This window comes from Polypterus senegalus, chromosome 3 (assembly GCF_016835505.1).
Source record: "Polypterus senegalus isolate Bchr_013 chromosome 3, ASM1683550v1, whole genome shotgun sequence".
In the NCBI taxonomy this organism is placed as follows: domain Eukaryota; kingdom Metazoa; phylum Chordata; class Cladistia; order Polypteriformes; family Polypteridae; genus Polypterus; species Polypterus senegalus.
The window spans coordinates 218,365,468-218,437,556 of record NC_053156.1 but is presented as its reverse complement, the minus strand read 5'-3'; the positions used below and the strand labels follow the sequence as shown (position 1 = coordinate 218,437,556).

The window sequence follows — 72,089 nt, the reverse complement described above, 5'->3', positions numbered from 1 at the left end:
ATAAACGCTGAAATTACCTCCACAGTTTTAGATATTATAGTTGTAGTTGCTAAAGATCTATCTGTGTCTGAAATCATACAAAATTAAAGTCTCTGGGTCCTTATAAAATTGAGTGTTCATACTGGGAAGCAATGTAAATACCTTGAGCATGAATTCCTTTATCATTCATATTTGGTATATACAGGTGGAACCCTTTTGTAACAAAATTAACGGGACCATATAAATTTCTTTATAATGAATATGGGGAAAATGCGTATACCTGTATTGTGACTGGGGTCACCTGCAATTCTCCGTCACTAATAACAGTGGTGTAAGGACAGCCCCGTAGCTGCTCTGCTGTGTCTGGTAAACAGTAAACCATGGGTAAAGCAATTGGTTGTCCTCTGCAGGATCAGGCTTAGAGTGTAACATGCTTGTTGCACAATGTTTAGAACACTGGGCTTTTGCCTTCTCTTCCTCGCACTCTCCTGGTCTGCCACTGATGTTCTTATAATCTGAAGACTGGAGCTAAAGCAGGACGATTGCCCTTATCAACGCTCTTATCTCATGTGCTTAAGTACTAAAGTAACAGCTTGTATTTTGAATGAAGTCTTGACACTGTACCTGCTTTCTCTATACAGTAATTAAATACTTGTATTTTTCTTGGAAACCTGGACTCAACTTTCTTTCTGTTGTGCAACTCTCTGACCCAAGCTTGACAATGCCTTCTTAAACTGCAAAAAGTTTATTTGAAAATGAGACATTAGATGTAACTTTTTTTCAGCGTCCACTGACGCAGTTTCTCATTTTTTTTGTTCATTGCAAAGAAAACATTGAGAAGCAATATGAAACTTGAACAGGACAGTGTTCGCACACAGCTACCCACACGGATATTCGATGGAGCACTGACTCAGAATTCGGCTATGTGTATGATGTCACGCCTATAGTCTCACCGAGACTGCCCAAGGCCTGAAATTTCACAACATACTGTCACTTTCTTTTGGTCTAACAAGTAAGAGACAGGGTTCCCGAGACCTGGCAAAGGTGTAGGCACAACTTTAAGTATTTTTTGCATTGCATTATTATCTTAGGGGGCATTTTTAGTTGAAAAAAAGTTTGCTATACTGACATTTGTGAAATCCATTAAACACGACATTGTATGAACATTTGTCCCGGCCAACAAATGGAAGACTTTGGTATTTGCTATAATGATATTTGACCAGCATACTATATATTAGTCAAAATTAATTTAGATGCATACAGATGCCCCACCACCATAATATATTGCCTTTTAGAGTTGGACACTACATCATCAGCAACACATGGAATTGTTTTGTGAATTAACGTTTACACACCTCTGGTTTCTTATCAAAGTTAGGTTGATACCGATTCTCTTTTCAGGCTAACTATAAAAACATTATTTTGGCCTTTAAGGATGGAAGATGTAAGAACACTTTCATTTTTCTGTTAAGTTTGTAATTAAGAGCTTGCAATGTTCCAGCTTAAACATTTGATTGATCAGAATCATGTTATTTTTGCCTTCCAGAGAGCATTTTCTGGTATTAGATGTGAAAATGAGATTGTTTAAATTTTAGGCTTATCACCTGTTTCACATCTGTTATTGCTTGGTCTTCCTCCATTAATCTCACCAATAAATTACAGAATGGGATGTTGAGGGGTTCAAATAATTTGCACTCTTTTACTTCTTTTCTAACAACCCTTCCAAGGGGTCCTTCTCACGTTCATTTGGCTATTTCAATGGTTTTATTTGACTCCCTCCTCTGTGGCTAAGGTTTGAAGTGTTAAGATTAACTCATTCTCAAAATAACCTTTAAACAGTGGAACAGTGTGCAGTTATGTGTATATTAATTAAAGATAGATAGATAGAAACTTTATTAATCCCAACGGGAAATTCACATAATCCAGCAGCAGTATACTGATACAAAAAACAATATTAAATTAAAGAGTAATAAAAACAGACAATAACTTTGAATAATGCTAGCATTTACTCCCCCGGGTGGAATTGAAGAGTTGCATAGTGTGTGGGAGGAACGATCTCCTCAGTCTGTCTTCATGCACGAAAGTCTGCATAGTGTCAATCTTCTGTGACTTTAAGTATTTTGTGCAACTCATAAAAAATGATTAGGAACTAGAACAATTAATATCTATCAATGTATAGCCTAGCCAAATATGAGTAGAAGATGGTAATAGAAATTTAGGAAGAAACGTTTGTTGTCAGGGTGAACAAGTTTAGTCCTGATTAATCAGTCAAAGATAATGTAGTTACACCAGCAAAACACTTTCCACATAGCTTTGTTTGCAGTGTTTTATTCTGCATAATATATATCTCAGGCAGTCATTCATGCAAGCCCAGATTAAGATTCCCTTAGGCCCCTGGGCAACTTAATATATAAAGCTCCTTAGCAGAGAGCTGATCTTACTGTTAACAATGCAGCTCGCAAACAACAGAGTGGTATTTTAGTGGGTCGACAATTTCATTTTGGGCTACCCCTTGCTGATTTCGGAAAGCAGACACTCGATCATTTCATCTAGTTCATGCTTGGTAATTTTGCCGAGCATATGCTAGATTGTTTCAGTGAGATGTTGGTGATTCCCCCTTTACCCTTTCACCACCCAGACACTTGATCATTTTACGAACGTTGGGAATTTGGTTTAAAGGCCCCTTGCCATTATTGGTCCCTAGGTCTGCACCCAGAAAGTCCTGATGGTAGATCCTCGCCTGCACTAGTGTATGAATTAGGCTTTTCTCTGGGGGCAAGTTTCTGCTTGGTTGTTAAATTATGTAAAGTCCTAGAAAATGAGAACTCTTTAGTCCCAAAGAGAGTGACTTGAAACATAGCGTACAGTTTCAGAGTTTAGATAGGATGCAATATTTGATCTCAGATTTCAGTGCATTTTTTTTTACTACTTATAGTAACCTTAAAAAGAGTTTGGTAGATATTGAGCACCATCTTGAGCATGCTTGTACATGTTAGGCAGATCATTGGTAACCTTTTCTCATTCTTGACAGGTCTTGATCCTGCTTTACATTGCAGACTGGATGGTCCATTGGATGTGGGGACGTGGAATGGACCCAGACAACTTCTCAATTCCTTACTTGACTGCCCTCGGGGACCTGTTGGGGACTGGATTCCTGGCTCTGAGTTTCCATATCCTGTGGCTCATTGGAGACCGAGACGCAGACGTGGGTGACTAGACCTCACCTTGTCCCTTTTATTCATGGACTTGCTTTTTTTAATTTATTCCTTTTTGTGAATATATTACTGCTCATTATTTTTCAATGGGGATTATTTTCATTGAATGATTAATTGGTGCCAATTCATATTGGCAAAAGTGAACTAAAATATGATCACGGTGAAGACTGTAGTAATTGATTGGTAATTCTGTTTGACTTTTCTGTCAAATTATGATGGACAATAATGGGGAAGTTAGTACTGGGCAGGATCCCCTGAGCCACTGAGGGTGGGGGGTCCACACAAATAACACAAGTGTGTCAGAGCACAGAAAGTCTACTTTATCCAATAAAACAGGGAGCTTTGAGAATCAGATGCAGATAGATTAGCTTAACTTAAAACAGTTTTTGACGCTGCTCCACCCTACCAGGTTCTTGTGTTTCCTGTTTTGCTTTGTATTGCACAGATTTCTTGAAGGTTTATTAAAATGTCTCTTTTTGCAGTAATTTTAAAAGCATAACTCTTCCAGGATGAGGGTGGCACAGTGTAGTACTTGGTTATAACTGGAGTCATCTAGGATCATTTTACAGCCGGTATGATACCTGCACATTTGCAGTGGGTCTATACAAATAGCTTGTTCCTTTATCCCAGATGCTGTATGTGAAGTTTAAACTGATTTGCATCTGTAAATTGACTCATTGTGGACGTGTGTTTGTGTAAGCCATGTGATGGATTGGTATCCCATCCAGGGTTGCTTCTGCCTTATATCCAAAGCTGTCAGTTTATGCTCGAGAAAATTGATTGGATGCTTTGGTGTCCATCAGGTTAGCTCTAGACTTTATTCATTCACTGTTCATTTTCTGAGAGAATATTTAGTTGTTCTATGGTTTTATCTAACTGCCACCCTGTCAAGAGGTATTTACTGCCCTTTGCCTGATGCTGCTAGAAGACTCTTTAACATCCAGTGGACCTGAAACTTCATCAGCAATGATGGATGGATGGATTTCTCATCATGGTGATGTTTATCTTTGCTAATGGCAGATAAATGGGAACTTTAAAAGTCGTGAAATAAGTGAGAGGAGCCTATCAGTAGTTAGTTTACCTTGCAGGAAATAATGTTTTTTTAGGAAGTGACCAGGTAATGCCCAAAAGCAAAGTCTTGGTAATTCAAGGTGCTGGCATCTTTTATTGTGCACAGCTATAGCGTGGCTATTAGTCAACATTACAGCAAAGAAGGTCCATATTCGGGCAGAGTATTGACTAAAAGCTGTACCTGCTGTGGTTCTTTTTATCATTCATCCTCACATTTTCCTCTTTGAGAAATCTGTGGTTAAAGCTGACTAATTTAGATCTTAATTTCCCTTTACCTGTGAAGAAAATGCATATTGCGTTGTTCAGGGGAGAAAAATCTGGCTTTTTCAACTGCCAGTAAGAAGCAGTAAGAAGATCTGTTTTCATACTGTATGTGGCGGTGTCAGACATTGGCAGGATAAAAGTTAACTCTCACAAAATAAGATAGAACTAATCTTTCTTGTTTGTGTTCATGTTTGTTTCACAAAGATATGCAATAGTCTGAAACCCACAAAATAATACATATATGAGGAAAGCAAAAAAAAATGTTGGGACCACCTCCCAGTCTTACTGTCACCATCCCAGTACCCTCTTATGCCAGTAAGGATCATTATGGAACAGTCATTTTGACAAGATAGTTTCTCTTTCCAGCTATTTTTATTATGGCACAGATTCAGAGTGACTGCTGAGATATTAACCTTTAGCCTCTTCAACATGGGCATTGTGAGAGTGCCAGTTAAGGAACCCATTAGGAACCCTGTTAATGCCATTTCTTTCATCTGGTGTTTACACAGTTCCTAAATCAGGCTTCTCATTTCTGTTCTTAGACTGTTGAGCACTAACAATCAGTGAGAAAAAAAAAATCTGATTTTTTTTGTCTTAGTTAAGCATTTCATATGTTTTTTTTTTTTTCCCGAAGCAAAAACTTGTGAGTTTGCACGATTTCCCAACAAATTAATTCGCCTTCATTTTATGTTCCATAAAACATCTCAAAATATTTAATGCATGTTGTGAAAGAAATGGTTATTGACTTCTTCATACATGCCTGTCTGATCTCACTACAGGCCACCATGGTTTAATCTGATGACATTTTCTTCAATTGTTAATTATTTTCAGATAGCTGAATACTAAGGTGTTGGAATGATGAAGCTGTTTGTTAATGGAAATGTTTGGATTCAATCCATGACAGCTGCACATGTATATGTTTTTCAGATTTGTGACAAATCTTGTTACTTTTTATTGATACCGTGAAAGAGTAGTGATTTTTTCATCTATTGCTTTATTCAAGATGAAATGAAATATCACCCAACAAAAATATCTGGAAAGAGTACTGTCCAAAAATGTACAGACTCATTTCAGAGGTATTTTAAGATTTTTTTTAATGTTTGCTCAGTGAGAATGTATTTTAATTTTTCCCAATCATGTTAATTGTATTTATCAAATTTATTATTCTTATTTTTTGCTTGCCACAGCGCCATCTGCTGTTTTTTTTTTTAATGGAAGTATTACAAACCTTACTTTTCTTTGTATACAAATTCTATTCTGCTGGTTAAATAGTATGCATAATATGTGCCAAAATTAAAACGTAAAGCAAACAAATAATAATTACTGCATAAATAAATAAATCAACAGATAAATTTTGAATGAAGTAAATCTCATATAATAATTTAAAAATGCATTATAAATAAATTTACAGTACAAATATATAAAATAATATATATAATTGTCACTTATTTCAATTATGATATTTATTAAGCAGTACAGTTTAGTTTTCTATTTTTCCCTAAATTAACTTTATGAGTTAAAGTGCCAGTCCAGGCGCTGTCTTTGTGGAATTCTTCCCAAGCCTGTGTCCCTCTCTAGTTTTCTTCCCACGACCCGAAGATCAATAGGAACTTAGAACTGGCCCTACTGGAGAGTCTGTACCCTGCAATGACTGGCACCCCACTGAGAATCGGTTCCCACCTTGCTTTCATCACAGGTATGAGCTTCCACTGACTCTCAAACAGATAAGCAGGTTACAGAATGTATGGATTGATGTATGGGAGATTTATTCATTTATTTATTTTTAACTTTGGCACAAATTATGTGAGAATTCCAAGAATTGTGTAGCTCCTGATTGTTTTTGTCATGGCTTTATTTTTAAATCTGTCATCTGCTATGCCATACATGTTTGGGGTAACTGTAAGTTGTGAGAATTGTAGTATATTTCTTGCACTTTTTGTACAGGTATTATATCTAGTTATGAATGCAATTCTTGGCTTCTTAACTGTATAGCTTTTATCTAAGAGCCAGAGAAAAATGGTGGATAATATATATTTTTGAAGAGTAATGAGTAAAATATACATTTATATTTATTCTATGAATGACGGGTTTGTATTGTTACCTATCCTAGTTGTCTCTTGTGTAAATCAAACTTGCATCATTAATGTCACCAATTTTCTCAAAAAGTGTCACACAGACCCTTTCTAACAAGACCACCTTAATCCTTTGTATTCATTAAATCAAGTAATTAGATTTTTTGTTGCAAGACTATCCATTTAATCTGTCAGTTTTAAACGATGATAGTTTGAAAGTATTACATCCTACTAAGGCTGTCTGCCAGTGGTCAGATCAGGTTGGGGTTACAGCCACACTGGTCAGCACTGTAGCGACCTCCACCCTGTGCCTCTGTGCCAGTTTTCTCTCCAGTCTAAGGTTTACATTTTTATTTATTAGTTACCTGATGTTTTTATTCATATCAGTATACCAACCTGATTTTCAGAATAGTGCACAGACTTTATTTTCTGAGCTTGGCACAATGGAAAATATTTTGTTGTGTTAGGGTCATAGGGTGACCCTGTTCTCCCCTTTTATATACTTTATGATATGGACCCTAATAAAATGTCTCAAATTCCATACTTTTCTCATACTGTAGTTCACCACTCCCTCTTTCTTTTACATCTGTAACCCCAGGCAATTTAACCGAGTACCAGAAAAGGCAGAGAGAAGAAGTTATACATTTATTTATGTAATATTGATAATATGCACAAAATAATAAACAGTGCAAATGTGACCATTGAGAAAACTAACACAACCGGATAGTAAGCTACCAGGCACTTCATGGTCTTATTGATTAGTCTTTGGTTTGGCCTGGTTCAACGTGGTCCTTGATCCAGTAAGGCCTTTGAATATTGCTGCCAAAAGAGGTGGTCCTCTCCTCCATGGATGGGAAATGGCAGGGAGACTGAGCTACGTTGTTGCCTCTCTTTATTTCCCTTAATGTACCTCCTGGACCAAACTGACTCCCTACTTCATACCAGTCTTATTCAGCCACAGCACCATTGTTGATTCTAGCTCTTATTCTGGTTATGGCCTGTCCCCAGGCTAGCTGGCTTGGCCAGTAAATTCTTGCTTTGGAAATTCAGCTTGCAAAGTTCATATCTGATAAATGTATTTATTTAAACATAAAAGCATAAAGACAGTTTTACAAATGAAGACAATCTGCAAAACATAAACAAAAATACTTATTATGCTAGATGTTATCATTTTTTATCTCCACCGCAGAAGGCCAACTGACTTGGTCATGGTCACATTGAGCCAGTTGTAGGGATTAAACAGTCCATCGTCTCAGCCACCACGCCACATTACCTATTCCTGGGATGTGGGATCAGCAAAGATCTTCAGAGTGCAGATAAATCTGAATTATTGACAGTATAACCCACATCCCCCACATTGCATTTTCATTTTTTTTTATGGAATTCCAATTTTTCTTTTTTGTTATCTATTGTGTTTGGATAGGCTTAGAAGTATTTTGTTGGACAGATGGAAAAATAACAAGTGGCAAACATCAACAAAGGTCTTCCTTTTAGCGCTTGCCAGAAGAACAGTCAAAGACTTGGACTTCATCCCAAATCCCCGCTGCAGCTTCATACGAGTAAATTCATCAGGCGTATCATGGCGATTCGGTCATATAGTACTGCATGCATCAGCAATCATCGTTAAACAAGTTCAAAGGCAAACCCACCTAACAACATAAATTGTAAACCAGAATCAAAGCTATAATAGACTTGTTGCTTCAACACAAGTCTCTCTCACTAAGTGAGTAACATGGTCCCCGTGTTGTCATAAGTCATTTTGCATATGTATTCCATGCCTAGCAGTCTTACCGCTTGCTGCTAATCCAAAATGGTGGCACCCATAAAACATAGAAGCACACAATGGTGTCTTCCGTGAGAACAAATCCAATAAATGGCGACATAATGATGTCACCAGAATAACCATAAAGATATGAACAAACAGTAAATAGAGTAAAAAAAAAATTAATCATAACAAACGTAATGAATAAATAATTTAAATACTTTTGACTGTATTGTTTTGCTTTTTACAAATACCGACCATTATCTCTAACTACACCTAACTTCCTTCATGGATCCCAAACTGCAATCATACCATGCACTCTCTTCCCAAGACTCGACCTCCAAAGCCAGAGGAGATCATCTTCAAGTAAATCTATGTGAATCTCCTTAATTCCACAGAAAAGCATGCCTGAAATTCTCACATGGAATGTTTTTGTTGTTAAGAGTGTGCTGTTAGCCAGTATCAACTGAGCATAGGAACACATTTAGCATCTTTAGTTTTCCTTTGATATTTTTGCAGCTAACAGACCAGAAAAAACATTTGGCAAGTGAAAAATCTGAAAAATGATAGCAGGATGCAGAATTTATTTATTTTCAGTGGTGATGTGCAAAGGAGTACACGAGGAGCAGTCTGCATTAAACTAGGAGTGTGGACTACACCTTCAGGGTGTTGATTACCAAGGTTCTCTTTGGTACCTCATTTTTATTTTTATGGTTAATATCCCATTATTCAAAGCTGCCAGTCCCTCCAAAATTACTGAGCTTCCTTTTTTTCCTGTTTGTATGTTTTATTTTTGCAGCCTAACTTGTAATCACTAACCGCTGCTAGGAAGGGCTTGATGGGAAGGTGTCGTCATGACAACTGTGTTTTCCTTTTACAAGAGTGATGCAAGTGGCAGAGTTCATCTCTCTGTTGGGGATACACACTAGAAATATGAGAAAGCACACCTGGAAGAGCTGTTCTCATTTTCTTGTCATTTTCTTTTAAATTTTACCTGCCAGTGCTGTAAAAGAACAGAAAGGCGAGGGCTGCTGTGCAAGTGCTAGAACTCTTCTGTTTGCACATTGAAAGGCATGCATTTCTGAGTTGGCATGCTCCCTTGATTGTCTGCACCAATGTGCCATTAGTTCCAAACATTTACTGTACCTACTGTATTTATAAATGATCTGCATAATAAAAAAAGATTGATATTTCTTATGGCATGACTCTCTATGTGTTGTCTGCTTGTTCTCTATCAGGACTCTTCTACTATTGTTCATTTTTCTGTTGTCACATCATTTACATCAAGAATGGGATGGGCTACCTGGGAGTTTCTCCTTCTATCATTTGAAATCTCACAGCGGTTCATTTTGGATCACTCCATCTTGAAGAAAAGAGTACTGGTTGTGCGAAAACAAAGCTCCATGCCAGAGTGAGATTGGAGGTGTCACCATTTCAATAGGCAGCTGAAATGAGTAGCCAAACAACTCCACTGCTGAGATGAACCGATCATTTGGGAATGATGCCTTCTGGCTGTTCCCATTGAAGGTGAAACTCTGTATACTTAAAAATAACTGGCAGAAAAATAAACATGTCTTTACAGACTGTAGTCCAAAATGGAAGTGACTAATAAATTGAAAAATTGTTCTATAAATATGGCTGAACAGAGGTGGAGTCAGAGAGGCAGGAGCAGGAACTGACGTGGCAGGAAGAGTGGTTCTGGGTGTCGAATATGATATCATCAAAGAGGGCCAGAAAGTGACACCAGCAGGAGCTAGACTGGTGATGATGTCATTGGGATGCCAGTTCTTCGGGTGGTCTGTAGAAGGACAAAAGGAGAAAGGATCAGGTGACAGTGCCAATCCTTTGCCCGACTAAGAAATGGCACTATTTGAGACTTTAAACCGTCTCCTAGGTGCATATGTGTGACGCAACACTTTTGATAAGAACAGCCCTAATGTAGCTTGTCAATCACTATTCACCTACTTCTTGCAAAATATTATTGATTCAAGCTATGAATGTCTCAAAAGTATTAATTTTCATAAGCCTGCTTTGCACTTTGTTGCACATATCGCTGGTTTTCCTAAAATTTGTAAGAAATTTACCCTTGGCCTGTTCTCATCTGTGCTCTCATATTCGAAACAGTTGAAATCCAATTCTTTACATAATTCTGAAAATTTCTGTCATGTCTCATTTTAACCTGTCTTTACTTAAACTTGTTATTGTTGTTTTTGAGTTCTCCGATTTATTTTTATATATTTTCTATGTTCATAATTATGTACTATCTCTGTAGCTTCCCTAGCATTATGTTTACCCACAGAAAAAGGAGTTAAAATATTGGATTTTTTTTCAACAAGTCAAAATGTCATTATATGTACACTAGACATTAAGCCCGTTACAATAATGGGTGCTAGAACAGTACATAAACTTTAGTAGGAACAGTCTATATTAAATGGCAAGGGACCTTGTATGTGGCTGTAATATGCGTCACTGTATTGTGTGACTTTAATTTTCTCTCTTAGTAATACTGGTTTGTATTTCCGTAAAATGCCTGTAATTTTGTCTGATAATAATACAGTGGAACCTCGTTTCACGACCATAATTCGTTCCAAAACTCTGGTCGTTACCCGATTTGGTCGTGAACCGAAGTAATTTCCCCAATAAGATTGTATGTAAATACAATTAATCCGTTCCAGACCGTATGAACTGTATGTAAATATATATTTTTGTTAAGTTTTTAAGCACAAATATAGTTAATGATACCACAGAATGCACAGCGTAATAGTAAAGTAATTGTAAAGGTGTGAGGCGTCCTTCATCTTTATGCTGCCTCCCCAGCACACCACTGCGTAGAAGAGGGCACTCGCCACAACCGTCTGGTAGAACATCTGCAGCATCTTATTGCAGATGTTGAAGGACGCCAACCTTCTAAGGAAGTATAGTCGGTTCTGTACTTTCTTACACAGAGCATCAGTATTGGCAGTCCAGTCCAATTTGTCATCCAGCTGCACTCTTGTCTGCTTTTACATGCATTTTTTTATTACTCTTTAATTTAATATTGTTTTTTGTATCAGTATACTGCTGCTGGATTATGTGAATTTCCCCTTGGTATTAATAAAGTATCTATCTATCTATCTATCTAAAAACATTGAATAACACTAAGAAAACCTTGAACAGAGAAAACTAACACTGCAAGAGTTTGTGCTATAGGCTTATGACCCACTCGCTAAAAACACTTTTCTTAAAAAGTTTTAAGCACAGGGAAAAAAAAGGAACATTTGAAAAATCCATAATTTAATAAACAACCAAGAAAAGTAACATTGCAACAGTGCACGCGCGCGCCTGTGTGTGTGTGCATGTGTGCGTGTGTGTGTGTGTCTCTCGCAGGCTTGTGTGTGTGCGTGTGTGTGTGTGTGTGTGTGTGTGTCTCTCTCTCACGCGCGCCTGTTTCTGTGTGTCTGTCTCGCGCGCACCTGTGTGTGTGTCTCTCTCGCTCACGCATGCACCTGTGCGTGTCTCTCTCTATGCACAGGAAGAGACTGAACACGTACTGTGTGGCCCCTCACATGCGTACTTCACCAGAAGACACACACGGACACCTGGACGCACAGGGAAAAAATGAACATTTGAAAAATGCGTAATTTAATGAACAACCAAGAAAAGTAACATTGCAACAATGCAGGCGCGCGCCTGTGTGTGTCTCTCTCGCGGGCCTGCGTGTGTGTCTGTCTGTCTCTCACGGGCCTGTGTGTGTGTGTGTGTGTCTGTCTCGCGTGCGCGTCCCTCTATGTGTGGGTGGGTGTGTGTGTCTCTCTCTCTCGCGCCTGTGTATGTGTGTGTGTGTGTCTGTCTCGCTCGCACCTGTGTGTGTCTCTCTGTCTGCACAGGGAATGCACAGGAAGAGACTGAACACGTGCCGTGTGGCCCCTCGCATGCACACTTCACCAGAAGACACACACGGTCACCTGGACGCACACAGGAGTTTTATTAAAGAGGATACCAAAATTTCGACATAAATACAGTACAAAAAGTATGTCTAGTGTCCAGGCAGCCAGTGGAAAGAATCTATAATAGGAGAAACTGAGTCATACTTCCTTGCCCCAACCAGAAAGCGAGCGGCAGCATTTTGGACCAGCTGTAACCTGTGTATCAGAGATTTGTTAATCCCAGAATACAGCGAATTGCAATAATCGAGGAAAGAAAAAATAAAAGCATGAGTAACTTTCTCAAGATCTTTAGAAGATAAAATCCTTAGTGTGAAATATTTTGAGACAGTCACTAACACACAACCAGGACAGTAGATGTTTGTTTCTTTGAGCACTCATCTTTTAATAGTTTTTCTGTTGCTTGAGCATGAATGGGTAAAATATCAGTGCCTAATCTGCACACGCTCCCCTTGTGTAATTATAGGCTGCCACAACACAAGACTTATTGACTTCCACATATCCCCTGATAGAAACTACAACTGCAGTCTTGTGAGCATTGCTTAGTGGGTTAACATCTTTCTTATCTTTCAATTTCATACCAAATCCCCGCTACAACTTCACATGAGTAAGTTCATCAGGCATCCCACGGCGATTCGGTCTTATAGTGCCGCATGCATCAGTTTCACTATACATGTCAATGTCTGATGGCCAATTCACGCTGTCATCACTATTGCTTGGTTCAGCTAATTGCTCAGTTTTAGTTAGTTTTAGTTAGTTTTTGTTCTAAAGAGTATTAGAGTCTGTCATCACATACTACTGCAATGCAGTGTGGTACTCTAGCTGCACCTCTAAGAATAGAAGACCCTCCGGTGTATCATCAAAATGGCTCAGAGAATTACTGGCACTCGGCTACCATCACTGGATGATACCTGCACTACCCACTGCGACAGAAAAGCAAAAAACATTTGTGGAGATCCAATCCACTCCTGTAATAGTATTTTACTTCTCCGGCCTCTCGCAGGTGCTTCAGAGGCCTGCATGCCCACACTACCAGGCTGAAGACCAGCTTTTACCCCAAAGCAATAAGACTATTAAATGCTCAGCGATCACTGTCCCGTCCAATACAGAACCACCACTGATAGAAGTGAACTTCTGCATCAACCACCCATAGTGACAAACTTATACATGCTCCATGTGGAACTCATGACCACTGCATTGACTGTAATTTTCACTGTGACTTCATTTATTATTTCTCTGTTTATGCCTGCATTTTCACCTTTACTTTTACTGTGTATATTTGGAACTGTTAATAGTAAGTGTGCTTCTTGTAGTCTTAGTTTATTGTCTACTCATACATACACTCACCTAAAGAATTATTAGGAACACCATACTAATACGGTGTGTGACCCCCTTTCGCCTTTAGAACTGCCTTAATTCTACGTGGCATTGATTCAACAAGGTGCTGAAAGCATTCTTTAGAAATGTTGGCCCATATTGATAGGATAGCATCTTGCAGTTGATGGAGATTTGTGGGATGCACATCCAGGGCATGAAGCTCCCATTCCACCACATCCCAAAGATGCTCTATTGGGTTGAGATCTGGTGACTGTGGGGGCCATTTTAGTACAGTGAACTCATTGTCATGTTCAAGAAACCAATTTGAAATGATTCGAGCTTTGTGACATGGTGCATTATCCTGCTGGAAGTAGCCATCAGAGGATGGGTACATGGTGGTCATGAAGGGATGGACATGGTCAGAAACAATGCTCAGGTAGCCCGTGGCATTTAAACGATGCCCAATTGGCACTAAGGGGCCTAAAGTGTGCCAAGAAAACATCCCCCACACCATTACACCACCACCACCAGCCTGCACAGTGGTAACAAGGCATGATGGATCCATGTTCTTATTCTGTTTATGCCAAATTCTGACTCTACCATTTGAATGTCTCAACAGAAATCAAGACTCATCAGACCAGGCAACATTTTTCCAGTCTTCAACTGTCCAATTTTGGTGAGCTCGTGCATATTGTAGCCTCTTTTTCCTGTTTGTAGTGGAAATGAATGGTACCCGGTGGGGTCTTCTGCTGTTGTAGCCCATCCGCCTCAAGGTTGTGCGTGTTGTGGCTTCACAAATGCTTTGCTGCATACCTCGGTTGTAACGAGTGGTTATTTCAGTCAAAGTTGCTCTTCTATCAGCTTGAATCAGTCGGCCCATTCTCCTCTGACCTCTAGCATCAACAAGGCATTTTCACCCACAGGACTGCCGCATACTGGATGTTTTTCCCTTTTCAAACCATTCTTTGTAAACTCTAGAAATGGTTGTGCGTGAAAATCCCAGTAACTGAGCAGATTGTGAAAGACTCTTACCGGCCCGTCTGGCACCAACAACCATGCCACGCTCAAAATTGCTTAAATCACTTTTCTTTCCCATTCTGACATTCTGTTTGGAGTTCAGGAGATTGTCTTGACCAGGACCACACCCCTAAATGCATTGAAGCAAGTGCCATGTGATTGGTTGATTAGATAATTGCATTAATGAGAAATTGAACAGGTGTTCCTATCACTTTCAGGTGAGTGTACGTTCAGCTAAGGCATATATAGGCTTGCTCCAAATGATATTTCATTGCATTGTACATTTCATTGCATTGTACAGTGATAATAAAGGTATCTTACTTGAGCTGACTTTACAGCTGTTCGTTTACACACCATTGTGCTTTGGTTGAAGGCTCCGCCCCACTAATAAATACTAATGAGCTACTTTAGATGCCAAAACCCATAGGAGTTATTCATGTTATTTTGCTGCATGATGTTAGTTTATCCACTAGATGGCAGAACAATACTGTCCTACAGTTTTTTGGGCGTAACACTGTAGAAATGGACCATTATTACTGTTATCCTGAGCCTGCCTTGGGGAAAAAACGTAATTGTATTGAATTCTGAGCCTGAGTAACACCTGGGGTTAATGCCAAGGGGATTACATGTATGTTTCATGTTCTTTGTGAGTGAAACCCCAAGAAGTGGAGCCAGCTGTCAATCTCCATTGAGGAACTGCCCCCAGCCCTGTATAGGCCATGAAAGCAGAAGTAGGGATTGTGTAGATATTGTAATAAAATGGGAACAGTTGAAAATGTGTTGCTGCATTGTAAAGCTTACTGGAAATATCATGATAAAGAAGAAAAAGATGTTAAAGTGGGAATCATTGTGACTGATACTGTGAATGGTGAGTATTTATGTTTGCTTTGAGATTTTCTGGTTTTTCAATTATTATTGCTTTTGCTCTAAGGATTTAGACTTTTTAGGATTTGTTTGCTGAGGATTTCCTTTTAGACATATGGAAAATACAATTAGCATTCATGTATTACCATAAATAAATATAGAAAAATATATAAACATTAACCTTAGTGCAAATATTAATACAAGTCAGGCCTGCTAAACAAATGGTTAAATAAAAGCACATGCCATATTTATTTTTTAATTAAAGCTTAGCTCTAGCTACCAAAAGAACCTAGCTAGAGGACCCAGGAAGGGAGGATGATGAGATAAAGACAGCTCAAGAATGGAAGAAGGGAAACACCAATTGGCTCTCAGCCGACCTAAAGATTAGTGAAGCAGGAAAATAAAGATAATTGACAGAAAATAAGAACTATCGGTTGTTCTAATAAAAGTTAATTAGACCAACTGCAGAAAGGGAGTCAGGGGAAAGCAGCGAATAGGCTGCTTCTAGAGAGGTCAGAATGATAAGAAATGATTATATAAACTGTGATTTTTGAACTGTTCGGAGCTCAACTTGATTTGGCAGAATTGGGTTGAGTCTGTGTTATTGTTTTATTGCATTAAAGCTAATTACTCTGTTTGCTCATCCTCTTGACTCCTAGAGCCTTCATTCCAGGTGAAGACCTTTTGATGCGTCTTTTGCTCCGACGACTTTCTCTTCGTCAGACGCAGCTTTTCCTTGTATTTTTTAATTTTTGAAAATATCTTTTCTTTTATAAAGATTCTTTGTTAGCCTGCCTTTGCATCAGCCAAGGTTTGTGGTTACCCTCTTCTGGTGGAGCTTTTTGTGATAATTAAAGACATTTAAAGGTTATTTTGGGGCTTCATCCCCTTTAGGCCTGCAAAGCCTGAGGCAGGCCATTGGAGTGGTGAGTTAGCCCATCTGAATGAGGCTTTTTCTAGGCAGGCAGAGGAGACCTGTTCTGGCAAGTGAAGCCTTTTGGAGGCCGTATACTCTTTTTGCAGTCATGTAGGATCCAGTTCATAAAAGAAAAGATTAAAAACTTTCAATCTTTTTTTATACCTCACAGCCTAGTTGCTCATCTCTAAACTTTCTCTTGTGCTGTTATGTCTTTTTGTAGTACAAATTTCAAGCAATATATAAGATGAAGCCTCCCTTAACTTGTACTTCACACATTATGCTATACAATGTAAAAGTTTATTAGTCTCCTTAATCATTTCTGTATACTGACTCTATGTAAATAGTGAAGAGTCAACTACGGGTTCTTCTCAAAGGACTTCCTTCTAACATTTTTACTTTTTACATCTAACACTTTACAGTGATCCCTCCTTTATCATGGGGTGGTGTTCCAGAACCCCCCGTGAAAGGTGAAAATCCGCAAAGTAAAAACAAATCCGCAAAGTAAAAACCATATGTTCATATGGTTATTTTTATTTATTTTAAGCTGTTATAAACTCTTCCACACTCTTATAAACATTTCCCGCACGTTTATACAGCATAAACCCTTTGTATTCTCTTTGATATTAGGTAAGATTCATTGAAATTATGTATGTAAATACACTGTTTATATACATCCATCCAGCCATATCCTAACTATCCCGGCCTACACAGGGCGCAAGGCAGGAAACAAACCCCAGGCAGGGTGCCAGCCCACCGCAGGCCACGCACACACACTAGGGACAATTTAGAATCACCAATGCACCTAACCTGCATGTCTTTGGACTGTGGGAGAAAACCGGGGTACCCGGAGGAAACCCACGCAGACACGGGGAGAACATGCAAACTCCACACAGGGAGGACCCAGGAAGTGAACCCGAGTCTCCTAACTGCGAGGCGGCAGCGCTACCCACTGCGCCACCGTGCCATATCACATATGTTACAGCCATTACGATAGACCGGTCGTTTTGGAAACATAACGAAGGGCTTGGCTATGCACAAAGATAAACACAAAAGAGCACAAAAGTTAACTCTTTACACAGCGAAACACGTTGATGCTGAGTGAGCGAAACGAGACTTCCTGGTTAACGCAGCACAATCGAAATCAACGCTCCGTCGCTGAGCCAATCAGCGCACAGCGACTTAACTGCGTGCTCTGATTGGGTAGCTTCTCAGTCATCAGTATGAAATGAACTGGGCAAACCAACTGAGGAAGCATGTACCAGAAGTAAAAAGACCCATTGTCCACAGAAACCCGTGAAGCAACAAAAAATCTGCATTATATATTTAGATATGCTTACATATAAAATCCACGATAGAGTGAAGCCACGAAAGTCGAAACACGATATAACGAGGGATTACTGTACATTAACTTACATAAATTCAATGGTGAAGAGTCTTCCCGAGTTTGGATTCTGTCCATGTTCATCTCTGAAGACTCTGTTGGCTCTAGTATATCCACACAGGTTAGTGTCGTCAGCAAATGTAACCAGCTTGTTAGTTATATTGTTGTGAAGAACATTGCTAGGTAGCACATTCGTTTAGGTAATGCAAAAGTCATCTGTTATTTATATGATTCCTGGAATCATTCAAAAGCACGGGAGTAGGGTGTAGCTACCACTAGGTATTGTGTATCTACATATATGAATAATCAGTCCACCGAGTGGTGTCATGCTCATTTGATGAGCTGTGTGTTTCAGGCATCTCTTCTACAATTGCCCAGGTAGCATTGATAATTTTTTTTTTCTCCAAGCCACCATGGCAGATTTTCAAGAGACAGTAATGATTGTGTTTCTTAACATTGACGAACCTGAGTTTGTTCCCCATGAACAGACTGAACACTGATTAGACACTAAACTGATAATGTGTCTACAGAAAAGCATCAGCAAGAACTGCACTCTATACACTAGCAATGGGTTGCTACAACATAAGACTTGATTGATACCATTGTTTCAATAACTCATACATCAGTTTATCCAACTTGATATCCATTTTTCCAGTTTGGGTGTCTCACAGAGCATGGAGAGCATCCTCACTCTTTGAGCCCAGGTTCATCTTAACAGCATGTCATTGGAGTGGACAGATCTTAATCCAGTAATTCCTTTCATGTGCAGACTCTGGTCTTTGTTTGGTATCGTGCCTTTAACTTTTAGCACCATTATGAGTAACATGTTCAACACAAATACTTATTCATGCTATTTTGAACCACAGCACTTTAATTATCTTGCTCAGTGTCCCATTTAAGGTTTGTTCCTGCCTCGTACCTGAAACTACAATCAACTTTCCTTCACCCCTGGATGTAGAACACCAAGTTAAAAAGATGGATGACTGCAGTTATTTGAAAAATAATCATACAATAAACAGATTTTATTCAGCCAAAGTGTTTATTACTGAAGTATATTTTGACCTCCATGTAAAGTCTCCAAAATGGCAAAATAGAAAGCAAATAAATAGTCTCTTGATGGCCCCTTAACTGAACAGTAGAGGACAATACATACTTAGAAAATACAAACATTAAATATCTGCTAAAGGACATATAGTATAATTATCATCTAAAAAATAAACCTTGTATATAGAACTCTTTAGATTATTTTATCTTTGTCAGCATTACCCATACATAGTACAGAAATAAATTGTGCAGCACTCACTTTTCCAGGACATCTACAGCAAAGCCCAAAGTAAAAAGCAACATAATTATAGTCGTTCCTGACGTACATAAAAAGCAAGCTCATAAACACAAATGATTTTTCCTTCAGTCATGTGTTACAGTTTTCTTAATATCCAATCTAAATTAGCACAGATATGGAATGGATATTCAGAACATAGAAATTATAATAAAAAAAACCTGAAGTGATTATCTTCTCCACTTTCTGCAGCACTTTTTCACATTTTACTCAGTCCAAGTAACACTGCTGTGTGTAATGGCTTTTGCTGGTTTATTACAGTATATTGAAAATGTTTTATGCTTCAGATGCGGACATGTACTTTGCTGGACTTCCATGAACACGGGATGTCTGGTTGCTGATAACACACATGGCCTTCCTTCAGCAAGAGATTATCAGAGAGTTGACTGTGCTGCGTGCTTGTCCTTTGCTGTTTTGTCCATTTGTTGACTCCACTAGTAGCTCACAGCACCTAAGCTGCTGGCACAGTGTGTCAAGAAGCCCTGGGAAGTGTGAAGAACCTAAAGGATATGCAGGTGTGAGGACATTAGTGAAGGTAATACTCTAAATACATAACGTTTAAGCAAAGAACCATAGACACATGGAAGAAAATACAAAGTTGTGTGGAGGAGAGATAGGACTTTAGAGACATTCAGATCTTGACTTGATGTTATTTTGGACAATCTAGAGAATAGGAGGATGGACAAGCTTGTTGGGCTGAATAGCCTGCTCTCATCACAGTTGTTGTAATGTTCTAAATTAGACCACACCTCTCTCTTACACTCATTTAGTTGACTGTCTGACCCTAATTTCATTTTAAAGGCCTCTTGTAATCCTTCTCTGTCACTTCTAAATCCTTTGTTATCATATAAAATGTTCAAACCTTTCATGATCTTGCCTTGTTAAATTTGGAGCCTCATCCTCTTGTCGTAGCATGTCTGACCTCCAAATATCTCAGGCTGTCAGGCTCTCTTCAGTTCTAAACACGCGTCAGCCTGTTACAATCTCATCTTGTCACTCATTAAGTATGTCAGATGCATAAATTCAACCTTTTTAGGTCTAATTTGGTTATATCTGAAGCAACAGCTTCAGTGTCTATACATTGAAATGACACATTAAGACCTACCAGCTCTTGTAGTTAGATCCATCATCTTAGTTATCACAATAAGATTTTCTGGGGCATTACCCAGTTACATTTGCAGCTTTAGTACCTCTTGTTTCATTGCAATCAGATTTAAAGTCCCAAACCAGCTTTTGGTGGTCTCACTTGTCATATCTGAAATTTTAGCCTCTTTAACATTTATACCTTCATTATTTTGTAGTCTCCTCTTGCATCCAACACCATTTTAGGACTGAATATGTCACATGTAGAGATTCGGCCAATCATGATCTAGTCTTAATCTCTTGAGATCAGAGTCTTACAGACAGACCTGAAGTTTGAAGAGTACATTGTCTTACATAGAGGTCCCCTACATTCACATCTACAACCACAGGTTCAGTCTCTTTAAGTCTAGAGCTTCCTGTGGTTCCAAATCTGGCACATCTTCAGCAGGTCCTTCTTACTAATCACATCTAAAACTTCAGCTTTTGGGGGTCTGGACATGCAAGATCTAAAGATTAAGCCCCTTGTGTTGCTACCCTGTTTCATCTAAAAAACACCTGGACCTTCATCCTCTTTTGGCCTTAGCCACATCTACAGCTTTAGCAGGTCTTTGTTTTACACTCTGATATGTGGTGGTCTCCCTGTAACTCATCTAAAGCTTCAGAAATTTTGTCAAATTTTGTCAAATTCTTTACTGAAGAAGAATGGAGAGAGTCCACTTATGACAAGAAGATATCCTCACTGTCAGAGTTCTGTTGGTCACTTGAGAAAGGGGAGCACTCTTTTTCTTCTATAATCTTGACTTAGAGTCCTGCAGCTGCTCAGAGAATATAAGCAGAGGGGAGTTTGAGTCACCTTGAGCAAATTTCTGAGTATGGACATCATCTGACTTGTAAAGCTTTAGCCTCTCAGTGTCTCAACCTGCCAGACTTGGACCTTTATACTCTCAATGTCTAAGTCTGTCACATCTGGATCTCTAGAATCCCAAAGCTTTGACCTTTCCTAATTTGTATTTAATCTACCCAATTTTTTTTTTGTACAGATCTTTACAGCCTTTTCATGCTAACCATCAAGCTCATCTCCTGCCAAAACATATCACAGAATGTTTTGCAGTATTTAACCAAGCTTCACCACAAATAACATAGTAAGCTTGCTCTGGAGAATTTGTCTAGTTTTTCTTACTGCACATGCAGTGAAATAGAATTCTTCTAACTCTCTAAAGGCCACCTAATCACATGGATAAGGAGCCCATAGTAGAAAGGGTAGGAAAAGTGAGAGCTATACTTACCAGTTTCACACTGGCTCCATATATCAAGTGTGTCCATCAGAATCTTCCCTAAAGCTCTTCTGGAAATGTTCTAAAGAAAAGAAATGAAAATATTCTGTTAATTAGGGCCTGATTGGAGGGCATGATGTCATGAGCTGTCACTAGTGATTTCAAAAGTCCATCAGTGGATATAGTTTCCAAGTAACAGAAGAACTCTCCTGGCCTGCACCAATGTAATGAAATCACTCTTCACTATCCCCCTCTCTACTGTAAGGACTGCTTAGTTACTCAAATTACTTGGGCTCGAAGCTGTAGAAGAAGTGCCAAGGCGTCAGCAAGTTTCTCTTCAAGCAGGGAGAGACGCACACGTTCTGTCTCCACCATCTGCAGCTCCATACGTAGCATCTCAGCCTCTTCCTCTTTCAGTTGGAGGTTCTTTCCTGCAGAGCAAAGCAGCTGCAAAGAAAAGGAAGACTGAATGAGAAAAGATCACATTCTGACCTGGGGCTCACTGCTGTCAACATCCTCAGATTTTCATTTTGCATTCTACTTTGACACTTGGTTTGGTTAGCTCTTCTGAGTAGGATCCATCACCAGGTTGGAAATATAGGGTGGTCCAAATCTAATTATGCAATTTTCATTATGCTATAACTTACTAAGTGTATTACATAGAAAATCACCTGGATTTGAGAAGTGTGCGATGTGATGACATGAAGAATCGTCTTTGCGCTGAACTGGAATTGTCCCCGCATAAATCAAAGTCATCCAGGCGATCTGGATCTGCATAGTTAGATCTGGACCACCCTGTATATATATATATATATATATATATATATATATATATATATATATATATATATATATATATATATATATATATATATATATATTATAGACACATTGCATGTGCATGTGAGGATAACTTTTCTAGGCTCACCTAAGGTATGCGACAACTCCACCAGGGCAAGAGGGGACACTGTCACTAATGGTCTTGTCTCCTTTTGTTTGCTGAGAAGACACCCAATGACAATGACAATTGAGACAGAGAAGTTCCGCCCCTTCTGTCATAAAAAGTATAAAAAGCAGATGTCCCCAAAAGGTGGCTTTGCTTTTTGGACCAGGGCAACAACCAGTGTAGAGCTCCCCAAAACATAACCCTACCTTTAAAGAGAGACATTGTCAGGCTGTGTTCTTCAAGCCGATTGCCTGCTTTTCAATTGTTGTGCCCTCTTTTGTTCTTTTGTTTTGAACCTACTTTAGTTCTGTACATTAAACTGGGCGGCCCAGCTGACTCCCCAACTTTTCTTCAGGACTGTTTTCAAATTTGTCTGAAGACTCGACATATATACAAATATATATATATTCTCTCTCTCTCTTATATATAATTTCTGAGTATTACTTCACATAATCTTCTGGTTTCTTCACATCTATCTTTAGACCACAATACTTTTCATTAGTGTATTTCAGACCATATCACCTTAATGTCGTTCATTTTAGGTCTTGTGACTAGGTCTTATTGCTTTTATTTCCTTAGTTTCTAGGTATGTATACATCAGTCTTCAGTGCCAGCTGTGTCTATATTTCATACCATTATTTCTCAACACCTTTTTTATGTTTATTTCTGACCATGTGGTCCATTTCTTTATTTCTAATTATAAGACATGTTATTTTAATATTTCATTGTCTTTTGTTTCTATATTTCTTCCTGTTTTCTGTAGTGCTAGGGTGTTGTACCATGTTAGCCATTATGAATGTAGTGAAAAGTCAAGCATAATTACTTTTTTTATTGGCTAACTAAAAAGATTACAATATGAAAGCTTTCAAAGCAACTCAGGCCCCTTCTTCAGGCAAGATGTAATACAGAAACTGGAGTTCCTTGTGTTTATATACACACAAGGACAAGAAACAACATTGGTAAATCTTTAAGTGAGAAATCTTAAATGTAAAAAATTAATAGACTCCTCCAGGCTAGGGTTCATTTAACAAGAGAGAAGAACAATGTATGGTCAAGATCTTTGGATAAGATAACCCATCCATTATCCAACCCGCTATATCCTAACTACAGGGGTCTGCCAGAGCCAATCCCAGCCAGGGTGCCAGCCCACCATGGAGCACACACACACACATCAAGCACAATTTAGGATCGCCAATGCACCGAACCTGCATGTCTTTGGACTGTGGGAGGAAACCCACACAGACACGGGGAGAACATGGAAACTCCATGCAGTGAGGACCCGGGAAGTGAACCCAGGTCTCCTAACTGCAAGGCAGCAGCGCTACCCACTGTGCCACCTTGCTGCCCGATACGATAACTGTCCAACAAAATCTTTTGAATTTGTGACATTCACCATGAGGCATCACTATCTCTTCTTTCTTTCTGTAATGCATTTCTTTTTTATTTCTGACCAGTAACCCCTATAACCCTTCATATTATAAACTTGTGACTATCAGGCCCTTCTGCTTCAGATGTGGATTCTGTTTCTTGTCACTTTGGTTCCTGGGGCTATGTTTAAACCACCCTTTTTTATACGAGCTAAGAGCACTTTTTTACAGTATATTAGACAGATTTGGTAAGATTTGCAGTGGAGAATCTAATTTTTTGCATATAAAATGAGATTCTCATTCATATAAAGATCTCAATTTTAAAAGGAAAATCTGAGTTGTGATTTTAGTTTTGTAAATGTAGCTGATTTTTGTGATTGTTAGACCTCATTTCCAATTTGCTTGTTGTAGATTGTCATCATTCAGACCTTCCTATATGACTCCCCATTTACAACCAGCAGATGGCACTGCTTCCCCCCACACACACTCCCTCTCCCTTGTGCCCCACTCTCTCTTCACAGACACTTACTCTTTCCAATTCGCTCTCAGCTGCCTTCTTCTTGCCCTCTACAGAGTTGTGTTCTCTTTTGCTCTGTGCCCTTGATTCTGCCAATGTAGCTGCACACTCTGGGTTGTCATTTTGAAGACCAGTGTGAGCCATGAACATGTGACGCACTGCACCATTCTGACACCTACAGAAACAAAGAAAATAGGCTTAGAAAGTCACAGAAGAGTGCTGACAGATGGCAGGCTGCCATAGCTATGCTGTGTTTGAAGTTCAGTCCCTTGAGGATGAAAAGCTCCAGTAACTCATTTGTACATGACATTCTGGAAAACCAAGAGTACTGCTCACCTTGTGAGAAGTTTAGACAAGATGTCACCTTCTTAAAAGAAATTGGGAATTGTATCTTTTCTTTCACAGCCTTCCCTGGCCTGATAAAGAGCATTGTATCATCTATGTCTCTGTTTAAAATATGTAAACTATGGTTTTACACTTCAAGGCACAATTAGCAATTAAGTAGTCTCCACCAAGTTCTAAAATTAGATAAATATGATTTTGTCATTAATAATAAAACAGCAATCATGCTGAAGCAATAGATGAAAAAGTAATGACTAGGTAGTTTGTACAAACACCTCTGGCAGCTACCATTTTCTGTACAAGTTGATTGGTCTCTTACTGTAGATTGCATTGACGAAAGTTTGTCCTACTCCTCTTTACAACATTGTTTCAGTTTATTGATGTCTAAGTGCATCGTTGCACAGCTCTCCTAAGGTCCTGGCATAGCATCTCAGTACAGTTAAGTCCTGGATTTTCACTTGGCCATTCCCAAATCTTCACTCTTTTCTTTTTTAGTCATTCAATTTAGGTTTACTGGTGTGTATTTTGAATCATTATCCTGTTGTATTATTAATTTCAGCCAAGAATTAACTGTTGGATAGATTGACTCACATGCTTGTCTAGAATACCCAGGTATAAAGAAGAGATTATGTGATTTATCTGTATGCCGATTGGTGCAAACTAATGTGTTTCTTGCTGTGTTATGCAAATGAACGTAAATTACTTAAGGTGATTGCTTTGTTATACAGTGTACAGTATTCCTCAGTCTTGTCTTGGTAAGCTGGCTGGCTAACATGGCAGGCTCTCTCAAGCTTGTTGTAATAAAGGACATCCAGCAGATGGAGACATTGGTAGCAGTGATCTCGACTTTTCCTTATTTAAAATAGTAATTTCCCTGACACTATCATATAGTGCCTTTATATCTGTTCACCCATTTTACCCCATTCTGCTTATCTTTCAATATATCTACATATTTACCTATCTTCATTTCCATTTGTTGTATTTTACCTTTAAAATGTAGCTCTCTTTCTATGTATTATAGTGCCTTTCATATCTACCTATGCATCATTTGCTTATATATATTTCTCTTCTGGTTCGTCCTGCTTCCTCCTACATTAAGTAACATCACCCTCAACTGGAGAGTCCCTGCAGTTTCACAGATTGAGTTCATTTTCAAATCAGCACCCATACACATTACGCAGCAGTGCTCTCTAATGGCCTTTTACCATTACTGCATTTGTAGAACTATTAACCAGTTTCTACTGGCTTTATTACAAATCCTATCTCTTATATATATTTCTCTTCTGGTTCGTCCTGCTTCCTCTTCAAAACCGGTCCCCCCACACGCAGCCCACATGGCATTTCTTGATTCCTATTCCTACTCTTCCAAACCCTTCCCGACGCTGCATGCGGCCTCCCATACACCCCAACGCCGCTTTTCTCAATTCCTATTCCTCCTTCGGACTACCGCGTTCCCCGCTCCTCTCTCATGACCCCATTGGTGTCACGTCACCTCCCTATATCTAGCCTGACCGCGTGACCTTTCACTTCGGCCATGCGTGCGCCTGGGCGTCTTTTCCGTAGCATGCTACCGGAAGGTACTCTCTTGACCATTGGCATTGATTTTGCTCCTTTCTATTGGTTTCGCTCCTTGCTATTTTCGTTATACTGCGACGGTTGTTTCCTGAGCCTTTGTTATAAAATGAATGACAGTATCTTCTCTGTCGACGGGTTTTTGTGCGTCATCTCTATTCCGGGATCCGGCAACTACCTGTTCCTATCAGTGGGTTATTTCTTGACGCAAATCATCTCCAGTAAAACACCTATTCACAACTGTGTCTTTCAAGAAGTATTTCTTTCTTCTTGATTTCTGAATTTCTTTCTCACCATTTTCCGTTCCTGTTCTTACACCGCCGTATGTTACGGGCGTCGGCTAGTTTAGTATAATTCCTTTCATACCTCACAGTTTGCACCTTATATTTATTCATTTTTGTGTATCTATTGTACTTATTTAGTTTATTTAACTAGTGAATGCGCTGTGGACTTGCACAGGTCACAATTCCTGCAAAGCTGAATAAAACAGAATTTCATGTCTTACCCTTTTCCTGAGCAGCTGAGTTGGCTGAGGAGTTTCTTCACCTCAGTGAGACAGCACTGGCCTTCCTCTGCATTGCGTTGCTGTTCCTCTTCTTCTTCATCAGAGGCAGCTCGTCCTTCTACCGCTCTTTGTAGCCGTTCTTCTCCTGTGGGTAAGACACTGAGTCAAATCACTATCACACAGAGGGTTTCTGACAAGGGATTGTATTTGTAGCATTCTTCACTAACTCTCCATATTACAACTCATTCATAAAAGGAACTGATATAAAGACATTCATTCCAAATGAGAATCTATTCATTTTCATTTTCCTGGAAAGCTTCTCTGAGAACAGTATATGATGACAACAAAGGATGCAAAGCAGGAACTCATCCATCACAAAACACAGTCATGTTTTCAACTTCAATAACTTTAACAAAGAAAACTCAGCCATCATTTTTTCTAATGACTACTATTACAACTCCAGTTAGACTAATTCAGATTCATTTACTAAACCTACTTTAGCCAACATAAAGTAAAGGAATGTCTGTTAGCCTGTTTAGTCCAAACAAATTGGACAACATGACAGAAACTGACTTTGTCTGGATTGCCAGTCTACCACAGGGAACACTGAAGAATACATCCACAGGTATAATTGTCAGGGCAATCTGGAGTCACTGATTAATGAGTACCTGTATAATGCCTCACTGTGACTGTGACTGCCAAGTTAGACATTTACTTTCTTTTTAATCATTCTGGTATACTGTACATTAGAGAGTTTTTTGTTTGTCATAATATAATAATACTCATTTATTTAATTACTTTTGAGCTTCTTTGAAAAGCCGAATATTCCCTTGGGGACAAATAAAGTTCTATCTATCTATCTATCTATCTATCTATCTATCTATCTATCTATCTATCTATCTATCTATCTATCTATCTATCTATCTATCTATCCTTTTACTTTCCCAGTTTTACACACAACAGTGTGCTAGAAGGCCTGCTGTGAACTGTTAGCACTGACAACTGTGTTCAAATTTTTTGCTGTCCTGTTCCATCCAGATTAAGGATAAATCAAGTAACCTCTTAATATAGTGTCCTTCACGGAATATATTATAAAGTGACTTACAAATGCTACACTGTTACAGAAAAAGAATTAGTAAGTAATTTACAGTCTATATTGACCTTTTCACACCAAACATTGGATGAAATTGCTTTACAATGCTTATCAAAAAGAAAATCTTAACTTTTATAGTTTCAAAAATTTGCATTACACAAGTATTACTATATTAAACAAAGAAAAAGTAGAATTTTCTCCCTAATCCTCAAAAAGCTCTACAGAAACATCGCTATTACACATAAAAAACAAGAAACCTTTATATAGGAAATATTTTAAGTAGCACTATTACTGCTATATGCAGAACAGAATGCAGATATCCTCGTTCTACATGGAGCTAACTCCATTGTTCTATAGCACAAAGCATCACTCTTAAACAAATGTAATCATTAAGACATCTTTCCAACTTTAAAACCAAGATCTGCCTTTCATCCATCTCTTCATCTGCTTTTTATCCCGCTTATTCTGTTAGCAGCCATACCTGAACAGGGTGCTTTTCACTACACTCTGGCACACTCACTCACACCAGGGCTTTTAAAATTGTGAATTAACCTAAAACTTATGTTTGGAAAAGAAACTAGTGTATCCCAACAGACACAGGAAGAACATGCAAACTCTGCACTGGCAGGGTCTGAGGTGAAATTCAAGTCCAGGACCCCGGAGTTGCAATTCAAAAGTGCTGGCCACTGTGTCACTGGGCTGCCTACTGCTGCACTAAAATGCTTTATCAAATAATCTGTTAAGCAGAATAAATTAGTCATCTTTTCTATACAAACTGAATGTTTTAGCAATCACTATTTTACACTAAGCCTCACAATTATGCATGAAAAATACAGACAATTTTGATTTAATATAATGTTTTTCATACCAAGCAGAATAAACAAATTGCATTATGCAAATAATGAACCAACTTCTACAGTGGTCAGTAATAAAGCAAGCATTCCTGTTATTCTGACATAATCAAGCTATATTTAATTTGCTCAGCTCCTTTCACAAGTAAACACTATCACAGAGTGAATTATAAAAGCTTTAGATTTGAACAAATCAAATACATTTACATTTTATGAACTGAACTGCAACCCCAGTTCCAAAAAATTTGGGATGCTGTGTAATATGTAAATAAAAACAGAATGCAATGAATTGCAAATCTCATAAACCCATATTTTGTTCACAACAGAACATAGAAACATATCAAATGTTTAAACTGAGAAAATGTACCATTTGAAGAAAAGAATAAGGACATTTGGAATTTGACAGCAGCAGTACGTCTGAAAAAAGCTGGGCCAGGGCCATGTTTGCAACTGCGCAGCATCCTCCCTTTTTTTACTAACAGTCTGTAAATGTCCGGGAACTGAGGAGACCAGTTGCTGGACTTTTTTGTTTTTATGATGCACCATATCATTTTCAATTGGTGAAAGGTCTGGAATTCAGGCAGACTCTTGTACTACGAAGCCATGCTGTTCTAATAGATGCAGTTGGTGGTTTAGCATTGTCTTGCTGAGATATGCAAGGCCTTCCCTGAAAAAGATATCATCTGGAAGGGAGCATATGTTGCTCTAAAACCTGTATATACCTTTCGGCACTGATGGTACCTTTCCAGATGGGCAAGCTGCCCATTCCATAGGCACTAATGCACCCCCATACCATCACAGATGCAGGCTTTTGATTTGAGCGCTGATAACAAGCCGGGTGGTCCCTCATCTCTTTAGTCTGGAGTACACATTTTCCAAAAAGAATTTCAGATTTTGATTTCTCTGACCACAGAGCAGTTTTGCACTTTGCCTCCATTAGTCCATTTTAAACAAGTTTTGGCCCAGAGAAGATAGTGGTGTTTCTAGATCATGTTCACATATGGCTTCTTCTTGGCATGCTAGAGCTTTTACCTGCATTTGTGGATGGCACAGTGAGCTATGTTCGCAGATAATGATTTCTGGAAGTGTTCATGAGCCCTTGCAGTGATTTCCATAACAGAATCAGGCCTGGTTTTAATGCAGTGCAGCCTGAGGGCCTGAAGATCACAACCATCCAATTTTTTATGGTCGGCCTTGTCCTTTGTACACAGAGATTTCTTCAGATTTTCAGAATTTTTTGATGATATTATGTTCTGTAGATGATGATATATTTAATGCCTTCACAATTTTACGTTGAACATTATTCTGAAATTGTTCCTGTGACGATGCGGGTTCACTGCATGCTCCCATCTTGCGTTCGGGAGCCCTTGAACCATGCACCATCGGTAATGTTACCGATGAGCCTGGCAGTGAGGCACTACAATGGAGCAAAGGGGATGGTGTAAAAGTGCAAAAGTCTTTTTATTTAAAAACAGCAAACAAAAACTAAGTGTCCAAATAAATAGTGCAGTGATTTAAAAGTCCTCAAATAAATAATCTAATAAAATGGGTGAAAGGTGGAGTTAAAAAAAAACATAGAAAAATTCTTTAAAATGATGAGGTTAAAACAATGCTGGAAGCAGTCCCTTAAAACACAAAGCCCGGTGTCTTCTTTTACCTGGCGGTTCCCCTGCTTCTCCCGTCTGGGCCTCGCAACAGGAGAGTCGCCATACCTGCAGCTGACCTTCTTCTCCTACACAACTGATCTGGTGGTGTTCCAATCCCTGGATCCGGTTCATCTCACCTAGACCAAGAGTTGGGCTCCCCAGAGACCAGGATGGTCATACTGGGGCTTCTCTTCCCAATCTCCAACTCCCACTGCCTCCCTTCACTGCGACGAGCCAACCTTCTCCCAGTCACTCCTGCTCCAAACAATCGCTAACTTTTTTGGAATTGGGATTGTAAATAGGTTTGATAATAAAGGAATAAATTGGCTTTGTAAATTAAACACTTATAAAGAGTGTTTTATAAAAAAACATTGATACTAACATAATCAAGCAAATTTCAATTGTTATTACGCCTTTCATAAAAAACATGGATAAATTTTTTCTACTGCCCAAAGACGAAATTAAGCAATCTTTTTCATAGAACATTTAATATTGAGTGTTGGCACAAAAGCAATTCTATTAAACACAGAATTAACTGAACAAAAAATGTCATAAAAAATGTCACTATTGCTAAAAAAGAATATACTAAATCTATTCTTCTTCTTTTGGCGTCTCCCGTTAGAGGTCACCACAGTGGATCATCTTCTTCCATATCTTTCTGTCCTCTGCATGTCCTCTCTCACCACATCCATAAACCTTGTCTTAGGCCTTCCTCTTCTCTTCTTGCCTGGCAGCTGTATCCTCAACATCCTTTTCCCAATATACCCAGCGTCTCTCCTCTGCACATGTCCAAACCAATGCAATCTTACCTCTCAAATTTTGTCTCCAGTGCTACCATAAATTACATCAAAACAGCATTAACATTGCTCAAAAAATAATCTAGCCACCTTGAATTCTCATGGTGTATCACCTTTATACAAAATATGCTGCACAAAAAGCCCTATTATAATATAAAAATATGATCAAGTCCTGATTATTTTTGAAGACTGCCTTTCATTATGAACCTTATAGTTAAGTACCATATACAAAAGAATAATTGGGCCATCTGAATTTTATATGGTGCGTTTCATCAATAGCATTATAGCCATAAAAAGAACACAGGTATTCAAATAAAAGTATGTGCTGTAAAGGCAGCAACAGCAATCACCTCTTCCAGAAGATTCATCTCGGCCAGCAGGTGACCTGCGTTGTGGAGTTGGTGGATACCAGTGGTCGAAAGATGGGACTTGAGGCCTCTGCTGTGTAATCTGATTCTCCTCTCGGCAGTGGCAGCGACTTCTGAAAATGTGGAAGAATAATAACAATGAAATTTTTTATATAATTTAAAAAGAATGGGTGCTGGTTAGCTTGAAGTAATTTTACATGATTTGATATATATACAGTATATCTGAGTATGTATTTGTATTTACATATTGCTGATATTTATTGTTAAGTTCCATTTAGTAGTAATTTGCAAAGTTGTAATTGCATTTACTTGGGAACTTGTTACAGCTTAGCCCATGGCTCCTCAACTCTTGTTCCAACTTATTGCCTCTTTGTTCACAGGACTTATTTAACTATATATTGTTACATACACGCATTTGGGAGACATCCACAGGGTTCATTTAAAGATTATTACACTCCAATCCAGAGGGTGGCACTGTTGCCTAAAGCCCTTTCTCTGTCTCCCACACAGAACGGATGATTGATGGTCCTTCCACCTCTGACATCATCCAGGTTTCCTCCCTACCCCTAAGCCCATCCTTCCGGGTCTCCACCTTAAAAGCCAGCCTCAACACAATCTTGGGACAGTCTGAAGAAGACTACCATCTGAACAAGGTGTCATTGCTTTCATTTTTTTTCTCTTGTGATTCATCTTCCATGCCTTTCAATATATGAAGTTCACCTCGGTGTCCCAACCCTTTTTGACGTGTTCTTTGTTTACTTTCTAACATGTATACAGAGAGAGAACATAAGGGAGAGCAGGAGGATGGAGGGAATGGTGAGGTACATCCAAGCTGGTGATTCCATGCCATCAGAGTTGCTATGGGTGCAGTATCTCTCCAGACCACTAGTGGGCAGTAGCCGTATTCTACTGAAAAAGTAAGGGGCCCCACAGAAACTCTTAGAAGATATTGTATTTGCAGGAACAGGGATAACCCTAAATGTGCTTTCTGGTGGGATGGAGTGGCACTTGAAGTGAGAAGGGTCCAACTCCACAGCTGGAGTGTTTTGCTGGAAGTACTCCCAGGAGCCTCTACTACCTTAGTCAGATGAGCTTGGGGTCAGCAGAGAAGCAGAAACAGGGGCTAAAGGAAGCATTATTGTTTTGTTTCTCCTATCTTTTTTATACTGTGTTATCCCCTCCCACGTCTGCATAATGTTGTTAGTAAATTACCTTTCTATTACTTATCTGGACTGTGGTGGTGTCTTTCTGGGTACAGGGTGTCTACTTCAGAGCACCCCATCTGGCCACAATGTATATCTATACACATACATATAAGAGGCACACTGGGTAGGGCTGTTGCCTCATAGATGCAGACCCAGATAGAAATCCTGCACTTGGTCATTGTCTGTGTACAGTTTGTATGTTCTAGCCATTTTTGAGTGGATGTTTCCTCCAAGTACTTCAGTTTTTCTTCCACATCACTAAAGATGCTCAAGTCATCTAATGATTCCAGATTGGGCCTGTATGATTGTGGATATATGACTTAGTGGACACTGCGGTAGACTGATACCCTGTCCACAGATGTTTCCTGCCTTGTGTCTACCCCTGCCTGGAGAGATTGTTACTCCCCCTGTGACCCTGAATTTGATAGGTGAGTTTGAGAAAGATACCAAGTATCATATCTTCATATGATATTAAATAGGAGCTTTAAATGTACAGTATTTTCAATTACTAGGGCTCACATTAGCAGTTTTGTTATGCTCTCTCATATCTCCATAAACACCTGGCTATCCTAAGCCCAAGTTGGATCCATGAAGTCTGTGAATAAATGAAAGTCCTGTGGGAAAATAAATAAAACCTACAACAGGAGAGCAGCTAACATTGTTAAACATTTGATTGAGTATGAAGAATCCTCTGTGGTGCAGGCTCAGGGAGTAAGTACATATCTGTGAAAAGCCACTAAATCCGCTTTGCAAATCTGTTAATTCAGCTGCTTGCCTTTAAAAGAACTAAGGCTACAGTGGGGGGCATACTTTTCACACTCAAGGAAGTTAAGGGGTGTTAGAGACCCCTACCTGTGTGTACTGACAAGCAAGAGGACAATTTGTCAATATCTGTGCTCTGTGTGGATAGACCACAGGAGTGCAGGGAATTAGCCAGGATTGCCAGGAAGGATACACGGCTTACCTGAACCCAACTGGGCCACCCCATTGCTACCAGGCCTCCAGACCCTCCAACTGGTGTGGTAACTGTTCGGTGCTGCCAAATAATTAAATACCATACTTAATAAATATTGTGCTCAGTTTGGCTGCAAAGTCAGGGATTCAATGATAACAATCCAATCATTTTCCATTTTCTACACACACCCCTTTAAAGTCATGGTTGTAGATAACCAGAATATGTCACTACAGCAAACATATATAAAATAAAACTAGCAGTGCTAATAATAATACAGTATTTTGATATGGTGGAACAAAGCGATATTAACTCAGAGCTCCTGAGTCCCAGATTCTGTTTTCACCCGCTCACTATCAGTGTGCAATTTGAGCTTTTATGTCTTTGTTTCCTCCAGGAATCTTAAGTCTTAGTGAATCTTAAAGACAAGCATTTCATTTAAGTTGACCCAGAATGACTTTGAATAATGTGTAGAGAAATGTGCCCCAGTGTGCTCTGCAATGAAGTATGATACCACTAACAGGGTTGGCTCCTGCCTTATCACCACTGTGGGAATGAACAGTAATAGAAAACGTGAGCTCAAAAAATGGACAGATTATGATAACAGTCGTACTATGCCTGACAATGTTTTATCTAATGAAAACCACCTTGGAACAGTTGACTAGTGCTCTTTGCCACATTTCAAATGTTGGTAATCGGTGGAATTCTTAACTTCTGCAATGCAATGTACATAGGACGCACACAGAATGATCTCTCCAGCTCTTTCAATAATGAAGATCTGAACTCCTATTGAAACTGAAAGTCTATCTATCTATCTATCTATCTATCTATCTATCTATCTATCTATCTATCTATCTATCTATCTATCTATCTATCTATCTATCTATTATTCTAAAAGCCAGGAGGAAACTGAGTATGGCACCATGTTATCATCATGTACACTGGTCATTCATTTCTCTGAGAGATAGAGGTCAGCACTGACAAAGTACAAAGTCCATACAAACAGGAAACACACTAGAATTCAAATTAAAACCCTTCAAGCCTTGAGGCTGTAGCAGTTAACACCGCAATACCATGTAGACACAAGTAAATATATTCAACCCTCCATTTTCAAAACTGCTTACTGAATTTCAGGGCTGTAGAGGTCTAAGGCCTATTCTGGCATCATCAAACAAAAAGCAGGAACACAGACAGGGCAAGGCAGGATCAGCTGTATTAGTACTTCATAAACCATCCATACACTCCAATCTGTTTTACTAGCTCACTTATCAAGGGCAGGTTTTCCGGGCAACTCTAGTGTGTGTATATGTGTGTATGTTCACCCTGTGATGGACTGGCACCATATCTGAATGGTGCCCCTTGCCTCCTGATGATTGCTGGGATATATTGCATTTATATTCCAGTGATAACCCTGAATTGGTTTGTGATTTTGAATCTGCCAGATCTCCTCCTGTCTCATTTTCTTCCAGTTTCCAACTGCCTTTGGAATGTATAGGACATGGTACTTTACATTGACAGATTTATTTTTTTTTTTTGCATTTTCTCTAAATGAAAGGCCCACACTTTTATTGGTAATAATGCTATGTCTCATTTCATTTGTTAATTGCCATTTTTCTTGCCATTGCCACTGGAATTTACAACTTTCTACAGTGTAATATTGTCCAAGTATTACTCTGGAGGGTCTGTTCCAATGCTACTTTAAGACAGACAGATGGCTTCTAAGTGATCAACAGAACTTGGGTCACCTGTGCAAATAGTTTGCTTCAACTTCCAAGGCTTACCTTTAACTTTAATTGCTGCAGAACATGGTTGTAAGTAATTAATTGTTCTGTGAAGAAGGCCTGTTTGTAATATTCTGAAATTTCCTGGGTTTTTTTCTGTTTTTGTTAACCTAAACTTTAAATGTGAACCTCTGGCAGTTTACTGCTTGCCATTACACTATTTTAGGTCCATCCATCCATCCATCCATCCATTATCCAACCCGCTATATCCCAACTACAGGGTCACGGGGGTCCGCTGGAGCCAATCCCAGCCAACACAGGGTGCAAGGCAGGAAACAAACCCCAGGCAGGGTGCCAACCCACCGCAGGGCACACACACACACCAATCATCCACTAGGGACAATTTAGAATCGCCAATGCACCTATTATAAGTCATTTATTGCATTTCCGCTCATTAAATTTGAAGGAAAACTGGAAAAACTGAGGTGTTCTAAAACTTTTGACCAGTAGTATAAAAGAACAGTCTGAAGCAACTATCTGGCATTGGTCCAAACAGTGTCAAAAATCTTATGAAAGAAAAAAGTCATTGCAACATAAAATCCCTCTTCCCATTTAAATGACTAACCAGCCATGAAAACTGGTTAAGGAAATATCCGTAAAAAAAACTGGCATTCATTCATATTCATACAAAATGGCTGTGATTAGAATTAATGATTCTTTTGATAAAATCTCAAATAAAATGGCAATGTGATTACATCACCATCATAACAATGAAATAAAGAATACAAAAAAAAAAAACAAAGAATCATATACAAAATGAATAAAAGATGACAGAGTAAACTCAAAAAGTTGTGTTCATAACAAAATGATGACAGATTGGGTTTTCACAAATGTATATATATATAAAATGCTAAGGTCCGTTCCTCTGTCATGTGATTACTTGCCACCTACTGGAGCTACAACGTTGATCTTGGTCTTAATCGAAAGCTTACAACCTGATGCACTCTTTGAACTCAAAATAAATGGATATATTGGCAACCTCAGCAAAGTGACCTGTGCTTGTGTATTTCTTATAGGAAAGTTATCGAGAAAGTGATATGACAAAAAGAAAAAGAAGAGCAGTGACATCTGCTGAGCTTCAAGCAAATCACAGTAGGCAATTACGTAACGGAGACGGAGAAAAAATAAGCAGATAGAGGCACACAGACAAGCAAGAAGTACAGTAATACCTCGCTTAATGAAGAAACGATTTTGTTATGAGAAAATTTGTTTTTAGAGGTAATATGGACAGAATAAGGATGTGTTCTTACACAATAAAAATAACAACTGTACACAATGACAAAAAACTGTAATTTACCGTGAATGAAGCAAACAACATTCATTTTTGAAACAAATATCTAGTGTTTGTTGTTTGGATTTTAGTTTCCTTTAATTTAATAACTGCTTTTAATTTTTCAAGTAATTTTGCAGGAAATTCCGCTAACACTTGGACCCCGGCACTTATGGCTTTAACCGTTAATTTAGCACTGTAAATTCTATCATTTTTAAAAATGTTTGAACCAAATACAAGATCCCACAGAGTCTTCTGTAATTTCTTCAGTTTCTTGTGATTTCAAATGATTAAACAAATGCAATGCTTTTTGTTCAATTATCGCCTGAGACTTATCGACTTATCACTTTCTCCATTTTTTTTCTGCTATGGCACAGTTTTGTACAGACTTTTTAACTTTGTCCAAATTATTTTTAGAGTTGACTGTGCCAACCACATAGCTGCTGCTACATTGTCTGTTTTTTTCTCTGGCCTCTTCTCTTTTGTGATTCTGACATACTAAACAAAATGAAATTAATAATTAATTATTACTTAAAATAACATTGAAGCTATCCTTATCAATTTTTTATGCTCTGCAAAATATTGGCAAACTGTCAGGACACAGTTTGCTGTGTGTAATATTCACATACAGTACGTTGTGATATTGCACATTATCTGAATGACGCTGCACAAGTTTAGCAATAGTCGGAAGTTAGCTTCATTGTGTCAAAAATTCATAGGGAGAGGATTCATGAACCAAAGTATTACTGTAATCCTGAATACAGCGTGATATATTCTGGAAGTCCCCCACAAACCCATCTATTGATAATCCTCTAGGCCACGGTACATGTGTGTTCAGAATTCATTATCAAGTGTAAGCATTGTGTTTGTTAATCATCAAACGTGAGAAAAAACTCAATAATATGAAGAAAGTAAAATAAGATCAGCAACATCTTCTGAGCATCCAGCGTATCACAGAAGGTGCATAATATAAAGCAACTGAGCAGCAGACAGACTTGAAGTTGACTGGCATGCAAGACAAAATCCAGGATACAAAATGCAAGAATGAGAACAACAGAGAAATACATGCTGACAAATGAGCACAACTTATGAAAGTTACATCACCAGCGTGATCACTATGAAGCTGTATTTTTCATGGTAAATACAAAAGAATCTGTTGCCAAAATGGAAAACTGTATGAACCACCTTTGTATTAGGACCACATGTCTGTATGTTTTACTAGTAAATTATATTTAGGTGTTACGTTATGTGAACTCTTAAGGAATATCCATAAATATATTGTTTTCCCATTCATTCTTTCTCTCATTTACTTTTAGCAGCTTGGAAAGATAAGATTGAGTTCCTTAAAGTGTTATACATACAACTGCATTTGCTTAGAAAAACTTACTTCACAAATACTCAAGGAGGACCAGTTACACCCATTCACTCCAGCTTCAAAATTAACATTACAAACATGTTAATTGATTGCTCTTGAGAACAAACTGACTGCATGTGGTAGCACTGATGTTCCAAACAACATGAGAAGAAGCTTGAGAGTGACCCACAGGGCTGTCAATCTGTAGGAAGTGTTTTCTTTCCCGGTGGTTAAAGAGTACAAGCTCCTTTATAGTGCAGGTGCTAACATTGCATACATATCTGAACAAAAAAGAAATAGGCTTGCTTTGGATTTCCGCAACTATTTCTTTAATTAAAAAACCCAGGCCCTGGCAGGAGGTGTTTATCTTGCAGATTAGATCTTTAGAGAGATGCTCATTCCCATGAGCCTCTGAAGCCAAGTTAAACTACAACTAAAGCTAAAGTGTTACTTGACATTTGGGCCACAGCATGACTGGTTAAAATGGATTGCTTCTGTATAGCAATCACATTTTCAATTGTCTATAATCCAGTGTTACTCTTCACTCCATTTTACCATTTTTTTTAAATGCTGACTTTCACACAGGTCGTCATACTTGGTCACCTATTAATTCGTTTTCTAATATCATAATATGCCATTTGGGTTGACAAAGGATCCAGGGCCTTTCAGAGGATGAACTCCTCTAGGATATGCCATTGCTGCATTGACAACTCACAAATAAACATAGCTGCACACACACTCTCCCACTGGGCCAAATTAAAATTAAATCTCAAGATAACTGAAGCCTCTTGAGGAAGAGACATCAGGAAAAAAATGTATTAATATCTATATGCATAGAGATTTGTATGTGTATAATCATATACATTGTCATACATGTAAACCTCTGGCTCAGAGTAGGAGATAATAATAGGGAAGGAGAAGATGTGACACAGCCGGTAACTGCCATTGCCTTTAGTCCTCCTAAAGTAATAGCAGTGCTAATGTTTGCAATGCGCCATCTGTTGGATAGCAGGGACATAACAACTGGATAGACACACACCGACATACAAATACTTGTCCTTTTATTAAAGATTAAGTTCAATATTTTTCAAATCGAAATTATTTCTTCATAAATATGGTATACATGCATTTGCCATGTGAAACTGTTCTAAATTTAAGCATTTCTATACATCCATCCATCCATTATCCAACCCGCTATATCCTAAGTACAGGGTCACGGGGGTCTGCCAGAGCCAATCCCAGGGCACAAGGCAGGAAACAAACCCAGGGTAGGGCACCAGCCCACTGCAGGGCACGCATACACAGACACCCACTAGGGACAATTTAGAATCACCAATGCACCTAACCTGCATGTCTTTGGACTGTGGGAGGAAACTGGAGCACCACACAGACACAGGGAGAACATTCAAGCTCCACACAGGGAGGACCCGGGAAGCAAACCCGGGTCTCCTTACTGCGAGGCAACAGCGCTACCCACTGCGCCACCATGCCACCCCATTTCTATACATTTAAATAAATATCTTGCCTACTCTGGTGTTTCACAATAAATGGCATGGGTCATGGAGGAAACGCTTAAAAACCAAATATGTCCATTTTTCAACTCAAGATAGCTGTTGAGTGTGCATGATTGTGACAACAAAAGGTATCTGGAAAGAATCATTGTATCACATATTCCTGGAACATGTTTTTTTCATGGTAAGGAGACATTATCTATTTGCTTGTGCAAATTGTCATGTAAAAATGGAAGTAAATAATGAAAACAAAATCAATCACGTGGAACAAAAAGTTTACTGTGATTTGGTCTGTCAGAAGAGCAGGTTTGCCAGATGTGCGGTTTTCACATGAAAGTGGGCTATCTCTGAAAGCATTGTGCATTGTGGGCTGTTGATTCAGTAGTGTTCATTTTTTGTTTACTATTTTCAATGGGTATATGCAGCTGCCTAAATGGAAGAATTCGAAGGGGGACCAAACCCAACCTACCCCAAATATCAAAAGCAGGAAAACTTCAATTGGAGTTTGAGTTTGAGTTGGAGTCAATAGCAGCAGCGGCAAAATCTCCAAATGGGACCGAATCTGGACAACGACAGCGACAAAACACCCCCCGGTCTTCGACAGAGTTGTTTATTGGACTGGTCCACAGCGCCAATAGGTGGGTTTTCAGCTGTGATTGGGCAGGGAATATTTTCAGGACCTGGCATCAAGAGAATGAAAGTTTCTTGTGCAGGATGACTAAGTGCTGAGCTATCACAAATAGCTGGTCTTCTTTTAAAATGGCTGAATCTTATAATATTGGTGTTATTTTGTTCAAAAATGAAATGTATAAACTATATTATAATGTGTGTGTCATTGCAAGCTGCGGGTCATTACTCATCAATTGTTTTAGCTAGAAGAATGTATGTATTTGGTAAGTTTTTAAGCTTTTCATCTGTGCCCTATAGACTACAAGCTAAAACACCACAGTGGGCAAGATATACTTTTTTTTAATTTATAGAAAGCAATTAACTTTAAAACAAAATTTAATGTGGTAAATACATGTATAGCAAGTTTGTGAAGAAATAACTTCAACTTGTAAATTACCAAACTTATCCTTTAAGGTGGACAAGCAAACCATTCAAAATCATGACAAGGCTGACTGTGGAAGTAATGTGCTAAAAGAGCTTTGCACAGCATGTATGGAGAAGCATAATTCTGAAATTAAAGCGAAGTAAAATAAATAACCATTATTTTATATTCAAATGACAGATTTTCCCATTGAATTAGGTTTTTTTCAAATACATTTGAATTACAGTTTATTCAAAAAGTGGCATTTAATTGGTTAGTATCCAGCTGCAATAACTCTGCATTGCATCTACTTTATTGTCTAAAAGGTAGACTACTGGTGATGAATTGAACCCTATCTGTCCAACAGGCACAGTCTGATATTCTATAAGTTATACTAGTACCTGCTGATCAGAAATTCATTAGTTTCTAAAAGCATTTTAAAAAGACATAGTTCAACTCCAAATGAGGAGACAAAAATAAACCAGCGATCGACAAAAAACATTTTATCATAAGAGCAAAACACAATTCAAACTGTAGATACAAAGAGTCCGAATCTGTGTATTTTACAGGTCATTTCTGATCAAATTTAGCTGTTGATCGTCAGAATGGCCAGAACAAAGACCATCAGCTATTTCAGCCTTTTAGGGCTGAGTTTGTCTAGCTCTTACGCTCTAACCTGTACTGGTTCATCTCCCAGGTTTTATGTGAGTTTCCAGTTACAACATTTAAAATCAAGAAAGATAATGAATAATGTTTACTACACTGTTGAATAATGTATGCTTTTTAGATCTTTCTTTGGCCTGACTGACATAACAGCAGAAAGATGAAACCTACAGAAGATCTAGTAGACTTAATGTAAGGTATTGTATAGGAGCTAAGAGTAAACTCTGAAGGACTGAAATCTTTTCAACCTAAGCAAAGATCAGGACACGTAATTAAAATGAAGAAATGAGGTAAGATGGGCTGTTAAAATGATTTCTTCAGTCAGAACACATAGGTGCAGCACAGGTAGTTAAAATATTGATATATTAAATCAAGTGAACTATAATTTAGAGATAACAATAGTTAAGTATTTTGGTCTGCAGTGCACATTGAAATAGATAAGCACTTGTTTTAGAAATGTTGTGAAGAGAACTACTGAAATGGATAAGTGAATAAACGACAAGAATGTACTAGGAGGAAGGTTGATGTAATATTCAAAATGTACTAGGAGATCAGCAGATGTTCTGTAAACAACAAGACTGGACAGTTCTCATATATGCAGAGATTTCAAGGGTAATAGCTGAACCTAAAGGATATAAGAAGAGCAAGAGTGTAATAGAATAGACTTTTATTTCAATAAGTTATTTTGGTGTAAGCCAACGAACCAATCAGAGTAAATGTATGCATTTATCATCAGCATTATGCACAGTCAGTTGTTTATAAAACAGAACACTGCCCTTACTTTTTTAACCATTCTGTAACAGACTAATGTGATGAAGGCTACGTTTTCGGTATTTGCTGAAGAGATAATTAAAGACACAATGAACAGGCTTCCTCCTGCCTGGTTTCTGACTCAAAGACATTTTATCAGACTTGTCCTAGTAGAGGATAAGTTTCTTTCTTTAATTAACATGCTGATTTCTTCCACACTAGTCATTTAAAAGTGTTGTGGGAAGTACCATAACACCTTGGAAGCTTTAAAATCTATCCTTGATGTTCCTCTGAATTCACTTCTTCAGTGTAGCGCAAGCAAATACACCAAGACCTCTCTAGGATGCAGGATTTGAATGCAGCTCATTTCAATCAGATGTTCATTCTGAACTCCATATTTATGCTGACAGACTGCTTTTCTAATTCTGCACTTGCCTGAAAATAATCCTGTATGATGTGAAACTTAAAAAACTTTAATATAATAACCAAAAACTATGAACCAACAATAGTGTATTCATTACTACTGACCTTTAGAATTTTTAGACTACAAAGGTATCAATAAAAGAGCATCTCCTCTGCAGGACTCCTTATTTGCACCCTGGAACCGAACACATACATTTTGGAAATTATCAAGACTAAGACAAAAACCAGAATAAAGTTCTGTGCCTTACAGCCTAGAAGTTAGACTGGGACAACTACATAGATGTTTTAAGAAAGCAAAGCAGAAAATCATTCAGAATCCTCAGAAATTCAAAATCAAAATGATCTTTTCAATGACAAGCACAATCTAACGTCTAATTAAGAAATTATTTGCAATGAAAACCTGCAGCCATTTTGGCCCCTATTGACTGAGTAACCCCGCTCTGGGTGAACAGGACTCAACAAGCTATATTCAACTAACAAGGCATTTGCCAAAACATTTTTAAGGTTTGCATTCTTTAATAGTAAACTTAATGGTGGCTAGCAAGACTGTACAAAGACAGGTAATATACAGTCACCTGCTTTATCTTATAAAGTGCCTTTTACAACAAACTCCCCCATATAGTGTTAACAGTAGAATGCTAAATTCACACCCTGTTTATCACAAGTGTCTATTTTTACTCTGCACTCCTTAGCAAATAAAATCCCTGAACTAGGCAGCACTCCCACCTGCTTGAACCCTGCAGTGTGCGGCTTAAGTCAAAGGTTTACACATTGATATGCTGCTCATCAAACAAGTGCTTATCCATTGGAATTGTTGGTGGCATGAAGATTCTTATCCAGTCTCTTAGTTGCGTGGTTTTGCTTGATTGTGAGCTGACAATGAGGCATTTTGAACAGATTACACATGACTGACTAGATAAATCCTTATGACTTTATAGGCAGCAGGATAACCCACACTAAGGGTGTTAGAAATCAATAATTCAGCAGTTGGAGTGGTGGGGGGTAGGGGTCATTAAACAAGATGGATTAAGAAACCCTGATGTCTTGCTGTACTTCTAGATGCATGCTGCACGATGGAGGTTAGGAAGAAGCTAATCCTCCAGATAATAGTAGGGCAGCAGTATATAATTAACTTGTCCTGCTCATTTCCTTATCACGCTGTCCTCCTCTTCCAATGCCTGGAGCCAGGTGGCTACACAGCATTCTATCCATGCAAAACAGGGAGGGCAAATGAAACCTCAAATTTCCCAAGTTTTCTATGCCCCCACCAAATGCTATAAATTACATGAGAGACAAAACTGGAGGAAATGGAAGTAAGAGAACAATAGGAAGACTTAATACAAAATACACTCAAAATATAATACTTAGCAGATTCTACACTATTCATGGCAAGATAACCATTGCCCCATAGATTTGGCATCTAAAGCATTTTAATTTTTTTGATGGTATTGTCGCAAAACTAAAAAATAATCTCATATAGTGTAATAAAACTAACCTGCAGCTACATTAGTATTCCAACTACTAACAGGCTGTGCTGAACCAAGCCATCCATGACTTAAGATGAAACTTTTAGTCCATTAGTAAAATGTAACAGTAATGTTCAGCAATGCTTGATTTTGTTACTACTCAAGTGAACCGACATGTTTTTCTTACAGTTTACCTTTAGATGGGCACCCATCAATGTTTTGTGATAGTGAAGACCATTAACAGTGATACATAAAATCACATAACTTTCTAAAATCTACTTAATCCAGTTCAGGGTTGTGGACTGCAGAGTCTTTTCCAGCAACATCAGGCACAGGACAGGAACCTTAGTTAGGATGCCAGTCCATCACAGAGCTATCTCACACATGCATGGGACCATTTCAGCATTCATATTGCTGGTATATGGAAGGAAAGCCATAAAAATACAAGAGAAATGTGGACAATTCTGGTGTTTAGTTTTATTTTTGCTATAGTTTCTGCAAAGTGCCTTAAGACATTTGACAAAAGGTATTGTTTAAATAAAGTGACTCATGAAAAGTTATTTAAAAAGTTATTTGAGAGGCTGATGAATGAAGAGAATGTGAGAGAGAGAGAAGGTTGGATGATGTGGAGATAGTGAATCAGGAAGTGCAATGGATTAGCAAGGAGGAAGTAAGGACAGCTATGAAGAGAATGAAGAATGGAAAAGCTGTTGGTCCAGATGACATACCTGTGGAAGTTAATGGAGGTGTTTAGGAGAGATGGCAGTGGAGTTTTTAGCCAAATCATTTAATGGAATCTTGGAAATTGAGAGGTGCCTGGGGAGTGGAGAAGAAGTGTACTGATACCGATTTTTAGGAATAAGGGGGATGTGCAGAGCTGTAGTAATTACAGGGGGATAAAACTGATGAGCCATGGCATGAAGTTATGGGAATGAGTAGTGGAAGCTAGGTTAAGAATTGAGGTGATGATTAGTGAGCAGCAGTATGGTTTCATTCCAAGAAAGAGCACCACAGATGCAATGTTTGCTCTGAGGGTATTGATGGAGAAGTATAAAGAAGCCCAGAAAGAGTTGCATTGCGTCTTTGTGGACCTGGAGAAAGCATATGACAGGGTGCCTCGAGAGGAGTTGTGGTATTGTATGAGGAAGTTGGGAGTGGCAGAGAAGTACGTAAGAGTTGTACAGGATATGTATGAGTGAAGTGTGACAGTGGTGATGTCTGCAGTAGGAGTGAAGGATGCATTCAATGTGGAGGTAGAATTACATCAGGGATCAGCTCTGAGCCTTTTCTTATTTGCAATGGTGATGGACAGGTTGACAGGACTATGATGTTTGCTGATGACATTGTGATCTGTAGCGATAGTAGGGAGCAGGTTGAGAAGACAATGGAGAGGTGGAGATATGCTCCAGAGAGGAGAGGAATGAATGTCAGTAGGAAAAATAAACAGAATACATGTGTGTAAATGAGAGGGAGGTCAGTGGAATGGTGAGGATGCAGGAAGAAGAGTTGGATTAGTTTAAATACTTTGGATCAACAGTACAGAGTAACAGGGATTGTGGAAGAGAGGTGAAAAAGAGGGTGCAGGCAGGGTAAAATGGGTGGAGAAGAGTGTTAGAAATAATTTGTGTCAGACAGGTATCAGCAAAAGTGAAAGGAAAGGTCTACAAGACAGTAGTGAGACTAGTTATGCTATATGGGTTGGAGACGGTGGCACTGACCAGAAAGCAGGAGACAGAACTGGAGGTAACAGAGTTAAATATGTTAAGATTTGCATTGGGTGGGATGAGGATGGACAGGGTTAGGAACGGGTACATTAGATCGTTAGCAAAGGTTGGAAGGTTGGGAGACAAAGTCAGAGAAGCGAGATTGTGTTGGTTTGGACATGTGCAGAGAAGAGATGCTGGGTATATTGGGAAAAGTATGTTAAAGATAGAACTGCCAGGGAAGAGTAAAAGAGGAAGGCCAAAGAGAAGGTTTATGGATGTACTGAGAAAGGACATGCAGGTGATGAGTGTGACAGAACAAGATGTAGAGTACAGGAAGATATGGAAAATGATGATCCAATGTGGCAACCCCTAACAGGTAGCAGCCGAAAGAAGAAGATGATGAAAAGTTATATAAAAACGAATGAAGTCCACATACAAATTGTAATCAATAAACACATATAGGCACCACAGTATCTTTGATTGATGATCTGGAAGTGAAACCACAAGATCATGGATTTGAACACTAGTGTTGTCTTACTTTGTGTCCATGAACTTGCTAATATTTCCAAAATCATTTCTTATGCATTTCTCAATGCATTTCTCATGCATTTCTCAATGCATTCTTGAGAAATAAATCACTTTATTGGCGTGAATCATGTCTTGTCAAATAAAATCAATCTCCAGTACTCTTCCAATTGTACAATATTGCAAATTCTCCTAGGAGTCCCTCACTTACTGTGATAACTGTGACTACCTAGAGATTTTTTGTAATTTTGTTTAGGGTGTTTATAATGAAAGGGAGCTGATATTAACAAAGCTTCCAAAGAGTCATGTTTTTTTCCATTTGTATGGTTTTTGCACACACTATTCCATGATACCAGCTCCATATTGGTTTGCAAACCTTACTGAATTTTTAGTATGTAAAACCACTGAGGCAAGTAATGGAAATTAACAGAATTTATGGTCAAAAATATTTTCACAAATAGGATATGAGAGGCTTGTATGGCAGTAGTGTAAGTGCTGCTGCTTTCTACCTACTGAGTTCTGAATTTGAATTCTGGCCTGGGCACTGCCTTTGTGAAGTTAACATGTGCTTTCTTTGATTGTCTGGTTCTCTGGATATTTTAATTTTCTTCCACATCCTAAAGATATGCAGTTTGAGTTGTTTGGCACTATGTGAATGTGTACATAAGAGTGCCCTATGATGATCTTGCATGTCCTTCATGGCTACTTCTTTCCCTCTGCCCAGTGCTGATGGCATAGATACTGGCTTGTCATAACCCTGACAAGGTTAATCAAGTCAGGAAATGATCAGAGAAATCTGAAAAGGCCAGAAAATTGATGGAAGGAGAAATGTAGCATTGTCCTATGTTAAGCCAAATGTGTGCTCTTAAGCTATGGCCTTGTCACACCCTTAATGATGAGGCTACGCCACCTCCATTAGGTTAAGCACATCTGCCATTTCTTGGTTCCTTAGCAGAAACCACATTGAAGTAAGAGTAGAACAGGGACAAAAGCAAGCCAGGACTCTAGATATTATATTTAATATTGGGGCAGAGAACAATTCCAATTGAACCACATTTGGATACCTAGGCAGGGAGGATGGATTTTGCCCCTTATTGTCCCCATAGCAGGAACTCAGTATTAATAGACTGCAATGATCTTTGGGGGGGGTCTCCCTTAGTGTCCAAAGCATGAGCTCCTTTCAGTGGCACAAATGATGCCTTTTTGTGTATATGTAAGCGAGCACTCCTTTGTGTATGGATCATGCTCACTTTTACCTTCATAAACAGCACGCAGCTGGTAACAGCACCAACTCAGTATCATCAGATTTCAATGACCATAGCGGGCATTGTCAGGAATGTGCACCCCTTAAAATTTCAGAAATGGTGCCTCTTATATGGCGGCACCCTAGGCTGCTGCCTACATCGGCTAATGGATTGATCAGCTGTGGCTAAGAATCATAAGGTTAGGGATGAGACTCCCATTAAAGAACAACTTATAGCAGGCATGGTACAAACCTGTAAAGCATTTGAACAGTATCTCACCTGAACTCTTGCAACTCTAATTCTAGCTCCTGGATCTGATTCTTTAAGATGGGGACCGTATTGGCCTGGTCTTGAATCTCCCGAACTTTCTCGAGGCCATTAACAAGAGCTGCCCTGGCATCTTCCGCCTTTTTCTTGATGTCCACATTCTCCTGGTGCAGACGAGATATAACCTCTTCCAGGCGGTGGGCCTCTTGGGTGGCTACCCTCAGTTCCTCTGCCACCCTGTGACTAAAACGCATTGCCTCTTCTAGCTGTCCATCACGGGAGGCTCTGATGAGCTCAAGTTCTTTCATTATTGCCTTCATACATCTGTTGCCTTTGCTCTTGTGGCAGTATGGGGGAATTTCTACCATGTGAGTTTTTCTGCCAGCCCCGATGCTCACAGAATGTGACTCCCTTTCTTTCCGGATGGCCACTTCTAAGGCCAGACAACGGGCATCGCTTCCTTGCAAGGCTGCCCTTAAGTCCTCAACTAATTCACGAAGACAAGCATTCTCCACCTCAAGGGTTGTGTCCTGTTGGCTGGACTCTGCAATTACAAAAGAGAGAATAATATTAACATCACTAGCACATCTTATGATTCAAGGGGTGTGTCACAGGACATCATAGCTTTTGATGATCACTATTTATTTAGCTTGATGTTAATAATTTAATGAAACTGATCCCGTGTGTGTGTGATTGTGTCCTGCAATGGACTGGTACCCTTGCCTAGAGCTGCTTCCCTACTTTTACCCTGTGCTGGCATGATAGACTCCAACTCCAAAACTATGGACTCGATAAAACAGACTTGATGAAATTACTTTATGTTAGTATCTAATGTGATCTGCTCAGACATTGATATTATGGCACACAAGAGTTATGTTATAGTTTTTATGTATTTTGAGGAATTCTCCATATGTTTCTATTAGAAGTGCAATGGTTCCCTTTATTTTTTCAATTGTTCTGTGAAGTCCAATACTTTAAAAAAAACATTTAATCTGTTGGTATTTTTAACTATTGACAGAAAGGCATTTCTTATGTATTCCTTAAAATAAAATTTAAAAAATTCTTGCTTAATGATTTTATGTGGGCGGCACGGTGGCGCAGTGGTAGCGCTGCTGCCTCACAGTTAGGGGACCCGGGTTTGCTTCCCGGGTCCACCCTGCGTGGAGTTTGCATGTTCTCCCCGTGTCTGCGTGGGTTTCCTCTGGGTGCTCCGGTTTCCTCCCACAGTCCAAAGACATGCCGGGTAGGTGGACTGGCAATTCTAAATTGGCCCTAGTGTGTGTTTGTGTGTGTCCTGTAGTGGGTTGGCATCCTGCCCTGTGTTGGCTGGGATTGGCTCCAGCAGACCCCCGTGACCCTGTGTTCGGATTCAGCGGGTTGGAAATGGATGGATGATTTTGTGTTACAGTAGAGAGAGCAATGTTGTTTTGTTCTTCTCCACATTATGAAGTAACAGGTTTTTTTTATCAAAAGTAAAACAAGGAAAAGAATTAAAGGCTGATGCAGCCAAGAGATGAGTCCTTGACTCCAATGTGACCTTCCTGGAATTCAGAACAATGCCCACGCTACACTGTTATTATGCCAGGCAGAAGATATGACTAAAAGCCACTCCTGCTCAAAATGGATGCACCCCAGTGTCATCTACAAGTCTGGCAGATGCTGTGTAGATGTCACCTTACAGAATCTGTCCATTTCCAGGCAGGTTTACCCTTGTAGGAGCCATAGCTGTATTACAACTTAAGTTAATAAATGGCATATAAATGTTAAATTTTATTCGAAAGTTATATGTTTTCAGCCATTATTCAATCAGATCTTATTTTGTTTAGATCCTTCCACAGCAACTGTCATTAAAGGGTGCTAGACAAAACAAAGAAAACACAAAGCATAGCAACATGATATAATAAGGTACATTACAAGATAATTAAATACGGGATGATACTTAAGCAGTGTGGCCTACTGGCTAGGGCGTTGGACATTAAACCACATGGCTGCTGGTTCAGTTAGCACCTCTGATTCACTGGGCGACTGAGTAAGTCATTTAACCTGCCTGTGCACCAAATGTATGTAAACCACTGTAATGTAAGCTGACTTGGGTAACGGTATCCACCAAATGAGTAATAACCACACAGAAATACTGGGAACACTGCACACAAGTTTCCTAGCATCAAATAATGAAAAGCTAGCCTTGAAGTTACATACAAGGGTAAATCAAATAGTTAAGGCAATTTGAAAATTACGCAATAACTGCAATGGATAGAAAATGACACATTACAACACGTTTGTGATGTCTTATGGGTTGTTTGAACACACACAGCGCTGCCTTCTGCCAATAGTCTAGTTGAAGTCAAGGTCAAGTGAACATGGACATTCTGCTGTGGGAGTGTGCGATTGTTGAATAACATGCTGTAGTGAGATTTCTTTAGGCAGAGGTTTTGGAACCTGCTGAAATTCACCAAGTGATGTTGGCTCAGTATGGAAGTGAAAACAGCATTACTCAATGTAAAGTGTATGAGTGGATAGAAATGTTAAAAGCAGTAAGAACAAGTGTAACCGACAAAGCTTGATTTTGATGACCATTAACATCGTGCACATAAGCCCACGTCAACATCATCAGAGAAGACCGACGGATTATGTTGTCCACTGTTGCTGCACAACGGGATATCAGCTATGGATATGCACATGCCTTAGTGCATGATGACTTGGGGTACATTAAAGTTTGTGCAAGACAAGTATCCAAACAGATTACTGATCTGCACAAGCCAATTCTTCGGTGCTTTCAGCAGGTTTCTGTCTCTAAAGAAATCTCACTAGGGCACGTTGTTTAACAACGATGCAATATTCCAGTGAAGTGTCCATGTTCGTTTGATCTTGGCTTCAACTAGACTACTGGCAGAGCTCTGCGCATGTTCGAACTACCCATAAGCCATTGCAAACGTGTTGTATTGCGCCAGGTTCTATCTGTTGAGGTTACCTCGTAATTTTCTGTACTTTTTGAAGTACCCTCGTATGTACTTTATCATCATGGATCCAGCATCCTGAGTTCAAATCTGTGCAAAGTTTACTCCCAGCCTGACCTCCTACTGCCCGCCCATGTATCTGTGGGCTTTCCTCCGTATACTCCACATCTTTAAAGATATATAATTATAAACCTTAAGATTGATTGTCACCTTATTTAGGACTTTCTCCTACATTACACCTGATACTGCCTGGGTAGATTCTTCCTTGCTATGACCCTGAATTGGATCAAGGAGTTTAAGAATGTTTTGCTATCTTTTCGTCTGATTAACTGACTTGGTGAGATGCGGTCAGACTTGTGATGTAAAGTCTACAGCAGTAAGCACTAGGTGATACTTTGTGCTAATATTACAAATGCCTATTTGTAAACTCCAAAATATGATAATGATCTAAATGTACACGTAAGTCAAAGACAAAAAACATCTAAAGACAAAATTTCATAGTTAACACCAGAACCAGAAAAGTGTCAGATTTACACTAGATGCTTACATTCTTGAACCTGCTTAACAGAATCCAAGGACATCGGAGGCTGGAGTTTATCCCAGGAGCATTGGGTGCAAGAATATAACCAACTTTGGACTAAGGGCTAGTCCACCCCAACGCATTCACTCTTACAAAGATGCAGGTTATACAGTTAACTGAGCATATATGTCTTCGGGATGTAGAGAGAAATCTAGAGCACCAGGAGAGAACATCCACAAAGGCAACATGGAAACTCCAGGACTCCATGACTCTGGAGCTATGAAGCCAGAGTTCTTTACCCCTACACCACCTTAGTCAATTACAGATAAACTACAACCTTTGGTTCCTTACTGTGTCATGGGATAATAGCAGGACAGCATAGTAAAAATCCCCTGAATGGTTAGAAGTAACCAATGCTGTCCAAGGTTTTAAATGTGCACGTCTCACATATTGTTAACCAAGTTCCACACACCTTAACAAGAGTTTTTGAATTTAGAATGCCTTTCTAATATTTCAGTTTGATGGCATTTCTGTTGAGCATTCAGTTTCCAACTACAGTGCCTCTGTCTGCATGTTCATGTGAAGTCTCCTCATACTCTAAAACAGCGGTTATCAAACTGTGGGGCACGCCCCCGCTGAAGCTGTACAAGGGGGGCGTCGAATAAATGAACAAGACATCAAAATTAATTTTTTACATCTTTATTTCAAATTTAAATTTGCAAGCATCGAAACAACGAATGCATTATAACTAAAATTAAAATAAAACATTTCCAAGGCATATATCTAATGACTAATATGTGCCTGCTTTAAAGTACACAGCCTGTCCAGGTTTGGTTTGATATTCGAGATTGACACTCAGCTCCTTTTCTATTTGAAGTTTGTTTCTATGACGAGCGGCGCCGCTGCTGCTGCTTTTATAGTCGCGTATTTTCAATCCGGAAAGTTTGAGACGTATCGGTATCTGTCGCGAACATTCGGGTAACAGCAGATCAGGTGATAATGCGGCGCGACTGCACCACATTGGCAGCGTAGCCAATATTGCAAAATTGAGTTAAATAATATACTGCGTGTTGGGTTATTTTCATGATACAACTAACATAATATATATTTTATAATATTATAGTATAATATTTGTCGGACGAAAATACGTTCGTCTCGCGCAGATTGACTTCATCAGTGACCTCGTTTACGAGATTTTTAAAAATTTAAATATATTTAATCGTTTCTTTACATAAAAAATAATTAAATAAGAATAAATCATTTATTCTTTGTTTTTGGGATTAGAATTACTACCAAAAACCACACAAGGCATTCTAACAGTCATTAAAGCACTTAAAAAAACAAATTGCAAATATTTCATTGAAGTTCGCCGAAAACATGCAAATCTTATGGAAGTAAAAATGATAGGATACCGCGACACCGCACGAGTATCATACCATTGTTAGTTGCATCATGGGTTATTCTCAACTATCTTATATTGTATGCAGGGGGCGCAGAATTATTCCAGGTAGAAAAAAGGGGGGGGGGGGCGCGAAATACGAAATTTTGACAATCGCTGCTCTAAAAATTAAAGGCGCCAGAGAGGTTCCTCAGAGCAATGCCATACAGGAAACCATATTTGGTTTCAAAAAGACATATCCACATAAAGGTTCCAGAAAGGCAGTAACAGATGTGTGAAACACAAATGGATCACGAATTTAAAAGGACTCTTGCTCCATACAACACAGACTAAGTTCAGGTTTTACTTATCTGTTAGTAAAACCTGACCTTTTTCAGGTCTATAGCCTCCCATGCATTAAAGGTTTTAGTTTTGTTTTTGTTTTTCATCCCCCCATTTTCAAACCCGCTGAATCCGAACACAGGGTCACGGGGGTTTGCTGGAGCCAATCACAGCCAACCACAGCCACAGCCAACAAGCCAGGGCAGGAACCAATCCTGCGCAGGGTGCCAATTTAGGGCCAATTTAGAATCACCAATTGTGGGAGGAAACCGGAGCGCCCGGAGGAAACCCACGCAGACACGAGGAGAACATGCAAACTCCACGCAGGGAGGACCCGGGAAGCGAACCCGGGTCTCCTAACTGCGAGGCAGCAGCGCTACCACTGCGCCACCGTGCCGCCCCTTTTTGTTTTTCAAAACATTTTTTTTTTGTTTTCAAATATTTGGAAGTTTTTTCAAAACACAAAGAATGAGTTTCACATGTAAAAAACCTTCCCTGAATTAAATGGCGCTTTATCAAATAATCCTATACGATGAACTATATAACCTAGTAAAGAACCATAATGTGCCAATAAAGAATCAAGAGTGCGTGAGTCTCTTACATACAGTTAAAAACAAGTTAGGATGCTTAAAGTTAATGACACCAACCAAGTCATATACTGCCATCTCCTGCGATCTTAGTTTTGCTGGAACACTTAAATGGAAAAATCAGTTTCAGTACATTGTATAAAAATGTATTGCGTACCTCCGTCCATTTTTAGTTTTAAACGTCTTTTTAACTGTATCGGGATCACAAACTTGGCAGAATATCTTTGAAATATTCAGTTCGCACAAACCTGACAAAGACGAGCTCCCTTACCTGCTTCAACCTGGGTCTCTCCCGAGCAGTGGTGCTGCGTGTTCAATTTCAGAATTGACCCCGATCTCTGACAGGCCTTCTTTAATCGACCGTCATCTTTGGATAGATCGAAGCTGACAAACTTTCGCCGCCTCACTCGGGGATAGCGCAGTCTGATCTGCCGCTCTACGTGCTCTGTCTCAACAGCTAGCGGCTGCCGAAGACCCGAGCGCATGCTGAAATAGCCGCAGAGTCGCGCGTGGAATTCCTTGAAGCCAAGTTCGCGGGGCAGAGCAGCGCACACGCCCCTAGTCTCCTCGTCGCCTTCGGGCAGAGCAAGAACGGCACACAGCAGTCTGAAGTCTTGCTCCGAGATTAGATCATCCCCGCTGTAATATGCCAGATGATGGAAGACCTCTTGTAGATACTGGTCGATACCCATGGCTAAAACTACGATTTCATTTTCAGCACTCAGGTCCGGGTTGAAGTGGTGAGCCAAAGCGCAATGCAACCATTCGCTCCTGCGAGCCGGACGAGGACATCTGGTTGGGACGGTTGTCATCCTGTAGAGTTTTCCTTTAGTCACTCCAGTTAAGTATTAACACTATCCTGCAGGCTACAGATTGTCACTGGCTTTGCTGCATCGTGCACCGATTGTTCATTGCGTTTTGAAGGCTGTTTATCGGAGCACACAGCGTCCCATACACTGATAGGCACGGTGAATCAGGGTGTTCCGCCTCCGAGATCCTGAGTCACAATGTTTACTGTACTGCAGAGACTTGTAATCAAAGTATTCGCAGAACTGTTCAAGTGTCAATAGAGATTACACACTCTTGCAATAAGAGTTGTGGTGTCAAAAGTAAGACATCTGCAGATTTCAAAGTAAAGTGATACAAGATGATTTGTATAAACCGGTTTAGTACGGTTTGCCAGACGAAGCAGGCTATTAATTCAGTAAAACAGATGCTCACGAGTTGTAAACGCTCCTGCGATCTGATTTAATACCAGCGAATGGATGTCTTCTTTCCTGTAACGGCGATGAAAGCAGTTGTGAAGATTTGGGTCAGGAGACAGTGTCCTTCGTTCGAGTGATAGAAACTTGAAACTTGAAAACGTTTTTGCATATTAAGAAGGTGTCATTTAAACTGCATTTATGGTAGAGGAGAACAAACAAAACAAAAGCAAAAAATAGAAAATGTTTTTGAATAATGTAACAGAATGCTAATAATGTCAGAAGTTACAACATTTCATTCGAAAAAAATACATAAGCAGCAGCCTCCGCTCAGACACTTTTCTTCTCGAGTGTACAGAAGACAGGAGAGAAAGGGAAGTTTTTATTGACCGTTCCCTCCTACTAAACACCCACCCACAGAGCCTTTAAAGTAGCGAGTGTGTGCCTGTGTGTCTGCAGCCTGGGGGTCCTGGGTGGCCCATGCAGTAAACAGAACAAGGGAAGTTGTTCGTTAACACAATATACTATACAGAAGGGGTCACTTTTGAAATATTTTTTTGTTTTTCTTAAATTCATCAAAAGTCTTTGCCATGCATGAAAAAATTCAAATGAATAGAAATAGTATATGACAAACAGGATTATGTTATTAAAACAGTATCCGACACAATGCGAAAGAAAAAGCAACCAATCAGAGCACACGCGGTTAAAAATAATTAAGTATACAACGTATGTAACGTACAATAAGTAATTGGTCAAACTGATAGCACCCGTAAGCAATTTAATTACTTTTTTTTTAAAAAAAAAAAAAAAAAAACACATTCGTGAATCAAAACTTGTAAACTGACAGAAGTATATAACACAGCACAGCAGGTAATTTTGATACCGTCCAGTACATGTTATTACGGACGTTCTGCGATTGTCTCTCTGTGTGGGAGGTTTCTTACAAAAAGGGTTCTTTGTGGCTATTTAAACGATCTGAGATAGAGTTCGCTAATAAATGCTCCACTGACTAAAACAATGAAATCATTCATTGATACGTGTAACATAGAGGCAATATGACTTTCCAATTCATCCCGCAACTCCATGGAGCTAGATTTGATTCCTAATTTGTTCACTGGTTGCACGGAATTTCTGCCTTCTCATCCTTTTACATGTCTCCCCAGCTCATCACGCCGGGCTGGTATGTGTGGGTGTAAGCCGAGGGTCGCCTTTTGCTTCATTGGTGTCCCGTCCAGGGTTGGTTCCTGTTTTGTTTCAGACACTGATGAGCTGGGCGCGTGACCTTAGGCGAGTTGTTGAAACGGATAGCCATTCTGGAATTTGTGCAAATCCTCGATTAATTCGTTCATTTCTTAATCCGTTTATCGATGAAGCAGGAGCCGACCTAATCATGCATATAGGGCGCAAAGTAGGAACAGTCAAGAAGCAGTCCATCGCAGGATGAACACATACACACACACGCACACACACACTATGATGTACACTACCATTTAAAACATCTAATGCTGAATCAAAAAACCTTACGCTGTTCCAGTGTGGAGCTGAGGTGTCACCCATTGCACGGCTGCACTCGTGTCCCAGTCCTGGGGGTTCGTCATGTGGTGGGTGCAGCAACGGGCTATAAAAATCACTGCATGCTCCCAAATGGTGAACAACAAATATGCTTTTTTTCTCTTTATTGTATGGTTTGTTTTCATGAAATATTTACTTCTAATGGGGAGGGTTACGTCAGGAAGGGCATCTGGTATAAAATTTTGCCAAATCAATATGCGGACAGATGATCTGCTGTGGCAACCCCTAACGGGGGCTGCAGAAAGAAGAAGAAGATTGGAGGTGCACGTTGGCTCGGTGGTAGCGCTGCTGCTTCGCAGTAATAAGACCAGCGTTCTCCTCCTGGGTTCTCCCTGTGTGGCGCTTGCATGTCCTCCTCGTACATACGTGTGGGTACGCCGCTATTCTCCTACTGTCCAAAGACAGGTGAATTGGTAACGCTGAATTTGCCCGCGATGTGTGTTTGGTGTGTGAATGTGTGTTCGCCCTGGTCCAGGATTTGTTTCTACCTTGCGCAGTATGCCGGCTGGGATTAGCTCCAACCAATTAGAAAATGACACACCATTTACCTTTATTCCACATAGTTTTATAGTATTTCGAATGTTTCACCGTGAATATATCTAAAAACTCGTATTCGTTTTCAGTTTGATATGACAACCAACAACCCTAATGTGTATCAGGAATGGAATGGATGCTGTGAATTCTTTACCTATTGCAGTTTTGCAGTGTTTTACAGCTTCAACTATAAACGTTTGCTTTAGACCTGTAGTAGTCATAAAACACTTAAATTACCATACCTTCCTCAGTTTCATAATCCTGTGAACAAACGACAAAAAAGTTAAATCAAAAAGCTTCGACAACTTGCATTGCACAGTACACGATATAAATTCTGTCTTTCACACTGGTTCTACTCCATCTGAACTAGTGTGGTGCGGAGGTATCACCCGTTGCATGGCAGCACTCGGGTCCTAATCTGGATCCTGAGTTGGTTTGTCGTGTGGTGGGTGCGGCAATGCGCGGTATCAGTGCGTGCTCCAACGAACAACCCCCATCCGCACCGGTTTACTCCTTTCACTTCTCGCAATACAGTAACAAATAATGTAACTGATCGGAATGATAGCAGCCAGCAATTGACACACACCATATCTGTTTACATATTTACTGTAAATGGGATAAAATGTTCAATTAATTATCTATTACTTCCTTGTCAAGGGAATTTTTGTGTTTCTGTGATTCATTGATGCATCGTGCTGTTATTTTGAAATAAAGCTCAGAACAACCGCAGGAAGATTATTTATATAAAAATAAAAATAAAAAATCCCAGTGATATACAGTATCAGAATGACAGCAGAATATCTGTCTGTCTGTCTGTCTGGGCTGGCGCCCTGCCTGGGGTTTGTTTCCTGCCTTGCGCCCTGTGTTGGCTGGGATTGGCTCCAGCAGACCCCCGTGACCCTGTAGTTAGGCTATAGCGGGTTGGATAATGGATAGATGGATGATAAGGGGCATAACTAGCTTGATGATATATACTGTAGCTTGATTACTTTTTTTTTACAGTGAATGGTAGCTTAGTTGCAGTATGAAGCCGAGTCTATTAAAACTATATGATCAAATGAAATAAATTAACTGATTAGCGCTTCTCATGAGGTAAAATGTCCACTTTTCTGATCTAAATGATATTACTTGGTTTACTTCTGGAAATGGATTGTTGCTATAAGCGAGCACGTCTTAAAAAAAAGGCGACGGCACGTCGGTTAGTGGTGCTCACTTGGCGCATGGGCGTCATAGTGTTTAAGGGTACTGATTACCCAGGGCACACGGGATGGGGGGCTCGAATCCTGGAATGAAAAGTTTATTTTCGTGAGGAAGGGGCCCACAGAGACTGCTTATGTGTTCCGTGCTAAGCCCCTGCATGGCGCTATATGAGACTGGGTCCCAATCTCGTCATAGTCACTGTGTATTGCGGAGTCTGCAAGATTTCTTCGTGTTTACGTCGGCTTTTTTCTTACAGACTTTCCTGTTCCCCTAACGCTCCAGTTTGGAAAAATACGATTATATGTGCAAGCGTTCTGCTTTTGGAACGGCATCCCGTCCAGGGTTGGTTCGGTCTGTTGCTCTAAATTCTGATTACTTATAATTGCCGCGAAAATAAAATAAACCAGTTAAATAAATAAACAAACTGATCGGGCAAGTTAAGTAAATCGGCGGTTGGTCGAAGGATGTTTCATCACCTTCAGCAGCAGCGTGTAAGCTGAACTGGGAACAGCCGCTTTTCTTTATACGGCGTGGAATGCTTAAAAAAATAAATGAACAAACGCGCTAATTTAGAAAAATCCAAGCATGTGCCCCCTATTTCTTCGTATTTGAGAAAGCGTCCATTTTTAGAAAGGCACAGCACCAATTCAGAATCGCAGCGGGTTTTGGAGGTCTCGACAGCACTTGACGCAAATTAAGAACATGTCCTGGACTGATGACCACCTAACGCCCGCACAAGCATACACTTTCTCATTTTGGACATGTCTGTTAATCTAGCAATATTGTCATCTGGGATGTGAGAGGAAAAGTGCAGTACACCGAGAAAGTTACATAAATCGCAGTGACGGGGAGAATTTGGTAATACTACCTTAACCGCGCTTGCCTGTTCTGGAATTCGAACCAAGCAGTCTGTCGGATTTATAGTTTTCAACTCATTTTTTCGAACTTGCTTTTAGCATTTTTGGGGGTGTGGGGAGGATCGGATTTGCGGTTGGCCTTCAAGATGATGGCAGCCACCTTACAAGTTCTTCTAACGTTTACGTGATTTCTCCTTAAATCCTCCTTATTGGCTGCATTATTTTAGTGTGACAACGGGCGTTTGGGACTTAATTGCATTTCGTAAAATGGGCTGTTTTTATTTGTAGCTTTTAAGATACCCATCGGTGGTCTTTTATAGGCACACCAGCCCTTGCCGTGTGATATTTACCGATCCGTTAAGTCATAGGTAAATAGCTCGAGGTGAAGATTGCGCAGTAAGCCGCGAAGTTCGTTTGGAGTCACAGGAAGTCACAGCAAGTGGGTTGCTGACGGTGGGAGCTGCGATTATGGCCCAAGAGACACAGAACTCCGGCGATGTAATGGGTCTACAGAGCTAATTAGAGGGAGCCAGTTCTGCGCTACCTAATTACAGGCTTCTGCTGCCGCTTTGTTCCCTGCTCCAGAGGTTTTACTGGAAGTACAACACGTATGTACACAGTCAATGCCAAGCAGCTCCACGGAGATTCATTAATTTACCCCAAAGTCAAATGACGTGTTTCCGCAATATTTCCGTCTTCTTTATACTGTTACACCTTAAAAAAAACATTAATCAGCCAAGTATCTATCTGATAAGTGAGACGTCCCTTAATGAAAAGGAAAGCAGTTGTTTGATGATAGATCAAAGACTAAAGAATTATAAACCTGGTGACCTTGAACTGGATTAGTGGGCCAGAAAATGTCTGAATGGTCAAAATACTGAAAGCTTAGGTAGCCTGATCCTTTGTGAGTCTACCCGATTAGGCCAATTCAGCCACCACTAATTCAACTATATGCACATACACCTTAGAAGACTGGAAGGAGCAGATGGAATATTTTCTCTATAATGATGGGGTAGTGATAACCCAGTGGGACAGTTGGATATGGGGACAGGTGTGTTGAAAGTTACTTATTTTGGATGTCAAACATCAGGGATAAATTATTTGCACCACTTTAAGTGTCATGCTGAAATTGTCAGATGGGCTGGACCCGTCCTTAAGTAGAAGGCACCCTTGCCAGATGGCAGATTTGTGCTGGACAGACTCATATTTCATGATATTGTATTTAAATAGTAATTCCCAAAAACTCTCTGTTCCTTGGGCTAGCACTATAATGAAATCAGAAGCAGGGGTCCTGAGGCCATGTGAAGATGTTGGGGGCAGGTAAATTTGAACTGTTATTGAAGCTGAAATGTGAAGATCAAGTTTGAGTGTTGAAAAAGCATGCTGACCACCAAATAAATTCTTGCAAATGTCTGCCAAAAATGTTAGAGTGTGGAAAGGGTTACATTTTTGCATATTCTATTAAAAACATAAGCAGCATCTAGGGGACTGCAAGGTTATCTTGTCTAAACTCTTAGGTCAGTGTGGTAACTTCTTTATCAGTAGAACATTCATTCATGTATTTAATCATTTTTGCCAATTCACTTATTCCAATACAGGGGCACGAAGGCTGCAGTCTATTTAGTACAAGAGTGCCAGTCTGTCCCAATTGAGAGTCACCCATCAGCATCACTTGCCTGTCTTTAGGATGCTAATGGAATGTATGGCAGAATCCCAATTGAACAGCAGGAGAATATGAAAACCCAAACACAAACAGTGTCAAGCCAGAACTCTTCAAATGTCAATAAGCAGTATTCACTGTGCCACCATGCCATAGCTCTTAGAAAGACCCTTGGCATACTAACAAGGTGGAGACCACTGATTTCCATAGTAACCATAAGTGTTTGCCTGACATTTGCCAAAAAACACCTGGAGCTTCTCAAGAGATTCAGAATAAACATTACAATTCAACACCTGTCCATAGTTAGAATCTCATTTCAAGCATGGCAGTAGCATTGCAATGCTTATATGATTTGTTTACTATGATCATTGAAGAAATGGTGAGTTATTTTAAATTAGAAAATATTTTAGCAAACATAAAAAAGTTACATTAAAAGTATGGAATAAACCATATGAGGTTGGCTGCAGGGGCAATCACTTTGGATAACTTTGGGGATTCTTGATGTCCATGGATCTGCTTGGAGGAGTCACTGTCCTGCTGAAGTAAGCAGACACATGCTGTGACTCAAAAGAAATGTATGTCAAAGTCAAAGTGAACTTTATTGTCATCTCAACCATATACAAGTATACAGATAGACGAAATTGCGAACAGATAGACGAAATTGTATGGTGGCAAAGCCAAGCATGCAGCAAAGAGGCAGAACAGATCTAAACAGTGAGTAGACCTGAGCGACCTCAGGGGTAGTCCCAGACTGCTGGTTCTGCTGTTGAGCCCTTCAGCGGTGTTCATGGCTAATCGATGAAATGCCAGTGATGGAGGGTGATTTTTAAGAAGCAAAAGGTTCCACTCTGGAGGGTTTTGCTCTAGTGGGGCAAGGATTCCCCTGCCAATCATCTCATAAGGTGCAGGGTACAAAGTCATGTTAGATGAGATGATTGCAACATCCTCTTGGTATTGCAGATGTTTCTCTAAGTCAGCTTTGTGTGTGTTTAACAGCCCTAGTTATAAATGGTGTCACCGTGAACAGGGTGAAAGCATTTCGATTTCTTGGTCTGAACTTGGATGAAAACATAACTGCGCTTATAGAGAAAGCTCAGCAGTGTATGTTTTTTCTTCATCATCTTAAACAGTTTAAGCCATCCCAATCAGTGCTGGTAATTTTATTGAACTGTCATTGAAAGCATCCTCACTTTGTCCATAATAGTCTTGTATGGCAGTTGTCACACTCAAAGGGCTCAAAACTGGGTATTGGCAAGTCGGAGTGAGGGTTAGCGGTCAACACTAATTCCTCTTCTTCTCTTCTCACAGACCTTCAGAGGAGAAAACTACCTGACTGCATCACTTCCGCCTCCATTTGTGACCTCATTTCTAGCACCCGCTGATGACTTCATTCCACTTCCGGTCCTGCAAGCATGCCCATCCTGCCGTTCCACTATAAAAACAATTAACACCCTCAGTCAAGCAGTCAATACATGTTGTATAGGCTCAGTCATGAGAGACTACTCGTTGTTTCAACTGTTTTGTCGACACAATATACGGGGTGGATCACCAACTCTTTTTGCTTGTGTTTGTGTTCATGTCTTTCTACACACTGTATTCATCTGCTCACTCAAAACGAGACTGAAGTGTGTTATTCGGACAGCAGAAAAGACTGTAGGCCTGAAACTGGACTCCACTGAGGTTCTGTATACATCACAGGTTAGGGAGTGTGCTGGAAATATAATCAAAGACTACACTCAGCATCACCAAAGGCAACCTTCTCTTTCGGTTATCCTCCTTAATAAAAGGAACAGTGTCTGTGTGTCCATCTGGTTGCCATGTCTATGTCATTCCAACAGAAGGTCGCATCATAAACATTAAAACTGCTTTTACGAATCCCATACTAAATGGCATATAACAGATAAAAATAATGTGTGGCACAATGCTAATGTCACCACTAAGGTATACGTTGATTATTAAAATTTCAACCTGTCTTAGCACAGCTAGTAACCCTCAAAAATACTTTACAAAAGGCTAAAATTACTAGACATGCAAACAGTTTCTTTCCTAGTGCAGTCTTACTGGGTAAATCTCTCGTCACTAATTTTTTTATTATTTAGTTTTTAACTTTTCATAATTTCTAAACTTCTCTGTCCAATCTAAATGATATAAATTTTATATTACTTAAAGACTTACTTGATATTTTACTGGGCATGAGTACACGTCTACTTTAGTATATTGTTTTATTTATTTGTGTTTTGTGCTGTGTAGTTTTCGTTACTACTGTATGTAATAATGGGATGATGTCATGTATTGCATTGTTAATTATGTTTACCTTGTTTTGAGTTTGAATGTAACCTCAAGAGAAATTTCTAGCCACCTATGTTAGTAGGAATTTCTTTTTTTATTGTTTTGCTTTTGTTGTTATACTTTTTTATACTTTGAACTTGAACTTTTTTTATAATAAAGTAAAAATTCAAAGTTCCCATGTACCCTGTAGTGCATCAGCTACCTTATAAAGTCAACCAAAGTAAATGGTGAATTTTGCCGGGGGTGAGCATACCCTTAAACATTTTAAAGCCTGACACTAGTCCATAAATACATAAACATGGCTAACAGGCAGTAAAGGAGAGCATCCTCAAACAGTACAGAGAAAATAACACTGAGCTTGATATGTAAAACTAATTTAATATGTTGGAACAAGCAGCTGCCAGGACACACGATAGCAGCTTCAAGCCCATCACCAGGACAAGAGTCTCTGGACAATAAGATCAGAAGTGAGTTGAGTTTCTAGAATATGGCTGTCTTTTCAGGTTTCAGCTTTGTCCAGGTGGCTCAAGTCAGAGAAACGGTTTAGAAACTGAATGACTAGATTAATTTAAGAAAGCAGCAATCAAATGTTAACCATTGCCATAGACAGACAGCCAGTAATATAATGTACTGGCTTCTTTTTTATTACCATAATGAAAACAGTGTTTAATCTCTCTGTCCCAATAAGTGATACATATACCCTCTTTTTAAGGGACTAGCTGTTATGATTCTGTATGTTTTGATGTTGCATTTCCTGAGAATACTGTTTTTAGAGTCTTTTTCCTGTGTCTTTACTTTATGTATATTAAAATTTCAATTTTGTTTTGTACCTTACTTACATTTTTGGACTTTTAAGTTTATTTTCTTTGTATTCCTGTAACTACATTTTGTTTGGTTGCGTACTCATCATTAAAACATGGATGGTCATTCTTCTGGAGATGAAGTAAAATGTTCCCTGCATGGTCCTATTTAAGCAGGTGTAGCATCTGAATGTGTGGTGTCAGGGAGGTCAGGGGCCATGACCCGGCCAGGACGCCGTGAGGGACCGGATGTGGGTCTGCGCCCACCTTGGATCACGTGGGGACCGCCTTCCTGGTTGCTTTGGGGGCCACGGGTTAAGGGCATGGAAGCCTCACACTGCAGGGGCCCGTGGTCACCGCCAGGAGGTGCCCCAATGCCTTGGGGACCTGTTCCCTCAGCACTTCCGCCACACCAGGAAGTGCTGGGGGGAAGATTTAGAAGGGCACCCGGAGAGCTGCCGGGAGAACAGCCGGCACTTCCGCCACGCTAGGGCGTGGCCAATGAGGGAATGCCGGGAGCCACCTGGAGCTCGTCTGGGAGAGGATAAAAGGGGCCATCTCCCTTCATTCGAAGCTAGAGTCGGGTGGAAGAGGACGAGGCAAGAGAGGAGAGTGGAGGCGGCCCGAAGAAAGGCATTGAGTGGTCAGGACTGAACTTTGAGGTTTGTGCACATGGGACTGGGTCTGAGTGACCATTATTTGTAAATATTATTGTACATAATAAACGTGTGGTGGTGAGTAGCAACATGTCCGCCTGTCTGTGTCCGGGTCGGCTCCACAGTGGATATTTTCTCTAAGGATTTTGTGCTCTAAATCTCTAGGGTTCTTTTGGTATTAAGACTTTTTGGCTACGTATTTTACCTTTTCTTTATAGGCTTTCACACCATTCATTTGACAGTAAGGCTTAGCATGTTTCTTGATCTTGAATTCATCTCCTAGTCCCTGTTCCCCGTGTCCCTGTGGCAGAACATTAGCAGGCATTAAGCTCAAATAGTCATTTATGAGTCCATCCTACCTGTTAATGTCTGTTTGTTTCTCCTTTGGATGTTTTGGATTTTCATAGTAGATTTTGCTTTGGTTAAGTGCTTTATTTATTTATCTATTGTTTATTGAATTTAGCTTTGTTTTAGGTATTTGAATTTAGATCTTTATTTTGTTTGTTTTTTAGGTTTATCTTTTAGGCATCTCCTTTTTGGCTTTTTTATGCTGTTTTTGCTCTTTTTTATATTTTGTAATAAAACCTTTAAATATTAAAAGAATGCTGTTTCATTTTTGTGCCCCAAGGTTAGTCTCTTCTTCTTTGAGAATCAAAAGTTTTACGGTTTATAGGTCAGCTGGCCGAAAAGCCTGCTTCTAGAGTTTTATGAAAGTGAGGCCTAGGTGTTAATGTGAAGACGTTCTTGAGCCCCACAATCATAACAACAGAGTTTCTCATATTCTAAGTACTGTGAGACTTGCCCGGACACCATCAGTCGGAAACCACATCTTTATAAAAGTCACACGTTTATTAAACATAAATAAACACAGTCCCAAATCCCACACAGTGTACTCAACACTAATCATTCCTGTTTTCTGGCTTCTCTCAATGTCCTTGGCCGCCAATCTCCTCCTGGGAGCTTCGTCCTGCCCCCTCTTCCGACTCTAGCTCAAAGACTATTAGGAGGCGGTGCCTTTTATTCCCACCCGGATGCGTTCCAGCTGGCTGGAAATGATCTTCCGGCTGCACTTCCTGGTATGGCGGAAGTGCTGCCCTTTGCCCCAGAAGCACTCCGGGCGTCCCTGGCAAGTTCATCTGCCATCTTGCCTGGTGTGGCGGAAGTGACAATTCTTCTGGTCTGATGAGGCTTACGGCGTCCCCTGGCGGTGGCCACGGGTCCCAACGGATTAAACTCTTTTTGTCCCTTTCCCGTGGTCCTCTTTTTATCCAGGGTGTTTGCCCTCTCATGACCCAGAAGCTGTAAATGTCTCTTTCCGGTCCCTCCAGGCATTCTGGCCAGGTAATGACCCCGGCAATCTGCCACAGTGCAAATTAAAGTACTTTTATATTGTACTAGCCGTTCCCTGCAGCTCCACCCATGTAGTAGTGAAATAGGACAAACTTTAAAAATCAATAAACAACTAGGTATTGCTAGCTAATCAGAGACAAATGATGCTCCAAAACTCACAGGTAGACCGACACCCCACTCCTAACGTCATGCTTTACCCTCCCCTCGGCCCGCAGCCTCTGTCTCTGATTAGCGCAAATATATCGCTCCTGCAAGCGAACTATGATTCTTAGCGTGATGAGAGAAGTCGCAGAATCAACCGGAATGTTCAAGCAGATTCAAGAAAAAAGCCCAATCTAAATCTGTTAAGTAGTTCTCTCATTAACTAGCTAAGTGGATGTATGATACGGCCCGAGGCTGGCGCGTGAGTTAGGAGGGCCCCGTCCCCCTCGGCCCGCTGCATCTCTCTCGGATTCACTCAAATATAATGGTACCGCAAGAGAACTATGATAATTAGTGCGTTGAGAGAGGTCGCAAAACCAACCGGAATGTTCAAGCAAATTATAGAAAAAAAGCCCAATCCAAATCTCTCTTGTGAAAGCCGACAAACATACAGACAGACAGACATTGGATTTTATATATACAGTGGGTACGGAAAGTACTCAGACCCCCTTCAATTTTTCACTCTTTGTTATATGGCAGCCATTTGCTAAAATCATTTAAATTAATTTTTTCCCTCAGAGAATCTTATTTCTCACCATCTCAGAGTCCTTCAGGTGTTTTTTAGCAAACTCCAAAATAGAACTTTTTGGCCTTAATTCTAAGCGGTATGTGTGGAGACAACTAGGCACTGCTCATCACTTGTCCAATACAGTCCCAACAGTGAAGCATGGCGGTGGCAGCATCATGCTGTGGGGGTATTTTTCAGCTGTAGGAACAGGACGACTGGTTGCAATCGAGGGAAAGAGGAATGCGGCCAAGTACAGGGATATCCTGGACAAAAACCTTCTCCAGAGTGCTAAGGACCTCAGACTGGGCCGAAGGTTTAACTTCCAACAAGACAATGACCCTAAGCACACAGCTAAAATAACAAAGGAGTGGCTTCACAACCACTCTGTGACTATTCTTGAATGGCCCAGCCAGAGCCCTGACTTAAACCCAATTGAGCATCTCTGGAGAGACCTAAAAATGGCTGTTCACCAACGTTTACCACCCAACCTGACAGAACTGGAGAGGATCTGCAAGGAGGAATGGCAGAGGATCCCCAAATCTAGGTATGAAAAACTTGTTGCATCTTTCCCAAGAAGACTCATGGCTGCATTAGCTCAAAAGGGTGCTTCTACTAAATACTGAGCAAAGGGACTGAATACTTAGAACCATGTGATATTTCAGTTTTTCTTTTTTAATAAATCTGCAACAATTTCAAAAATTCTTTTTTTTTGTCTGTCAATATGGGGTGCTGTGTGTACATTAAAAAGGGAAAAAAATAATTTAAATGATTTTAGCAAATGGCTGCAATATAACAAAGAGTGAAACATTGAAGGGGGTCTGAATACTTTCCGTACCCACTATATAGAGATGTGTGAAGAAATGCATGCTAAATCTATATTTACATATGAAAATATAGAAAAAATTACACACATTTCTGTATAAACAATAAAAGCATAAATCAGTGATACACTGATCATTGATTGCACTTGCTGCACATAATATGTATCTTCATTAAAACGCTTCTCTAAACAAGAAATGCAAATTACCTCAAAAGTTCATGTTTAATTCTACCCAGCAATCTATCAATTAATTTTCTAAAAAATTACTACTTGGTCACAGTGCACACTCTCACACACTCATGCTCACTCATACACAGCAATTCAGAGATGTCAGATTGACTAAACTGCATGTCTTTAGAACGTGGGAGGACATAGAAGTACCTGTATAATGGCCACATGGGCAGAAAGGCTGTTAGGATTGAACAATGCTTTGAAGACACAGAGAAACAGGTAAAGACAGGCTACATAACAGTCCGCCTTATAGTGTATCAAGAAGAACAAAAAGGCTCGCTAAGGCCATCTTTTCAATGTTGAGCCTGGAATTGAATGTTTAGACTATAGGAGTCATGAGAACAGACAAAAGGATTAATCCGATTTTTTCTGTATAATCTGATCATATTAACTTTTTTTTTTCTCCTGCATCTTCTTTTATATACAAATCCATGAGCTTATAATTATTCAATAGAATGTCAGAAAAGGCTGAGATATTATAACATTTTTTCTTCAACTTTTTCACATGCTGTGTACTTTGACTATGATGAATTCCTGACTCGTGACTTCACAAGGTTGAAATGAACTTGACTCACCTGTTAAAAGCCTTGACTGTTTAATGGAAGCTAATTCTGATCTCCTGTCTGTTATTTAGTCACTCATTGCAGATACTTAATAGCCAAACACACGCACACACATGCTCAAGGGGGTCCTGCTACTTAGAGAGGCTTTTCCGCTTGTCCCAGTTTCAACTACCATGTAACAGACCATGACTAAGTTGTCTGACAGTCACACCCTGTGTCCTGTAACATCCTTCTTCTTTTAATGTAAGACTGGTGATTTCTTTTTTTTTTGGTATTGTTATTTGTATTATTTTTCACCTGCAGACAGCCAGGGCTGATAAATCAAGTATGCTGCAGAATCCCATCACCTCTGACACACGTGAACACGGGAAATGAGTCATCTCATCAGTTCATTCTAAAGAAAGGTAATGTCAGACAGAAGAATCACATGTATCATATTTGTCCCAACTAGCCGTGTCTCTTTACTCACATGTTCAGATAAAAATCTACAATTAAAATAATATAACTTTTTGTATCAGTGCTTTGTTTCAGCCAGGGTTTCTCCCCTGGCATGTGTTCAGATTCCTTTCTTATGTGTTTATTTGTTCACATTTGATTATTTTGTCAATGATAATATTATGATTTTTGTTTATTATCTGCATTATTATGTAATTCTTATTTTTCATCAGTACATTCTGTTGTGATCTGGAGTGTTTCTCCAAACAAGCCTCTAAAATATCTAGGGAATATGCCCATAACCTTTAAAGTTCCAAAAACTGTTGCAAAAAAGCCCAAAATAGGAAGGAAGGATCACCATCAACCTTCAGCTTGTGTAACCAAAAGGGCAAATGAAGAATCTTTATAAAAATTTAATTTACAAAAAATGTTCTGGGGCTGATGAGTACTAAAGGTCCATAAGGAATTGCCTTCACAAAATATGCAATCCCATGGCAAACAAATTCCAAAACATACAAATCCTGAGAAAGGGCAACAATTCAGAAATACAAAAAGTACAGGAATAGCTGAAAAGAATTCACCAACATGCACAGCATACAATGCACTGGAAATGTGTGTTGAAACCGTTGATGGTGATGGACAGGTGGACCTGTCTCCTGGGGAACCACACAATAAATACACAAAACATGGTCCAAAACTGTACACAGTACTCCAGATGAGGCCTCACCAGTGAATTGTAAAGCTTGAGCATAACCTTCTTGGGCTTGTACTCCACACATAGTGCTGTATAACCTATAATCCTTCTGACTATTTGGGACATCTGGAAGATCGATTGTCTGGAAAAAAAAAGGTCAACCCTACCATGAGTCCTGTGTCATGCCAACTCATAATTCTGCCCAAAAACATTGCCATGAATAAAGAATGGTATCAAAATGTCCTCCAAAAGTAACTTCTCCCAACAATCCAGGCCCAATTTGACAATGATCTTAGTATTTTCCAGCATGATGGGACACCATGTCACAAGGCAAAAGTGATAATAAAGTGCTTAGAGATCATTGACAACCTGGGGTCACTTCTAAAAAAGTAGGTGGACAAGCAGAAGCTTGCAAATTGTGATAAACTCCAAGTACTAATAAGGCAAGAATGGATCACCATAAGTTAGGATATGACCCAGAAGCCGATATCCAGTGAATTGAAGAAATTATAAAGAAGAAGAGTTTCTTCGGTATACAATAGAAACGTAAAAAAGAATAATCTAAAAATGCTGAAGCAGCAAAGTTTGCAAAACACATTTGTGTCACTGCCAAGACTTTTGCTCAATACTCTGTGTACATATATATAAATATGTTTGTGAGCTACAGGTGATTTAAAATCCTGGACAGACAAACGGTCAGCCATGGTAGGTTATTTATAAGAAGATAGATTAAATTAATGTGCCTCTTAATAATAGTATACTCAGAGGGTAATGTAACTGAAAATGTTTGATCCTGCCAACCTGGACCTTTGAGGGAACATTGTGCCAAAGCTCCCATTTTGATTATCCTTCCTTCCTTCCTTCTAGAAAGGGACCTCAGGTAAGGTACAGAAACCCCTCCAGTAAATAAAACATCCTTGTGGTTATATCAGGTAGCTGTGTTCAAAGTAAAGCTAGAAGGATCCCCTTATAATATAAAATGCAGCATTCTCCTTATGACAACACCTTCCTCCTTATAAAGCAGCCTTAGGGACAATATTTTATACACCACAGAGCTCTCTAGTGGCCCTCCAAATACTAATATTTCATTGTTAATGCAGGGTACACCGAAGATTACTCTTATTTCTAGACCTGTTCCAGGACAAGCATATTTCAAGGCCCAGTAGTCGCAATCATTGCCAGGGATTCATTTTTGGCCATTATATTGCCAATCTGGATTTCTTATAGTCTACTGATGATATTAAGGAAACATTTAATAGCATGTTTGAGACTATTTCTCTTATTTTTAGTGTACTGTATGATTTGGCTGTAAACTGTTAGTTTTGTTTTAATAGTTATTTCCTGTGTCTGGACAGTAAGGAGCTTGTCTCCAACCACAACGGCTTGACTTTCAGGAACTCCATCACTCACTGGCAAGACAAGGAGTCTGATCTGCCATTCAGCATTCTCCATCCTGCTGTCAGTTGAATAAGTGAACTGAAGAACTTGAGATAAGGCATATCTACCACTTGCACTATCTGGGCTTGGTGGTTCTAGTGTGATAGAGTGCAAGACATGGGAAGAATGAGGTCAATCACCCTCTGGGGTTGTGTCGATTCTAAAAATACCAGCACTCTGTTTACAAAAGAAACTGCTGCAAATATGTTTTGTTTTTATTCCAAAACCCAAGACGGGCATCAAACAATGAGTTCCTTTCAAATGAGCTATTTACCAATTTCATTACCGCACATTTAATTACAAATGCACGGTTCCCTGGGGGTCACAGAAACCTGTAATAGACTTCTCATCATTGACTTAGGTGCTGTGCACTGCACATTTTTCCAAAAAATATGTAATTTAAGCAAAGGCGCACCCTCCCCAATCTTTGAGCTGTGATTTGATGTCAACACATCCACCACCACATGCAATTTCCATGAATGCCAGTATACCCAGGAACAAACATCTAAAAGCATTTTCATGAAAGTTATTACTTGTGGTGAACTATGTGCTTCACATCAGCAAAAAATTGTAAAATAGCAATTAGCAGTCACTTATCAGTCTGTTTCAGTCATAGGTTTGTGAAAACATGATGGACTGTGACTGAAATGTTGTGTTTTTACATGCTACCCAGCACAACAGCTTCCATCTCTTTTATTATCTCCTCATATACTTACAGAACTGGCACAAAAAATGCTTTGAGCCGTGTCACAACATTCAATGAAATTTGAGTGTCCAGGGTTGGCTCCTGCTTTGGGTCTAGTGCTGCTGCAAATGGCTGGGCAGAACCCATAAATAGATTAAGCATGTTTGAAAATGCATAGGTGGATGAATGGATAACCTAATCAGTGAGTAGGATCAAGTTATGCAGATATGTAATTGTACAAGAATTGCCTTTAATTGGTATCTATCTATCTATCTATCTATCTATCTATCTATCTATCTATCTATCTATATATCTATCTATCTACAGTGCATCTGGAAAGTATTCATAGCGCATCACTTTTTCCACATTTTGTTATGTTACAACCTTATTCCAAAATGGATCAAATTTATTTTTTTCCTTTGAATTCTACACACAACACCCCATAATGATAATGTCAAAAAAGTTTACTTGAGGTTTTTGCAAATTTATTAAAAATAAAAAACTGCGAAATCACATGTACATAAGTATTCACAGCCTTTGCTCAATACTTTGTCGATGTAGCTTTGGCAGCAATTACAGCCTCAAGTCTTTTTGAATATGATGCCACAAGCCTGGCACAGTCCTTCAGGTGCCTTATGTCAAACTCCAGGTGGGCTGCCATGTGCCTTTTACTAAGGAGTGGCTTCCGTCTGACCACTCTACCATACAGCCCTGATTGGTGGATTGCTACAGAGATGGTTGTCCTTCTGGAAGGTTCTCCTCTCTCCACAGAGGACCTCTGGAGCTCTGACAGAGTGACCACTGTGTTCTTGGTCACCTCCCTGACTAAGGCCCTTCTCCCCCGATCACTCAGTTTAGATGGCCGGCCAGCTCTAGGAAGAGTCCTGGTGGTTTTGAACTTCTTCCACTTACAGATGATGGAGGCCACTGTGCTCATTGGGACCTTCAAAGCAGCAGAAATTTTTCTGTAACCTTCCCCA

The 72,089-nt window shown here is 39.5% G+C and overlaps 2 protein-coding genes across 2 annotated transcripts in view; one reads left to right on the top strand and one right to left on the bottom strand.

Annotated features, from left to right (window-relative positions):
• The window catches only part of slc41a1 (solute carrier family 41 member 1), a 69,002-nt gene extending 59,442 nt beyond the window's left edge, over positions 1–9,560 (top strand). The window contains exon 11 of the mRNA XM_039748491.1: positions 3,011–9,560. Coding sequence (XP_039604425.1) covers positions 3,011–3,196 — 186 coding nt within the window. The 3' untranslated portion in view covers positions 3,197–9,560. The remainder of the gene's footprint in view (positions 1–3,010) is intronic.
• Positions 9,561–18,814: 9,254 nt separating this feature from the next.
• si:ch211-112f3.4 (EF-hand and coiled-coil domain-containing protein 1) lies at positions 18,815–54,978 on the bottom strand. The gene is made up of 8 exons (XM_039748490.1): positions 53,687–54,978; positions 47,644–48,175; positions 31,467–31,597; positions 26,730–26,874; positions 24,323–24,485; positions 21,769–21,927; positions 21,493–21,562; positions 18,815–19,623 (listed from the first exon to the last, which is right to left on the bottom strand). The coding sequence occupies exons 1-8, from the start codon at positions 54,225–54,227 to the stop codon at positions 19,484–19,486; spliced, it is 1,881 nt and encodes a 626-aa protein (XP_039604424.1). The 5' UTR covers positions 54,228–54,978; the 3' UTR covers positions 18,815–19,483.
• Positions 54,979–72,089: the final 17,111 nt, after the last annotated feature.

Bases quoted from the DNA above. Each gene is read 5' to 3' on its own strand.
- si:ch211-112f3.4 (XM_039748490.1), bottom strand. From the start codon at position 54,227: ATGACAACCGTCCCAACCAGATGTCCTCGTCCGGCTCGCAGGAGCGAA. The intron at 24,486-26,729 runs GTAAGACATGAA...TTGTTTCTGTAG, and splicing joins CTCAGCTGCTCAGGAAAAGG to GTGTCAGAATGGTGCAGTGC. The intron at 21,928-24,322 runs GTAAGTGTCTGT...TTTTCTTTGCAG, and splicing joins CTGAGAGCGAATTGGAAAGA to CTGCTTTGCTCTGCAGGAAA.